The sequence below is a fragment of the Gigantopelta aegis genome, chromosome 15, assembly GCF_016097555.1.
Source record: "Gigantopelta aegis isolate Gae_Host chromosome 15, Gae_host_genome, whole genome shotgun sequence".
Classification (NCBI taxonomy): Eukaryota; Metazoa; Mollusca; class Gastropoda; order Neomphalida; family Peltospiridae; genus Gigantopelta; species Gigantopelta aegis.
The window spans coordinates 11,843,282-11,893,835 of NC_054713.1; the positions used below are offsets into that span (position 1 = coordinate 11,843,282).

General features: G+C 40.5%; 1 protein-coding gene across 1 annotated transcript; it reads right to left on the reverse strand.

The window, feature by feature from the left end:
* Positions 1 to 22,068: 22,068 nt before the first annotated feature.
* On the reverse strand, positions 22,069 to 45,929 carry LOC121390647. Its single transcript, XM_041522510.1, has 6 exons — positions 45,315 to 45,929; positions 33,142 to 33,396; positions 30,607 to 30,727; positions 29,262 to 29,402; positions 25,003 to 25,280; positions 22,069 to 24,452 (listed from the first exon to the last, which is right to left on the reverse strand). Exons 1-6 carry the CDS (start codon positions 45,357 to 45,359, stop codon positions 24,222 to 24,224), a joined length of 1,071 nt encoding a protein of 356 aa, XP_041378444.1. The 5' UTR covers positions 45,360 to 45,929; the 3' UTR covers positions 22,069 to 24,221.
* Between the last annotated feature and the right edge of the window lie 4,625 nt (positions 45,930 to 50,554).

The window sequence follows — 50,554 nt, forward strand, 5'->3', positions numbered from 1 at the left end:
AAACGTCTATTTTGATCGTTTGTTATGCGCTAAGGTTTTATCGTATTGTTGTCTGTTTATTTCCTGGCCAGCAGGGCTGCGTTGCAGAAAAAAACAAAAAACAAAAAAACGTCCGCTAGACTGGTTTATTCGCTTCACGGTAAACCAGTATGGCAACGTCAGGAACCAATCAAATAGTTAGCAAACGTTCGGTAGATGCACTTGAGGCTGGTATTGCATACTCTTCATACTCGTGTGCAATATTTGGAGATCATTTCCGAGGCATGTGATTGGCTGTTATAGGTTACCGCATGCATACCATCCAATAAAATAAGGACTCCCGAAATTGTGCCGTGACGTGTACGTTAGCGTGAAACTGATTAGGCCTACTCTGTGACGCGGTGAAGTTAAGGGCGGGTCGTAGTCCAGTTTTAAAGCGTTCGCTTGATGCGCGGTCGGTCTAGGATCGATCCCCGTCGGTGGACCCATTGGGCTATTTCTCGTTCCAGCCAGTACTCCACAACTGGTGTAACAAAGGCCGTGATATGTACTATCCCGTCTGTGGGATGATTCATATAAAAGATGAAGTGGCAACAGCGGGTTTCCTCTCTCAATATCTGTGTGGTCCTTAACCATATGTCCGACGCCATATAACCGTAAATAAAATGTGTTGAGTGCGTCGTTAAATAAAACATTTCCTTCCTTTCTTTATACCTTCATTGAAGTAAATATATTTTAGTTTGAAAAGACGTTTACATTTATTTAAATCATGTTTTTGGTGGGATTTAAAAAAAAAAATATGTAAGAAATAAAAAGTATAATACGAAATCCGTGTCCGCTAGATACCATTTATCTTACAACTCGTTGTTTAAAAACGTATCCTACTCGCTTTCGCTCGTTTTATAACAACTTGATGTAAAGAAAGAAAGAAAGACATATTTTATTTAACGACGCACTCAACACATTTTATTTACGGTTATATGGCGTCAGACATATGGTTAAGGACCACACAGATATTGAGAGAGGAAACCCACTGTCGCCACTTCATGGGCTACTCTTTTCGATTAGCAGCAAGGGATCGTTTATATGTACCATCCCACAGACAGGGTAGTACAAACCACGGCCTTTGATATACCAGATGTGGTGCACTGGCTGGAGCGAGAAATAACCCAATGGGCCCACTGACGGGGATCGATCCCACACCGACCGCACATCGCGCGAGCGCTGTACCACTGGGTTACGTCCCGCCCAACACAACGCGTTGTAAGACAAAATAGTATCTAACAGCCACTCATATATAATAGTATTCTCTATATAACTTTTGAGAGGGTCACCCCTGCTATTGTTATTCAGAAGACTTTGAAGATATGAAAAACACCTTCAAACCTTTGACCCCGTAAATTGGTCACGGACCTGTATTAAGTGTCCTCTACTATATATGTATATTATTAATCAATATCACTTTTCTACTAATGACTTATATCAGCTGTAGATATAGGTCATTGCAATCGTTTATATATATATATCTTATGTAGGTCATCACTATCATTTAGATATAGGTCACAGACTACATGGTATATTAGTAATTTGTTCCAGCAGCTGACCCGTAACATTATTTAGTCGCCTTAAAAATGCTATTTCACGAAGTAACGCATCACTGACTAAAATGATGGAAGATGGCAGATGGTATACAGAGCTTTAGGTCTCTCTAATTTGGGCACGACGGGGGACTTTTGTCTTTTCTGAGCACAGGAATGGCGTTTTTAGTTCAATACTGTCATTAAAGGAACATTTCTGAGTTTGCTGCATTGTAAGATGTTTCTGACTAATAAAATATTTCTACGATTAAACTTACATATTAAATATATTTTCTTGTTTAGAATATCAGTGTCTGTATATTCAATGTGTTTCTGGTCGTCTTAATATTTATAAGAAGCTCAAACTGGATTTTGTCTTCAAATAATTTCGTACGTACGAAAAACATATATTTTAGGAAATATAATGAAATTTAACGTAGTACAAACATTTGAACGATCAAAAACACGTTTAATATACAGCCACTATTATTTTATGCAGAAAAATATATTTGATATGTAATTACAATCGTTAAAAAGTCTCTGTTAGTCGCAATCAGATTAAAATTAGCTCTACTGGGTCTACCAGTAGATCTAACAGCATTGCGTGGACTCCCATGTCCAGGTGACATTTTATCTATAAATAACAATTTAAATATCAACCAAATACACTTCGCCTTTTATAGCGTTATTCGGGAGCATACAAATTCTAAAAATATCGGGGAGACTATTTATGCAATAGGCGAACTTGGGGAAAAACAAGGGGAAAAGTGCAGTAATAAACTCCAGATTGTACTAGTATAAACAGATTTTATGGCTATACCATCTCGGTTTTTTGTTTCGTCTTGAAACTAATTTTATATAAAATTTTGTATTGCAATTAGTTTCCGGCATACTTTGTAATTCACCCGAATCATTTCGTATACCCTCGGCATAATCCCGAATGTTTTTAAATTCTTTTCAATTCACTGGCATGATTTTGCAAGTAAAGTTTTGATTGGTCGAATAAAAGGTCAACTGGACATGAGCTCTATCTTCAGATCCTAAGAAATCGCTTTTGAGAGAAAAGAAATCGCGGGAAAGTGGTGTGGTGTGGTGTGATGTGTATGGGAAATGATCCCCAAAAGCGTAAGTGTACAAGACACGGGGGCGGTGAACAAAAATTATAGAGATATTCGGGCAAAATTAGCTAACATGAAACCTTTTTACCATGTATTTCCATCATTCTACCCTCAAAATTAGCTTTAATCTGTGTGAAAATGCGTAGTGATTCGTTTGCAGCCCTATATAGCTGTTTGGTAGTAATACTAATATGAATAAATGTTGTTATACCGATTCGGGCATTTTCGTTTAATTCGGGAAAAACCCAGGTTGCCCCCAGCCCCTACAGAAATGTTTGTAAGTAAGACCGTACGTCAATGCCCATAAGACTCATTCGCCTTTACAAATATCTTTTCTATGGGTCTGAAGTATTTATAAATTACATTTGTACGTCAGTAGCTTACTTGTATATCAAACAGTTTGTATTTCAAATTCAATTTTGACTTGTATAAAAATAATTCTACTCAACTTCTATATTGCAATAAAACTGGACATACACTTTTACAGCATGATTTTGTAATCAATAAAACTATTAATACAATTTTCTAAATAAACAAATGATTAAGACTAATATAATCGAAGGGGAACAACTGCTATTTACTTAGAGTTTCTCTGTATGGCAACAGTTATTTCCCTTGGAGCATATCGATTTAAAACCTACTAGATTGGGTTTTGTTTGTGGAGGGCTTTTTTATATTTTGTGTTGATATGTTTATTTATTTATTTAATTTTTTTAAAAAACATTTTAATGTAGTTTAACAATGGTACGTATTTTCATTAGCTAAGCATTACATTCTTAATGAGTCTGAAACGTCTTTTTTGACGGAAGAAAGAAAATATTATTATTATTATTATATTTTTTTTTTTTAAAGGCACCACACCACAATTTCAGTCTTGATTGAAAATCCTGAGGTACAGTGGGTCATAGGATTGTTCACCTTCAGTGGATTTAATCTTTCCACGTCACAGCTTGTGCCCCATAACTTGTACATTAAAAGCCTTGGTATGTACTGTCTTGTCTTTGTGAAAAGTTAAAGTTTGTTTTGTTTAACGATACCACTAGATCACATTGATTTACTAATAATCAGTATTGGATGTCAAACAATTGGTTATTTTGATATATAGTCTTAGAGAGGAAACCCGCTATATTTTTCAATTAGTAGCAAGGGATCTTTTATATGCATCATTTTACAGATAGGATAGCACATACCACGGCCTTTAAAATACCAGTCGTGTTGCATTGGCCGGAACGAGAAATAGCTCAGTAGGTCCACCGACGAGGATCGATCCTAGACCGACCGCGCATCTATATTCCGCCCTTGTCTATGGGAAAGTGCATATAAAACACCCCTTGCTGTATTATCATTAGGGGTAACCTAGGTGGCGGCAGCGGATTTCTTCTCTTCCTCTCTGATTACCAAATGTCAAAATAACCATATGTTATACATCAAATAACCGTAGTTTAAATTGTGCTGAGGTGTCGTTAAACAGACTTTCCTTTCTTCTTTACTATTTATTGAAACACTAATATGTAACACAGAAATGCCTTTTGAAAAATTACTTGGTGATTACAAGTAATTGTATATAGAGAATAATACATGAATGGCCGTTAGATACCATTTATCTAGCAATGAGTTGTTTTAAAATGTATCTAACGAGCGAAAGCGAGATTGATACGTTTTTAAACAATGAATTGTGAGATAAATGGTATCTAACGGACACGAATGTATTATTCTATTTCTTACATATCTTCAAAAACCAAGTTTTAAGCAAATGTTTACATATTTTTTGACTAAATGTTAATTACAGCCGTTGCACTTGTAGCTAACTTACGCGTCACAGACACACGGATGTCAAGTTGACTATACGTCACAGTCTAATCGATTTTCATTGTGTAGTTTTTCACTGGATGTATGGCATTGATCAATCCGATTAAAATTAGCTCTACTGATCTACCATGTAATAGTGGAGCTAATTTTAACTAGATTGGGCATTGGTGACCTGGTCATCACCAGTTGTATGTCTTGAACTTGATAACACACGTACATGTGTTAAGAACCACTTGTGACCAAAAATAGCGCATGGTGTTCTCACCAACGGGTGTGTTAGACATTTAATTAACAGCAACCGAGCATGTGGTATGCGGTCAATTATATAACAGCAACGTGAGATGACGTTGTGCCTTCAGGGTGAGCAACTCGACATTTTGCGAACTGAAGGTATTGATTTTTGTTTGCATACTGTCAGTTACCATGTAATCGTGTAAGCGATAATATCGTAATACGTTCCGGGCGAACAGTATTCTGGCTGCAATGATTAAAATGACAGCTACACAGTTCTGATGCCATTTCTTTTCTGGATATGTAAGGAATAGAATTTCTTGGGTATCTAACAATGATGTAGTATAGTAATTGCCTCACGTATTTCAGATAATAGTTATGTAATGGAAGAAGGAAGGAAAGAAAGGAATGAGAGGGAGGGAAATGTTTTATTTAACGACGCACTCAACACATGTTATTTACGGTTATATGGCGTCGGACATATGGTTAAGGACCACACAGATATTGAGTGGGAAAACCCGCTGTTGCCACTTCATGGGCTACTCTATTCGATTAGCAGCAATGGATCTTTTATATGCACCATCCCATAGCACATACCACGACCTACGACATACCAGTCGTGGTGCACTGGATGGAACGAGAAATAGTCCAATAGGCCCACCGACGGGGTCGATCCCAGACTGACCGCGCATCAAGCGAGCGCTTTACCACTGGGCTACGTCCGGCCCCTGAGATAGAGAGAGGGAGAGAGAGAGAGAGAGAGAGAGAGAGAGAGAGAGAGAGAGAGAGAGAGAGAGAGAGAGAGAGAGAGAGAGAGAGAGAGAAGCTGTGAAGCTGGCGATGGAGAAAAGGGTGGGTGGGAATGCTAATTTTGGAATTAAAAAAAAATATAGTCATAACAGGAAGGAACGGACACAGGATTTTTTTTAATATAGTGAGAGTAATTCTTAAAATGGGCTTCTACATTATTCAAAACTAAACTGACATGTATTATCTGTACAGTAAGCATCAAAATAAATATTAAGCTAAACATTGTGAAAACAACATATTCCCCGCTATTAAAACAATACATGCATTATTTACATTGGCTAAATACTGGATTTTTCGGGACACTACGAATGGGGGTGGGGGGGGGGGGTGTCCCCCCAAACCACTCCTCTTGGATCCATGCTTGCAGTCCTTCGGGAGCAGTATTCTTTATTAATATATATATTGGCGTAGTCGGGGGCTGGGAACATGAGGGTCAATGCCCGCCAATCACCCCTTCTTTTTCCCATAACACAACTGACTGAGAGTGTGAGTTCCTCCTTCCAATGTGGGTACCCCTCCACAACATAAAATACTGACTACGCCAATGTCTACGCACCACACCTACTTCATCGCTACTTATAAAGAAACAATTAAAGAAACAATCAAACAAACAAACAAACAATAATTTACCTCAACATTTGCAGGAAATATTTGAACAGAACAGCACAGTAGTTAGATGTCATCATTAGGTAGTATTAGATCCATGCACAGATATATATATATCTGCATAATCGTTTAAAATAAATATGATTATAAATGTCAAACAGCGGTCTGTTCGCACATTTCTGAAGCTAAATTATATTCAGACGAATGTGCGAACTATCGCTTTGACATCAATAAGCAAATTAAAATGCCAAAGCATTGTTGACGTCACGTCAAAAAAAATAAATGCTGACGTTTTTATGGTAACGGCTTCGTCAATTTTCGTAACTTAACGGAAAATGTCGAAATGACCATTGACATGCGCACATCCAGCACCCTCCCACTGGATCTGCGCCTGACAGGAAATAAAAGTAGTGCAGAACTATGTACAGTAATAATCCATTGTCCATCACCGGCACGATTGATAATGCAAAAATTATTAAAGGGACAAATCCTAGGTTTTAAACACTAAGGCATATTTTTTACTATTAGAACCGTTTTTGAGAACTGAAATCATACATTACTTAGATTTTATTCTTTAGATTATCCATTTCCGTACATTCGAAGCGTTTTTAGCCATCCTGGTGTTTGTAATATCACAAAATGCAGTTCTCATATTTTTAAAAACGCACGTGCGTCTGAGAAGTAACAGTTATAGAGTCGAGATTTAGTCTATTTTTAAAGGGTATTTCATCATTTCAAAGTCACTGACTCACGATCACTCTGTTGTAACTTTATCCAAATGTGTTACAGGTTTGTAGATTAACTAAACTTAGTGCTAATTTTCATGGGCTGAAACTGGGGTATGTTCCTTTAAGTACATAAAAATATCAGTGAACTAAAATTGCAGCCAGTTGTTTGTGAAATTCAAAATGTTATGTCACTTCTTAACCTGTCGGTCATACTTATTGTTTGGGATATATTTTTATCTTTGGGTGGGATAAGGATATTTAATTCAAGGTAAAATCGTTACATTTCACATGAAAAATTAACATTTTTGTCATTATGCAGCTCTAAGTGAATATATCTTAAAGCGGCAATATCGGGGTTTATATACATTATTTAACCGTGTTGAGAGAGAGAGAGAGAGAGAGAGAGAGAGAGAGAGAGAGAGAGAGAGAGAGAGAGAGAGAGAGAGAGAGAGAGAGAGAGAGAGAGAGAGAGAGAGAGAGAGAGAGAGAGTGAGAGAGAGAGAAAGAGAGAGGGAGTGAGAAATGGAGAGAGAGAGAGAGAGAGAGAGAGAGAGAGAGAGAGAGAGAGAGAGAGAGAGAGAGAAAATGTTTTATTTAACGACGCACTCAACACATTTTATTTACGGTTATATGGCGTCAGACATATGGTTAAGGACCACACAGATTTTAAGAGGAAACCCGCTGTCGCCACTACCTGGGCTACTCTTTCCGATTAGCAGCAAAAGATCTTTTATTTGCTCTTCCCATAGGCAGGATAGCACAAACCATGGCCTTTGTTGAACCAGTTATGGATCACTGGTCGGTGCAAGTGGTTTACACCTACCCACTGAGCCTTGCGGAGCACTCACTCAAGGTTTGGAGTCGGTATCTGGATTAAAAATCCCATGCCTCGACTGGGATCCGAACCCAGTACCTACCAGCCTGTAGACCGATGGCCTAACCACGACGCCACCGAGGCCGGTAAGGGGAGCAAATAGTCCCTCCCTTCAGTTTGTTTTTACGGCCAGGTGTCGATATGTTATACCTTATATAAAATCAGAGGCCCGCTACTTGTATATCAAAGGCTGTATTAAGTTATGTCTTGTCTTTAGTAAAGTGCATATAAAAGATACTTTGTCGCTGTTTGATCCTGCCTGTGGGAAGCGCAAATAAAAGATCGCTTGCTGCCTGTCGTAAAAGAGTAGCCTATATGGCGATAGCGGGTTTCCTCTAAAAAAACCAATGTCACAATGACCATATGTTAGACGTCCAATAGCCGATGATAAGATAAAAAAATCAATGTGCTCTAGTGGCGTCGTTAAATAAAACAAACTTCTGTCGCTGTTTCGTACGAGAGTGTTTGTGGTGTCAATGAGTTTCCTATCTCATTCTGGAGTCGATCGATACTAAAAAAAGAGTTTGTTTTGTTTAACGACACCACTAGAGCACATTGATATATTAATCATCGGCTATTGGATGTCAAACATTTGGTAATTCTGACACTTAGTCATCAGAGGAAACTTGCTACATTTTTCCTAATGCAGCAAGGGATCTTTTATATGCACTTTCACACAGACAGGAAAACAAAAAAACACGGACTTTGACCAGTTGTGGTGCACTGCTTGGAACGAGAAAAAAAAATCAGCTGAATGGATCGTCCACTGATGTGGTTCGATTCTGCGGCGCAAACACCTCAAGCGAGCACTCAACCGACTGAGCTAAATCTCGCCCCACCACTGGGATATTTCCCGCCCTCGGCTATTGGACGTTAAACATTTAATAATTCTGACTTATAGTTTTTGAGGAAACCCTCAACATTTTTTTAATTAGCGGCAAGGGATATTTGTAATGTGCACTTTTCCAAAGACGGGACAGGAGAGGACATATATCTTACGTACAAAACTAGATTCATTGACGTTCCAACATAGACAGAATAAAATACAACACAGAAATAGTTATTAAAACAAAATTAATTTAAAATTTTAAAAAGTTGCAGATGATGTGAGTAATATCAGTGGCGGATCCAGAAAATCCATTTTTTTTTTGGGGGGGGGGGGGGGCAATGATATGAGGCGGAATGCCAGTGGAACTTTGAGGGAGGTTTGGAGGGGATCGTGAAAAAAAAAGAAAATTAATATATAATAAAATTATAACTGTCGCAAAATTTAGGGGGGGGGGAGGGGGCGGACCCCTGGGGCGCCCTAGATCCGCTTGTGAATACTGACACGAGATTCATACTGACGCATGGAGTCAGCTTTTTTAGACAACCAAGGAAGAGAAAACCATATGTGTTATTGTTCAAAGAAATCCATGTTCTTCAGAAAGTGTTATTCAACCATACAAAAGCAAGCTATGTCTACAGGGAGAACAATCAACCACTCGATTCTGTTGGAGACAGAACAAATCCAAGCTTCCTGACACAACTGTTATAATCCGAAATCAGCCTAGAGGGTTCAGGGGTGGTTACAGCATCGTTTGCAGTGGGGACGTACATAAATGGAGGTGAATGCACTTTAAAATAAGTAATAAAATTATATTAAAAAAAAAAAAAAAAAAAAAAAAAAAAAATAATAATTAAAAAAACCCAATAAAAAAAGCAATAAAAAAAATAAATAAAAAAATAAATAATGTTAATAATAATTTCGACGTGGCGGGAACACCCTCGGCCCACCCTATATCTGCGCCTGGGTTTGTAAACCCACATGCAACTACTTAATTGAAAGTTGTATATTAACAGTGAATGCACTTTAAAATAGGTGATTAAAAAAAAATCGTCTTGAACGGGGGGGGGGGGGGGGGTGGGGGAGGAGATCCTCTAGACCCACCACCACCAAAACACCCACCCACCTCCCACTCCGGATTCGTGCCTGGAGTGGGATTTGCTGATAAAAGAGTGGGATTTGCATATAAAAGATCCCTTGATGCTAATCGAAAAGAGTAGCCCATGAAGTGGCGACAGCAGGTTTTCTCTCTCAATATTTGTGTTGTCCTTATGTCTGACGCCATATAACCGTAAACAAAATGTGTTGAGTGCGTCGTTAAATAAAACATTTCCTTCTTTCCAACACCCACGGAGTCGTAGGATCAATGAACTGACCGGTTTTTTCCTCTCGTTCCAACCAGTGCACCACAACTGGACAAAGGCTGTGATATGTGCTTTTCTGTCTGTGGGAGGAAAGTACATATAAAAGATCCCTTTCTGCATCAGGAAAAATGTAGCGGATTTCCTCTGATAGCTACGTGTCAGAATTACCAAATGTTTGACATCCAATAGCCGACGATTCATTACTCAATGTGCTCTAGTGGTGACGTTAAACAAATAAACAAACAAATAAAAAACATTTAACTTTCTCTGCTCAACGCCTCATCTTAAAGTAACAGTATTCTCCTGTAGCCGTATCAATCAATTTAACTTTCTCTGCTTCAACGCCTCATCTTAAACTAGCAGTATTCTCCTGCAGCCGTATCAATCTATTTAACTTTCTCTGCTTCAACGCCTCATCTTGAAGTAGCAGTATTCTCCTGCAGCCGTATCAATCTATTTAACTTTCTCTGCTTCAACGCCTCATCTTAAAGTAGCAGTATTCTCCTGCAGCCATATCAATCTATTTAACTTTCTCTGCTTCAACGCCTCATCTTAAAGTAGCAGTATTCTCCTGCAGCCGTATCAATCTATTTAACTTTCTCTGCTCAACGCTTCATCTTAAAGTAACAGTATTCTCCTGCAGCCGTATCAATCTATTTAACTTTCTCTGCTTCGACGCCTCATCTTAAAGTAGCAGTATTCTCCTGCAGCCGTATCAATCTATTTAACTTTCTCTGCTTCGACGCCTCATCTTAAAGTAGCAGTATTCTCCTGCAGCTGTATCAATCTATTTAACTTTCTCTGCTTCGACGCCTCATCTTAAAGTAGCAGTATTCTCCTGCAGCCGTATCAATCTATTTAACTTTCTCTGCTTCGACGCCTCATCTTAAAGTAGCAGTATTCTCCTGCAGCCGTAACAATCTATTTAACTTTCTCTGCTTCAACGCCTCATCTGAAAGTAACAGTATTCTCCTGCAGCCGTATCAATCTATTTAACTTTCTCTGCTTCAACGCCTCATCTTAAAGTAACAGTATTCTCCTGCTGCCGTATCAATCTATTTAACTTTCTCTGCTTCAACGCCTCATCTTAAAGTAACAGTATTCTCCTGCAGCCGTATCAATCTATTTAACTTTCTCTGGTCAACGCCTCATCTTAAAGTAACAGTATTCTCCTGCAGCCGTATCAATCTATTTAACTTTCTCTGCTTCAACGCCTCATCTTAAAGTAACAGTATTCTCCTGCAGCCATATCAATCTATTTAACTTTCTCTGCTTCAACGCCTCATCTTAAAGTAACAGTATTCTCCTGCAGCCGTATCAATCTATTTAACTTTCTCTGCTCAGCGCCTCATCTTAAAGTAACAGTATTCTCCTGCAGCCGTATCAATCTATTTAACTTTCTCTGCTTCAACGCCTCATCTTAAAGTAATAGTATTCTCCTGCAGCCGTATCAATCTATTTAACTTTCTCTCCTCAACGCCTCATCTTAAAGTAGCAGTATTCTCCTGCAGCCGTATCAATCTATTTAACTTTCTCTGCTTCGACGCCTCATCTTAAAGTAGCAGTATTCTCCTGCAGCCGTATCAATCTATTTAACTTTCTCTGCTTCGACGCCTCATCTTAAAGTAGCAGTATTCTCCTGCAGCCGTATCAATCTATTTAACTTTCTCTGCTTCGACGCCTCATCTTAAAGTAGCAGTATTCTCCTGCAGCCGTATCAATCTATTTAACTTTCTCTGCTTCGACGCCTCATCTTAAAGTAGCAGTATTCTCCTGCAGCCGTATCAATCTATTTAACTTTCTCTGCTTCGACGCCTCATCTTAAAGTAGCAGTATTCTCCTGCAGCCGTATCAATCTATTTAACTTTCTCTGCTTCGACGCCTCATCTTAAAGTAGCAGTATTCTCCTGCAGCCGTATCAATCTATTTAACTTTCTCTGCTTCGACGCCTCATCTTAAAGTAGCAGTATTCTCCTGCAGCCGTAACAATCTATTTAACTTTCTCTGCTCAATGCCTCATCTTAAAGTAACAGTATTCTCCTGTAGCCGTATCAATCTATTTAACTTTCTCTGCTTCAACGCCTCATCTGAAAGTAACAGTATTCTCCTGCAGCCGTATCAATCTATTTAACTTTCTCTGCTTCAACGCCTCATCTTAAAGTAACAGTATTCTCCTGCAGCAGTATCAATCTATTTAACTTTCTGTGCTCAACGCCTCATCTTAAAGTAACAGTATTCTCCTGCAGCCGTATCAATGTATTTAACTTTCTCTGCTTCAACGCCTCATCTTAAAGTAACAGTATTCTCCTGCAGCCGTATCAGTCTATTTAACTTTCTCTGCTTCAACGCCTCATCTTAAAGTAACAGTATTCTCCTGCAGCCGTATCAATCTATTTAACTTTCTCTGCTTCAACGCCTCATCTTAAAGTAACAGTATTTTGCCATCCAGCCGTATCAATCTATTTAACTTTCTCTGCTTCAACACCTCATCTTAAAGTAACAGTATTCTCCTGCAGCCGTATTGATCTATTTAACTTTCTCTGCTTCAACGGCTCATCTTAAAGTAACAGTATTCTCCTGCAGCCGTATCAATCTATTTAACTTTCTCTGCTTCAACGCCTCATCTTAAAGTAACAGTATTCTCCTGCATCCGTATCAATCTATTTAACTTTCTCTGCTCAACGCCTCATCTTAAAGTAACAGCATTCTCCTGCAGCCGTATCAATCTATTTAACTTTCTCTGCTTCAACGCCTCATCTTAAAGTAACAGTATTCTCCTGCAGCCGTATCAATCTATTTAACTTTCTCTGCTCAACGCCTCATCTTAAAATAACAGTATTCTCCTGCAGCCGTATCAATCTATTTAACTTTCTCTGCTTCAACGTCTCATCTTAAAGTAACAGTATTCTCCTGCAGCCGTATCAATCTATTTAACTTTCTCTGCTTCAACGCCTCATCTTAAAGTAACAGTATTTTCCCATCCAGCCGTATCAATCTGTTTAACTTTCTCTGCTCAACGCCTCATCTTAAAGTAACAGTATTCTCCTGCAGCCGTATCAATCTATTTAACTTTCTCTGCTTCAGCGCCTCATCTTAAAGTAACAGTATTTCTGCTGTAGCCGTATCAATCTATTTCTGACTATTTAAAACTCATAGACGTGTGCGTGATTGGTGTCAGATTGAAGAAAATCGAAATACATTAGTTTCTAGACTAAATGAATGAATGAAAGAATGAATGTTTAACGACACCCCAGCACGAAAAATATATCGGCTATTGGGTGTCAAACTATGGCAATGCAAACAAATAAGGTGATGATCAACATCAACATAAAAACTCAAGATCTGAATAAAAATAGTGTAAAGAACTGTGCAAAAACACGACTATCACAGATAGATACTGACTTTTACTCCAAATTTCAATTTATGCTGTATTGGCCATTCTCAAAGAGAATGTTACACTCCTGTACCACGGTGAGGTTACATTCTGGACTGAATGCATGTGATACGTGCGTCTACAAAACTCATGCGACCAGCTGCAATGCAATAATAATTCTATATATGGTGTTTATTCCCCAAAACGCATGTCATGTCATGCCATAGGGTTTTACGTGCACATTCAGAACAAGCTGTTGTAGCGCACGCCTGTCGTGGGCACAAGAGCCGGCCATGACAGGAAAGGGGGGGGGGGAGGGGAGAGAAGGGACCGCCTGCACTGGAAGGTGCAAGGGAGCACCAGCAGCCCGATCAAGTCGGTAGCTGGCGGGTGGGGGTGGTGATGGTGCTATGGAATTTGAATGGAGCAGTTAAACGCCAAAGAGAAAAGGGTGCGCAATTTTGATTGAAGGAATTTGGCGCAATTTTGAACGGTCGGTCGAAAGGTAAATGGCCGAGCTAATATAGGTTTTGATATTAGTGAATCGAGAGTAGGTCGTTAATTTTAGACCACTACGATGCTGTGGTGTCTCCCTAGGTTGACCATAGGGCCCTTATATAGGGCCTGATCGCTTCTGGTCGTGGCATCACCAAGTACCGAGTTTTTACCAGCAGCAAGTATTGGGGGTTTGGGTGGGGGAGGCCGATATTCTTTTGCCCAAAACGCAAGCCGCAGACTCATCAGACGGAGCAGGTAGACCGCACGCACGCGCCGCATCCAATCTATATGAACCTAGTTTCTAGTTCACTTTACTGACGAAAACAGCTGCGTAGCGTGTGTGCATTCATGTCCTACCTTCCCTCTTTTCTTATGACACGATCCTCTCCCATTATACTCGTGGTCCTTAACCACACGTTCGACGCTATTATAACCGTAAATTAAATGTGTTGGATGCGTCAGTAAATAAATCATTTCTTCCTTCTTTTTTTCTCGATTTTTCGTTCAAGATATATGGACTGGTTGTAACGGGATCCCTCTCCGACGACCGCACTATCTTTGTTTATTAACGGAAAAATGTAGCGGGTTTACAGTTTGTATGTCAAAATAAGCAAATGTTTGACATCCAATAGCCGATGATTAATAAATCAATGTGCTCTAGTGGTGTCCTTAAACAAAACAAACTTTTATTTTGTTCGCTTCATTCCTGGTCGGGGCGAGACGTAGCCCCGTTGTAAGGCACTCGCTCGATGCGCGGCCGATGTGGGATCGATCCCCGTCGGTGGGCCCATTGGGTTATTTCTCGTTTCAGCCAGTGCACCACGACTGGTATATCAAAGGCCGTGGTATGTGCTATCCTGTCTATGGGATGGTGCATATAAATGATCCCTTGCTGCTAATCGAAAAGAGTAGCCAATGAAGTGACGACAGCGGGTTTGCTCCCTCAATATCTGTCGTCCTTAACCATATGTTCAGCGCCATATAACCGTAAATAAAATGTGTTGAGTGCATCGCTAAATAAAACATTTCCTTCCTTACAATAGCCGATGATTAATAAATCCATGCTCTAGTGGTATCATTAAACAAACAAACTTTATTTTTTTCCGCTTCATTCCGGATCAGTCGAAGGAACTAATGGGTGGAATGTAGGTCGTTTGTAGAGTGTTAACCTGAGGTGCAATAGATCGAAGGATCGATCACCGTCTATGGATTCTGAGGCTTTTACTGACCCAAACAGTGCACCTAAACTGATGCTTCAAAGGCCGTGGTATGTAGTGTCCTGTATATGGGAAAATATAAATGAATATGAATTGTTTTGTTTTTTGTTTAACGACACCTCCAGAGCACATTGAATAATTAACCATCGGTTATTGGATTGAAACATTTGATAATTTTGACATATAGGCTTAGAGAGGAAACCCGCTACATTGTTTTAACTGTAGAATATAAAAGATTACTAGCTGCTTTATTGTTAGTAGTTCATGTGGCTGGAGCGGGTTTCTTCTCTATCGAACAAATGTTAAGACTCCAAAAGATCCAGTTTAAGATATATTGTGATGTGTCGTCGAACCAACATTCCTTTCCCAGGCGCAGATCTTGGATTTGTAAAGGGGAAGAAGGGGATTGGGCGTGTCACAAAATTCTGAAAAGGGCAATTTGAGTGTGCCAAAAAACAACGTGCAAAGACAATTTTTTAAAATTAAGATCCTCAGGCGCCTTTTCAAAGCAATTTAGTGTTATATATTGTGGATGATGATGCATTTAAAAAACAGGAACCCCCTCCCTCATTATAAAGGGCACTTCAAACAGAGCCCCCAGTGTTTCCTTTCACTGAGAACTTTCCAGTGTTATTAAGTCTCCTGTTTATCACACTCCAGATTGCATTCATTCACCTGAACTCACAAACATAAGACTTATTCGCGCGAAAAATCGCGGAGGTTTTGAAATTCACGTTTCACATAATGTTATTATCGCGGGGTGGGTATTTCATTCAATGTTAAGTTACGTAACGCTCTAGTGGGGATGAGTTACGATCGTGACATACGTCACAAAAGGTTATCTGGCGAGGGGTGTGGGTGTCAAGAGTTAGGTAAAGTTTCAAACCCATTTATAATTTTTTTTTAAATCATACGTAAAGTGTTTTTTTTTAACGACATGTCACGGGGATCCTATAATACCCGTAACTGAATGAAACACGATTATCAAAATATCTCTCCTAACTGTATATCTATTATATCTCTCTGTAACGGGCGGTTATACCCTAGTGTGGCTCGTCTAGGTATGATCAGAGATACGATCTTATATAAAGTATATGTAATATAGCACGTTTAGTTCACTAGAAAACACAACAAAAACACAATACACTTTGGAATCTATATTAACCTACGCTGACAAATGTACTGCCGCAGTAGTTAATTAACAACAACAAATAATAACAACCCAGAACTGATCACTTAATTAATTAATCACTAGGTGTCTAGTTTATACAATATTCTAATCACTTCACCGTGACACAACACCCACACGTGTGATAATTGAGAAACGCTTCCAGGGGAACTTAATTAATAAAGGAATTACAACTCTATTCAAAACTGGTTAATTTTTAATTAACCCTTAACTACTCATTCAGTAACCTTGTAACACAGAATTAATACTGGTACCTATCACAACAAAGACAATAACCTACAGTTTACCTAGGTCCTCTAGGATGACTGGCTAAGCCGTAATAATTATTTCGGACAGTGAGCCTACAGTATACTGCGTCAGATGACCGGCAGCACCGTCTAAATAATATTGGTATAATACAGTATTAAAATATTAAAGTCACATCAATCACATCAAGGTTATACACAGAGCAGAAATACAATTATTTACCAGACCGGACGGACAGCGATCCCCTGGAGCCTTCCTTTTGTTTCCCTGATATCTCTAAAACCCTAGCTATTTATTATAAAAACCAAATATCGCCTGGGGGAACATCGCGGTACTGAATCTTATCATGTGAATTTCCACCACTCCCAGAGTCTATATATTTTCTTAGATGACCAGACATTCTGTCGCCAGTTCGCCAGAAATCCCCCGGTCATAAACCGTTCTACCGGAGTTATTACGTAACTACTGGCCACATGGCCTCCGCACCTGGGCTGGGTGTGTATTAGAAAAGCTCGACGACCGTCGCGCAAAAGTATCACGTAACAAGTTGCCCACCTGGGCTTAAGTGCATATTGGAACTGCACACGGCCCTCTAAAACAATTAATATCGCCACAGGCGAAAACAAAATTAAGAGCATGTTCCGTCACACGACACCACTAGAACTTGAAATTCATTAATCATTCGCTATTGAATGCCAAACATTTGTTAATTTTGACATATAATCTTAGAGAGGAAACCCGCTATATTTTTAAATTAGTAGCAAGAGATTTTTATATGCACCATCACACAGACAGGATAACACGTGTCACTGTCTTTGATATGCCAGTCGTATTGCACTGGCTGAAACGAGATAGTCAAATGGGCCCACCGACGAGGATCGATCATAGATCGACGCACATCAGGCGAGCGCTTTACCACTGGGCTATGTCCCGCCCCCAATTTCAGATTATAATAGACGGCGATCGACCATACACCAATCGCGCACCGGGCGAGCGCTTTACCACTGGGCTACGCCCCGCCCCCAATTTCAGATTATAATAGACGGCGATCGATCATACACCAATCGCGCACCAGGCGAGCGCTTTACCACTGGCCTACGTCCTGCCCCCATTTTCAGATTATAATAGACGGCGATCGATCATACACCAATCGCGCACCGGGCGAGCGCTTTACCACTGGCCTACGTCCCGCCCCCAATTTCAGATTATAATAGACGGCGATCGATCATACACCAATCGCGCACCAGGCGAGCGCATTACCACTGGCCTACGTACCGCTCCAAATTTCAGATTATAATAGACGGCGATCGATCATACACCAATCGCGCACCGGGCGAGCGCTTTACCACTGGCCTACGTCCCGCCCCAAATTTCAGATTATAATAGACGGCGATCGATCATACACCAATCGCGCACCAGGCGAGCGCTTTACCACTGGCCTACGTCCCGCCCCAAATTTCGGATTATAATGGACGGCGATCGATCATACACCAATCGCGCACCAGGCGAGCACTTACCACTGGGCCACGTCCCGCCCCCAATTTCAGATTATAATAGACGGCGATCGATCATACACCAATCGCGCACCAGGCGAGCGCTTTACCACTGGCCTACGTCCCGCCCCAAATTTCGGATTATAATAGACGGCGATCGATCATACACCAATCGCGCACCAGGCGAGCGCTTTACCACTGGGCTACGTCCCGCCCCCAGTTTCAGATTATAATAGACGGCGATCGATCATACACCAATCGCGCACCAGGCGAGCGCTTTACCACTGGCCTACGTCCCACCCCAAATTTCAGATTATAATAGACGGCGATCGATCATACACCAATCGCGCACCAGGCGAGCGCTTTACCACTGGCCTACGTCCCGCCCCAAATTTCAGATTATAATAGACGGCGATCGATCATACACCAATCGCGCACCGGGCGAACGCTTTACCACTGGGCTACGTCCCGCCCCAAATTTCAGATTATAATAGACGGCGATCGATCATACACCAATCGCGCACCGGGCAAGCGCTTTACCACTGGCCCACGTCCCGCATCTTAATCATAAGACATGGGCGTTTACAGATTATCTAGGGGTTGGATCTAGCTCAGTCGGTAGAGCGCACGCCGGAGATGCTTGCGTCGTGGGATCGAATGTCCTCAGTGAATCCATTCTCCGATTTATTTTTTGTTCACGTCCCAACCACTGCACCACGACTGGTATATGCTGTCCTGATTTATTAATCATCGGCTATTGGATGTGAAACAAAAACCATGATTAAGAGAAAATTCCGATGCACCCACGCTACAACCAAGGATCCAATCCATCATCTGGAGAGATACCAAGAGACAACCATTTTCAGGCTAAGAACCGGTCACTGCCATCTCTGATCCCATACGTACTGCCTGAAACTGGCAGACACTGATGAAGGTCCATGTAAAACAGGACCACAGTCCCCAGAGCACATCCTGCAATTCTGCCCTCTCTACGATGAAGCCAGGATAAAGCACTGGCCGAACGGAGCAACACTGGCTGTCAAGCTTTGGGGTTCCAAAGAAGACTTGACAGAGACAGCGGACTCCAAATCTAAAGCATCACCTATAGCTTGAACGCGGAAGAAGAAGGATGTCAAACATTTGGTAATATTTTACTCATAGTCTATGAGAAAACCCGCTACATTTCCCATTAGCAACACGAAGTGATCTTTTATATGCATTTTCTCACAGGACAGCACATACCACGTTGTTGATATATAAATCGTGATGTAGTGATGGAGACGGGAGAAACCCAATCAGAGAATGGTTCCACTGAGGTGGTTCGATTCCACTAGCACCTCAAGCGAGCACTGTCATCGGCTATTGGATGTCAAACATCGGCTATTGGATGTCAAACATCGGCTATTGGATGTCAAACATTTGGTAATTTTGACATAGTCTTAGAGAGGAAACCCGCTACATGTTTTTCATTAGTAGCAATAAGGGATCTCTTATGAATGAATGAATGAATGAATGTTTAACGACACCCTAAAGACAAAAAGATCCATCGGCTATTGGGTGTCAGAAAAGGTAAGTATATGGAAATATTATTTACATTAAGAATAATGGGTTCTTTTATATGCACGTTCCCACAGACAGGAGAGCATATACCACGTTTTTTCATATATAAGCGTAGTACACTGGTTGGGACGGGAGAAACCCCCAGTCAGAAGATGGGTCCACTGAGGTGGTTCGATCCTACGACGCAGGCACCTCAGGCGAGCGCTCTACACGTGAAATAGATCCCATCCCCATCGTTCATTCATTTATACGTACCGGCCTCGGTGGCGTCGTGGTTAGGCCATCGGTCAACAGGCTGGTAGGTACTGGGTTCGGATCCCAGTCGAAGCATGGGATTTTTAATCCAGATACCGACTCCAAACCCTGAGTGAGTGCTCCGCAAGGCTCAATGGGTAGGTGTAAACCACTTGCACCGACCAGTGATCCATAACTGGTTCAACAAAGGCCATGGTTTGTGCTATCCTGCCTGTGGGAAGCGCAAATAAAAGATCCCTTGCTGCTAATCGGAAAGAGTAGCCCATGTAGTGGCGACAGCGGGTTTCCTCTCAAAATCTGTGTGGTCCTTAACCATGTGTCTGACGCCATATAACCGTAAATAAAATGTGTTAAGTGCGTCGTTAAATAAAACATTTCTTTTTTTCTTTCATTTATACGTAATCTCGTGCTTATATAACATTAAGGTTCAAGAACGCTGTCCTGGGCACACACCAGCTATCTGGGCTGTTTGGTCAATAAAGTAGGGGTTATATTACTGGTTAGTTGATAGTGAGAGAGAAGTCGGTGTAGTGGCCTTACATCTACCCACCGAGTCGTTAAACTCGCTCTGAATGAGAGCCCGTACCTGGAGGCGAACCCGGAACACCTAGGTCCCCATCAAGATACACAGTTTAATTGTTAACAATAAACAAATAAATAAACAATGTTGGAGTCAATCTTTATTACATTCACCGTGCTGCGACATTGTCGTAATTTACAACGTTTGTGAACAGTTCAGAGTTTCAAAAACATGATATATAAAGCCATGTCCCTTTGTAGTCGAATTTTATGCTATAGAATAAGAATAAATTAATGAGAAAAAAAAAAAATCATATGATTTTTAAATAAAAAGATTATACCTACTTTGATAATTGTAAACATATCAAACATAGTTAATAAATAATAATACAAATTGCATTTCAGGCAATACTGGCCAGTTCAATATTTGATAATACACATAAGGGTCTGTTCCAGAAATGATCATATGAGATGGGGGTGGGGGTGGGGGTGGGCGTGGGTGACGAGTGCTTAATATCCATCCCTAACAGAAGGGAATTTAGTTTACAACCACCTATAAAATATCGAATGCTGACAAACAAAACGGGCATTGTTCAAACTCGTGGTTTTCAGAACAAAAAAAAACAAAAAAAACAAAAAACCCGTCAAAAACACTATCATCCTTCAAAAAACAAACCTATCATCTTTCTAAAAAAACACACCCCAAAAACCAACCTAACAACCCCCCCAAAAAAAGAAGAAAAAAAAAAAGAAAAGAATTATAACTCAACAAACAAGTTATAACGTTTATAAATTCTGAAAATGCGAAACCCCCCAGAAAAACCCCGATTTTATTTATTTCGAATCAAATAGTTTTGCATTACTTCTATTACATGTATGATACACAGCACAAAAACACCCTCTCCCCCAAAAACACCCCAAAACAAAACAAACAAACCAACCCCCAGAACCTCGCAAATACAACAAAACTGTGTGTTGTGTTTAATGACACCACAGCACATTGATTTATTAATCATCGACTATTGGATGTCAAATATTTGGTCATTGTGACAGTCATAGAGACAAAACCCACTACATTTTTTCCATTAGTAGCAAGGGATATTTTATATGCACCATGCCAGGCAGGACAGCACATACCACACATGTGTCGGCCTCGGCAAGCTCCTCCATCCAGGACAGGAAAGGGGTGGGGTAGGTTGGAGGGGGGACCGCCTGCACTGGCAGGTGCAAGGGAGCACCAGCAGTCCGACCGGAGCCGGTAACAGGCGGAGGGCAACTCATTTGTGGTATTACATCATATATGGCTTCACTTATGCCAAACTTCAAACCTCACACCCATATGATAACTTCTAGAATAACCCAATCTGATTAAAATTAGCTCTCCTGGGTCTACCAGTAGATGTAACAGCATTGCGTGGACTCACATGTTCAGGTGACATTTCATCTATAAATAACAATTTAAATATCGACCACTTACACTTCGCCGTTTATAGCGTTATTCGGGAGCATACAAATTCTAAAAATATCGGGCGAGACTATTTATGCAATAGGAGAACTTGTTGGTCTATTTCAACATTGAAAACACAGGGGGAAAAGTGCAGTAATAAACTCTGGATTGTATACTAGTGTTACAAACAGATTTTATGGCTATATCATCACAGGGTTTTTTTTTCGTCTTGAAACGAATTTTATATACAATTTTATATTGCAATTAGTTTCCGGCATATTTCGTAATTCAGCCGAATCATTTCGTATACCCTCGACATAATCCCGAATGTTTTCAAATTATTTTCAAATCACTGGCATGATTTTGCAAGTAAGGTTTTAATTGGTCGAATGAAAGGTCAACTGGACATGGGCTCCAACGGGCTGCTGTTAGATCCACATGTAATAATGGAGCTAATTTTAATTAGATTGGGAATAACCGTAAAATACAAATTGCACAATAATTAACCCTATTGATACATTCAATAGGCAAAAGGCTGTCTGTACATATCCTATACACAGAAAAGATATCGGACTTCTGACGTAAAACATGCTTTACATGTTGATTCTATAACGAATGTATCATAATCTTGCTTTGATATTGGTTGTCAAAATTACACAATTCATCAGAGTCGGATCCAGGATTGTGTACAGGGGTGTCACAGAATCCCTAAAGAGGGTAATTTGAATTTGTCGAAGGCAAATGAGAAAGAGTCCCAGAGGAAGCGAGATCAGTGTGGAGCGGGGGGGGGGGGGGGGGGGGGATTTTTAATATCAAAATTCCCAGAGATGCGTTTTCAGGACTCTCCCCCGGATCAGGCCGCTGACTATGCCAGGAGCCGGATCCGAGAGAGAGAGAGACATGCCTGAACCTTTATTGGGCATAGGCATGTACAGAGTCTGAGAGGGTTTTCAGGGCATTTAATACTGTATATTGTGAATGATAAATTTTAAAGTCCCCTACCAAAAGTTATTAAAAAGAACAGTCCAAACGTATGTGTGTGGGGGGTGGTGGTGATGGTGATCACGGGACCCCTTTGACCCCACTCCTTTGGATCCGCCAATGCAATTGATCATCCGTTCCAGAAAACCAATTGGATATCCAGTTCAGTGAAACAAAGATGTCTGTGCTTTCTTCTCGCAGTTATAATCTTGCTTTAACGCTAGCTGTTGGTAGTCAAAACATTCGGCTGTATAGAATTGATCCTCGTTCCAGAAAACCAACTGGATATCCAGTTCAGTGAAACAAAGATGTCTGTGCTGTCTATATTGCTTCAACACTAGCTGTTGGTAATAAAAACATTCGGCTGTATACAACTGATCCTCGTTCCATGAAACCAACTGAATATCCATTTCAATGAATCAAGCAAGTTCGTGTTTCTTTCTTTCTGTCAGCCATTTGTTCCGTGCAACACAATAAAACAACAAAAAGGGAGGTAATTTTAAATAAATTGTTATCGACGAAACTTTGCCAACCCACCAATCGTCACAAAACAAAAGGTCACTCGTGCCTGAAAAAAAGAGAAAAAAAGAGAAGAAAAACAAAAAGAAGAACAAAAAAGTCAGGTGCCCGGAAACACATTTGTTTTTGGCCTCAATTAAATCCAATCCATATTTTGACATGACGTGATTATATGCATTAACGATTCAAGCACGCCTTTCCTGGACACATCCACGGAGGTCACTGCAAGGTGAACTGTTCATGGTGGAGAGGAAAAATGTTGACTTTAATCTCAAGCTTATTTTGATTATTAAGGCTCAGTCGTATTGTCCTGGAGCCTAATTCACAAAGCTCGCTTAGGCTCTCTTAAACTCTCTTAAACTACATCACATCGTCCCTGTAAGTAGTTTTTGCACTGCACTGCAAGATCGCAAAGTTGCGAGAGTTTTAGTGAATTAGGTACAGGTTACAGCACAATTAAATCTCTGGTGTTTGCTTCAGGACAAGGGTTAATGTTTGGTGAGGAATAACGTATGTGCAGTAAAGTTTACACCTGCCAACTGAACTGCCAAGTTAATCTGCTTTGGAAGCAGTACTGGGGGTGCGAATCCACTGCCGAACAGCCTTAGACATGGTGGCCTAGCTAACCATTCTTCCATCCTACCGGTAAAAGTCTTATAATCTTAGCACTTCATTTTACCGGTAAACGTCAAACATAATCTTAGCACTTCATTTTGCTGGTAAACGTCAAACATAATTTTAGCACTTCATTTTGCTGGTAAACGTCAAACATAATCTTAGCACTTCATTTTGTTGGTAAACGTCAATGCATAATCTTAGCACTTCATTTTGTTGATAAAACGTCAACGCATAATCTTAGCACTTCATTCTGTAAGTAAAGGCCAACGCAAGTCCTTGTATTAGCACTTCATAAAACCACTGCTCCATTGTTAATATCGTCAACAACGATTTGTCTCACTGCATAATTTACTTTTTTTTTTCTTTGTCTAGGATTATCTAGATTTAGGCAGGATCGTCTAAACCGATCTCCCAGTAATCCGCGTGAGAAGTTCCGCTAAACGTCTCAAACGAGCCAACCATTTTTTCAATGGTTTCCAGTAACTCTGGCGTGTGACCGCCAAATTTGTCTTCGCCATATCCGGTTTGCGAGACCAGTCTAGCAACTTCCGGTTCCGTATCTTTCTTCAGATCCGCCAAAAGAATATTGCTTTTTGATAGATGATTGTACGATACCTGTGAAATAATACATAAAATAATATAAATAAATAGTAGTACATAGATATACATATAAATTAATATAAAAAAAATCCATCCATTCATCCATTCATGCGTTCAATTACATCATATGGCATTAGGCTCCAGAAGTGGGGTGGGGTTGAGGGGGGGGGGGGGGGCTGGGAGCACTGGCTTTTCAACTTTGAAGATAATACATTCCCTTCTCCCAGCCCTCCTCTCCTCACATTTGGAAGACGAATTAATAAATTATTGGCTCCTCAAGTAATTGCTGCTGGCATCTGCTTTGCATATGTCCATTCTACCCAATAGCCGACAGGTTTTTCGTACTGGGTGCCGTTAAATATTCATTCATGTCCGTCCTGTCTTATACATGCATTCATGGTTATTTTTACCCATCCTCACTCCATCCATCCACCTAGTCATCCACTCATCCATCCATCCACCTACTCATCCACTCATCCATCCACCCACCCATCCATCTGCACTCATCCCTTCATCATCAGCCGCATACAACCATCCGCCAAGTTTGTCAAGGTCTCGAACTTACCAGAACTACTTTCCGAATAGCAGCACTTTGGTCTGACGTCACCTTCCACGTCACAGGGTGGTAGTTGACTAACACTAATACTGCCGGAGTTGACGAATTTCCCGTGATTCTCACTTCGGTCGTAGAGGCCCGATGATTGCCGAAGATGCTCAGAATGTGGAAGTTGGTGGCGTGTTTTCGTTTCGCGCGGCACCCGAACACGTTCTGCTTGACTCCACGCAGTTTGGCCAGAACGAGTCCTCGGTAGTTCCTCTCTACGTCACATCCGCTGAACGAGGCTGAAAAATTAAAGGATACAGTTTACTCAGTGACCCCCCTAAAGAGACGAATGAAGGAAACGACGCACTCAACACATTTTATTTACTGCTATATGGCGTCAGACATATGGTTAAGAACCAGACAGATTGAGAGAGGAAACCCACTGTCGCCACTTCATGGGCTACTCTTTTTCGATTAGCAGCAAGGCTTATTTTATATGCCACAGACAGGATAGTACTCACCACGGCCTTTGTTACACCAGTTGTGGAGCACTGGCTGGAACGAGAAATAGCCCAATGGATCCACCGATGGGGATCGATTCTAGATCGACCGCGCATCAAGCGAACACTTTACCACTGGGCTACGTCCCGCTCCTTACTAAAGAGACTGTCCTCGAACGGACTTAAATCTCGAAGGTACAGGGTTCGCGTCCCAGTACCAGTTTCTAACCAGAGCTATAGTCTGCTGTGAAATGCTGCGTTTTGGGTGAACATTGCAGAATAGGCGTACGGGCTCTCATTTTTAAGGGGGTTGGGGCAGGCTTGTTTCTGCCCGAATTAAACGAAAATGCCCGAGTCTAGATAACAACATTTATTCATATTAGCATTACTGCCAAAAAGCTGTATTGGGTTGGAAATGAATCACTACGCATTTTAACATGAGTTACAACTAATTTTGCGGCTAGAATGATATGTATATATACACACGGTAAAATAGTCTCAGTTCAGCTGTTTTTGCCCGAATATCTCTATTGTTTTTTCCCGAATTTGAGAATTCCCCCCTGTCCCCGTCTCGTACGCTTATGCAGTGCAGTAGGATTCCCCCAAAGTGTTTTGTGTGTTTCTTTGCAGTTCTTCTACCTTTGAAGGGTGTTGGATGAGAATTCAAATGCTGCGACCCTGCATATCTTGGAATAACTATTTAAATCTCGTTCTATCAATTAAGCCCAGTTCTCACTTGAACGATTTTTTTGTACAACTGCGGTGCGACTAAAAGATTGTACAGCCGTGCGATTCCCGATAGATTGTGATTTTACCACCCGGTTTACAAAATGTGCTTTTCATGTTAACGGGTCATGTGTGAAAATATGTGGGACTTTTTGTAATGAATGTGCTCATATGCTTCATAGTAAATTCGTCTTACTGAAATATTTAAATGCATGACATACTTTCTATGACGGATAAATAACGAGATAGCGTTGATTATCGAAAATAAAAATCTGGAACACGACAGGGAAAAGAAGTGTCTAATTTAATTTTCAATTTCATTACGTTCTTATATCTGCGACTCATTTCATTTCAACTTATTTTCGTCATTATATCCAATTAAGGTTGAAGTACGCTGTCCTGGTCACACATACACACAGACATCAGCTATCTGGGCTGTCTTTCCAGGACAGTTGGTTAGTTGTACTGTTGGTTAGTGATTAGTGACAGAGAAGAGTGGCCTTACACCTACTCAATAAGCCCTTAAGAACTCGCTCTGGGTTGGAGCCGGTACCGGGCTTCGAACCATGTACCTACCAGCCTGTAGTCCGATGGCTTAACCACTGCGCCATCATTTCATTTTAATTACGTTATTATATCTGCGACTTCACACAGAAAGGAAATAAGTACAACAAACGTTGCATTGTTTTACATATAATTTTGAATCTGTTGCTATTTTGTTTTGTTACAATATTTGACCCATAGGCCTAAGATGGCAAATGTCCATATACTGATGTGTGTGTTATACAGAGAATAATATATGAGTGGCCGTTAGATACCATTATCTCACAACGAGTTGTGTTAAAGTGTATCTAACGAGCGAAAGCGAGTTTGATACGTTTTTAAATGAGTTGTGAGATAAATGGTATCTAACGGACACGAATGTATTATTCTATTTCTTACATATCGTCAAAAACCATGTTTTAAGCAAATTTCAACATCTTTTTTGACTAAAGGTATTTACAGCAGTTGCACTTGTAGCTAACGTACGCGTCACAGACACATGATTGTCAGGTTAACTATACGTCACAGTGTAATCGATTTCCACCGTGTTTTTGTCTTTTTTATCACTGGCTGTATGGCAATGGTGACCTGGTCATCACCTAGGAGTTGCCAGTCGTATGTCTTGAAATTGTTAACACACGTAAACAACCATGTGTTATCTAAAATAACGCACGGTGTTCTCGCCAACGGGTGTGTAAGAAATCCAAGGTACAGTCCCCATAATTTAATTGTGTGTATTTTTAAATATTTTGTTTTAATTAAAAATTCCATATTTAGTAGGGTTATATTTTTTTCATTTTGTTTTGGCCATCCAATATACACGGCCACCGTGTCAACAGCTATTTCAAAATTACATCACGTTATCAAAAAGATGCCCGCTCCCATTGAGGTTTTCGTTATAAAATTCTTCTTTTTACGTAATAAGTAACACGATGTGGGTACCGGGTTTTTTTTTACGGAATAATTGAATTTGTTTTTAATCTCGATGTTTGGTAAACAAACCTGCTAAATCTTGGTGCCTCGATTTTCGTTATTAAACCGAAGACAACACGTGTCGTGTACCCCTCATAGGCGTGATGGCTCCAATGTTTTTCTTTGTTGTGTTTTTTTTTAATTTTTTAATTTCGTTTGTTTGTTTTGTTGTGTTGTGTTGTTTTGTTGTGTTGTGTTTTTTTTTTTTTTTTTTGTGTTTGTTTGGGGGTTTTTTCGGAGGGGTGGGGGGACCTGATTTTTACCAGAATTGAAAAAACCTCACCTGAATCTGGATTACAACATATTCATATTGGCATTACTGCCAAACAGCTGTTATAGGGTTGCAAACGAATCGCCACGCATTTTTACATATTTATGGTGAAAAGTGTTCAGGCCAGCTCATTTAGCCAGAATTTCTCTATTGAGGATCTTTTCCAGGACTGTGTGTGTGTGTGTGTGTGTGTATGGGGGTGGGGGTAGTTTCCCCTCCCCATCTCGTACGCTTATGGCACCACTCTCCATTAAAAATCGACTCCTTCTGTTAACATGAAAGGAATTAGCAAGCACATGCTAAAAGCATTCATGGATCTGCTTCCTGATATGTCTGTTAAACCTCACATTTCATTTCGTTTACACTTTTCGTTTTTCGTGTGTGTGTTTTCTTTTACTACCCTTATTGCTGCTATTATAGTGATTGTTGTGTCGTAACGTAGGTATACCATTAACTCTTTTCAAACCTCCGGTGGAGATGCAGTATATAGAGCGTAAACATGTCATGTGGAAACGTCGTGCTGTGGGTGACACTAAAGGAAGATGCGCAATTCAAAATGTCTGACAGGCCGCACCTAGCCCTATGTAACACGGCGTCAGTAAAAACAACAAACCCCATAACCCCACCTCACACTGGCATAGCCAGGATTTTAGTGTTTTTTTGTTGTTTTTTTTTTGGGGGGGGGGCATCAACCCACATTATGTATGTATGTATGTATGTATATACATATGTATGTATTAATGTATGAATATCTATATATTGTATGTATGTCGAGGTTGACTGTTACATACATAGATATTAACGCATTGGCGCAGGGGATAATTAAATCCTTTCTGGCCTCACAAATTGTCCCATGCCGTTGCTGGGACTCGAACCTGTGGCACCGATTCGCCCGCAAATTGCAAGACTAACCACGATACGCTCTGAGCTATCGAAGCTTCCATAAAAAGGAAGTTCTTTAACTCAACCATATGCATGGGGCCTACAATCTACGCGGTTTATCCCGCTTAAGTGCATGAAACAGTGGGTAGACCTGGCACTGGCTAGTATGTATTGTATGTATGTATGTATGTATGTACGTACGTACGTACGTATGTATCTATATATGTATGTATGTATGTATATACATATGTATGTATGTATGTATCTATATATGTATGATTTTTATAAAAATGTAATACATTGAACAAACACAAATTACAATTAGAAGGGAATGGCCCCCATGCCCCCCTTCCCGCTACAAGACTGTGGTCATAGAGTTAACTTACGTAAACACGTGAGACGGTTATAGTGTCGGCCATTACAACGACAGAAGCCATTTTCACACGTGGACCGGAACCGGAAAGCAGCGTACGCCCAGCATTCCCCCACGCACTTGGACCGCGTGTCTTGCAGTGTCGCGACAACCGCTGTAACATAAAGTAAAGACATTATGTAACTGCACAGGGTCGTACCTGGCATAACTAGGGGTGTGGGGTGGGGTGTAGTGAAAACATTATTAGTGCAGAGTAATATACAACAGCTATATAGGGTTGCAAACGAACCACTACACATTTTTGTCATGGATTAACATTTTGGTTTGAAAGATGGAAATACAAAGTGAAAAGGTTTCAGGTTAGCTCATTTTGCCCGAATATCTCTATTGTTTTTGAGGATTTGCCCTCCCCCCCCGTCTTGTACGATTATGAATAGGACACTAATTGTAATTTTTAACTGAAGTAAAATCCCCTACAACTGCTAGAGTACTCCAGCCCCCATGCTCCTCCGTGCCTGTTATATCCAACACTGATACAGACATTAATGAAGGATGATAAGAAGAATATGTTCGGACGCAACTTTGGGTTTAATTGTACATGTATATACAAAATATCAGTTCGCACTGAATTCAAATCACTAAAATAATATACGGTCAGACCAGGGCTTCTAAATTATGGTAGCCCCACTCCCATGGCTAGCCCCACTCCCATGGCTAGCGATATTCAATGTTGGGCTAGTAAGTAACTCTGATTGCCATGCCCGACGGCTAGTGAAATATATTTTTGTCAGATGTTGCAGTTAAGTCTCTTTTGTAAATATGAATATCATGACCCCACCCCAACCCACCAATGTTAGTGTTTTTAAGCTCTATCTCCATCTTTAGGTGACATATCTGATTATTACTAATATTTAGTAATACTGTATTAACAAAAGTAAATTAGGGTTAGTGAATTTTTACTCGTGGCTAGTCCTTAGGACTATGTATGCTCAATGTATTCAGCTGTAGACACGTGAAAGAAAAATCAACCTGCAATAATGGGATTTGAACCAGATACCCTTAGTATAAGAGTACAGCACTCAAACAACTGATCTAATAGGGAAATACCAACCAGCTAATGTTTATACCAAGACTACTACATTTTGTCCAAAAAATATAAAATTAGAAGAATTTTATTTTTATTTTTTTATTTTTTAAATTCACTATATAGAAATATGTTGGTTGTCTGTGACTATTTAAAATTTAATACTAGCATACCAGCAATTTCATCAATTTGATCTGCGTCTTCAAGTGAGAACTCTATAATATAGCTTGGTTGAAAATAGATGGAAAAAGGAAAGAAAACCAAAATGAAATACCTGACTGTGACTTTCTATTAGACGGTGTTTTTGATTGGTCAGCTTCACTGGTTGACGTCACATTCAGGGTTTCAACCAGAACTTCCGTCCGTTGCCACGAGATGACTGGACGCCCATTTTCCTTAAAATAAATAAATAAATAAATAAATAACGCTAATAATATTTTTGAAGCCTTCTTCGGGGGGAAGGGACTATAAGTTTCTGAAACCATATTTATTATTGTTAATTCGGCCACGGCTCTTCTGGCTAGCCCACAAACCACTATTTTTGCAGCTTTCAGACTTTCATCATTTTCAAACCAAATACCACGAAGGAAGACTTACTAAGGCCGGAACATACAATATTTACCATCCATACGCTTGTGAATTTCAGGAGCAGTTTTCTCGTTCCAGCCAGTGCACTACGACTGGTATATCAAAGGCCGTGGTATGTCTTATCATGTCTGTGGGATGGCGCATATAAAAGATTCCTTGCTACTAATGGAAAAATGTAGCTATATGTCAAAATTACCAAAAGTTTGACATCCAATAGCCGATGATTAATAAATCAATGTGCTCTAGTGGTGTCGTTAAAAAAAAAAACATTTTCAGTAGCACTTTCACCTTACTTATATAACTGTTTTAATAAAAACATGTCTGCAAAAACTTGTCATTGAAATTATGTAGATCATGACCTTTAATAATGGACGTATTTAAAGTGTTCGAAATAACGTAGATCATGACCTTTAATAATGGACGTATTTAAAGTGTTCGAAATTAAATGCAGTGAGCAACTTGTTACAAATACATGTACATTAATATTTATTCCAATTTATTTATTTGTTTGTTTATTTATTTATTTATTTTTATATATTTCTAATAATTATTTTATTTTATTTTTTCATTTCTAGATTTCTTTTAATTCATATATTTATTTTAAATTACGTTTGTGGATGGTATTAAATGATATAAATACCACATACAATACAAAAGAAATAAGAACATGATTTTTTTTGGATTTTTTTAAAGTGATCCAACATTTTATAATTATTAATTGTGGCTTAATATTGTTTATATTTAGTGCATTGGTACAATAATATTACCTACGGCAATGCATGCGCCTTTTCATAAAAAAAAAATCAAAAGTTTAGAATAATAAATTTGGTTTCAGAAACTGATAGTCCCCTCCCTCCCCCCCACACCCCAAAAAAAAGGCTTTAAAAATATTCACTTCCAAGCTAACTTGCGATGAGGACAGACGTCTCGCCATGTACTCTCGAGTTAACCCCCCCCCCCCCCCCACCTGGGGGGCCTCTTACTGAGTTACGGGAAGCTACTTGAATATCGCGGCACTTACACCGGGTCACGGGCTTCCGTGACTTTGGTGTACGGCGACGCGATCGTACAGAAGAAGTGGAGGAGATGGAGGAAGAAGAAAAGCGCGCCAGGAACGGCACGGGGGGGGGGGGGGGACCAAAACTGGCGGCTCAACCGCCAGCGGCGGTCCCTACTGCGACGCCGCCCCCAGCTCAGCCTGAGTCGAGGAAACCTGCTACGCCAGAACCGTCGACCACCGAGCGGGACAGACTCAACACCGCGGTGTGTGAGACGCCCCATCGCCGTAAAGGCCCTCCATCGCCGACCACTACGGGGCGCAGACAGAACTGGCCGGTATCCCCGGTACTGCCAGTCGTCAAGTCACCGGCCCGATCAGCCGCCGTTGGAAAGAGGAAGGCCGTCGCTCAGCCGAGCGACCAACCTGACAAGGCCCGGCCTCCACCTTCACAAGCACCGTCCCCCTCCGACTCGGAAGCCGTCTGGAAAGTTCAGATCGGGAAAATCAGGTCCGGCTTCCTGAAGTTCGGATCCGGCATCACTGATGGGCGGACTAGTGAAACCAGAACTGAAACAACTGCCTGATGGAAGCGCTTACGAGCTACACACCATCAAATCTACAGCCGGCAAGACGGGGTTGGTACTAACTCAGCGCCGAGAAGGAGTCTACCGACAAGCGGTCCTGGTTAGAGAGATGGATAGCCACACCATCCACAGGATCGTCAAGGCCCCTTTCGGCAACGACTACCGGAGTGTCATAACCATCCTCGCCGACCAGAGATGGAAGCACTTCATCGCCGCCGTTGCCGGTTCTCCGCTCATCGGTTCGCCGTAGGCCAACCTCCAACGGCCTTAACGAGGCCACTCACGTGGACATATATATCGGACTTTAAACATTTAGACCTTCGTTCAAAATTTTATGTCGAAATTACTCTCTTTTTTTTAATATTATTAAATAGTCCGATCCTCTCTTCTTTCTCTTATTTATTTTTGGACTGTCCTAAAATGCTCCAAATTATATAAATATTCGGCCGAGCAGTCAATTCTTTTTATTTTTGGCTTGTAATTTTTTATTTTTTTATTCTATTAACTTTTTACTAGTTGCTATTTCAAAATTCTGCCCATTTTCAAAATCCTAGATGGAACACTGCACATATACTGAATAAACCAAAGACAAAGGGATTTCAACAGTAAATTTCATTCACGCACTACATGTACTTACTTGCGTATTAATCTCCATTTCGTTGGCGGAGTCTTTCTGAAAGACGATGACTAGAGAAACGGCCAGCAGGGCAACGGAAATGGCGAACACCATCAGGGAAATGATCACATTGCGCAATCGCCGACGGGCCTTCTCGAGGGCCATGTACTCTGCCATATGGTTTTCCGACGCCGGAAGTAGCGATCTGATGTGTGATGGGTAAGATCGCGAGGCGATGGTGTACACGTTATATGTACTATCATTATCGTCGGCAAACTGAAACAAAAGAAGAAAAAGAATAGAAATTGGCGTTGCGTAAATAAAATAATTCAGATGAAAAAATAAATAAACAGTAATAATAAGTAAAAAGTGAATGATGTAAACGAAATCGACTGTGTTTCCGATAGTGGTTTCGAGTTTCTTCATTTGAATAAGTGTGTGTAAGTGTGTGTGTGCGTGTGCGTGTGCGTGTGTGTGAATAAAACATTAATTCGCCTTTTAACTGGGGTGGGGGGAGGGGGATAAAATCCCGCTTTTTTTCTTTACAGAGTTGCCTCTGACGGCAAAAAACAACTATAATTGTCCAAATGTCCCTCTAACTCTCAAACGACAAAGTACTCTGACTCTTTCTAAATAATAAAGGATTCAAAATATGTACATTCAACAGTAAAATGTATATATGTATGTGTGTGTATATACTATATATACTAATAGACTAATTCAGAACATGTACCTTTAACAGAAAACAATTCAGAATCGATAATTCTGATTGTCTAACGGAGCCTATAGCAATTACTACGACAGAATCATTCAGAACATGTCCCTTTAACAGAAAAATGCATATATATATTCAGAATCGATAATTCTGATCGTCTAACGGAGACTATGACAATTACAGAATCATTCAGAACATGTCCCTTGAACAGAAAAATGCATATATATTCAGAATCGATAATTCCGATCGTCTCGGAGACTATGGCAATTACTACGACAGAATCATTCAGCTTGTCTGGAAAGATGAGTAATCGAGGTCTTCCGGATGCCGATGAGCCACCGTGGGCATCGTAAATATGCATTCATGAGATGAAATCGTGATCGGCCGTCCAGAAAGCCTCATCAGATTGGGTCATACAGCTTCGGGCATTTTCTATTAACCCGTTCTTCATATTAACTTGATTTGCATGCTCATATTGAATTCGTTCCAGCCAGTGCACCACGACTGGTATATCAAAGGCCGTGGTATGTGCTATCCTGTCTGTGGGATAGTGTATATAAAAGATCTCTTGCTGCTAATCGAAAAGAGTAGCCAATGAAGTGGCGACAGCGGGTTTCCTCTCTCAATATATGTGTGGTTCTTAACCATATGTGAGACGCCATATAACCGTAAATAAAATGTGTTGAGTGCGTCGTTAAAGAAAATAGTTCCTTCCTTCCTTCATTTAAGAATTGAACGTTATATTTTTGACGTTCATGCGATGATAAACACCAAAACCGTTTTACACACTATGAATGGCGTAGCGCGTTACCGCGAAGCCGTTCATACATAAGTGTGTAAAACGTCAACAATATAACGTTCAATTCTTATAATTCCAAATGAATTAATATTGCCATTATACAAAACTATATTAAAAACCCCAACCGAACTTTATTCCACAATGATTTACAACTGTATCAATACACAAATAAGGAGATTCCCTTAGAAAGTTAGATTCGTTTTTTCCCCGTCAAATCTCCGATTCATTATACTGATTTATACTTAAGAATCACTGATCCTTAGTCAGGGTACCCTAAATAATATTTTGGTATCAGTTTCGTTGATGTCCTCAACCATGCTAATTAAACTTCTAATTAGTGCTAATTTGGGGCATTCTCTTAATTAGTACATCAACAGAGAACATTTTGGTGTAGGTTTGATTGGTGTACTCAACCATGCTAATTAAACTTAAAATTTGGGGTATTTTGAAGGGCGGCCACTCGGGATTGATACAGGAAATGACACTTAAGAATGGCCGTTTGGGGGTCCCACAGCCCACACCTACATATTCCAGGCCTCAAACCTTTTGTACTCGCAATGCTATTTAAACCTCTCTGGGCTCCCGGTTTAAAGTGGCCACGCCAGGAACCATCCAAATAGTTCGCGAAAGTTACCTAAGCGTTTGCAGGCTGAACTTGGGGCTGTATTGGCGCGAACTACAGATCTAGCGCCAGACGACATAGAGCATGTGCTATAATTTGACAGCGTCAGAACAGAGGACAGAACCCCGAACAGAACAGAATATTTTGCTGCATATAAACACGATACTTTGTAGTTTTAAGTGTAGATTTAGCAGACGCGTACGAGACTGGGGATCTTGGCATTCGGAGAATAACGACGGAGATGTTCGGACAAAAGAAGCTGGTGTGAAATGTTAAAAAAAATTGCAAGCCCTCCCCCCAAAAAAAACACACATAAAAAACCCACACACACACAACAAGAGAAAATCCCACCACCAACACAAACCCCCCCCCCCCCAAAAAAAAAAAAAAAAAAAAAAAAAAAAAAAAAAAAAAAAAAAAAAAAAAAAAAAACACATAAAAAACCAACCAACAACAAAAAAAAGGAAAAATAAAAAATAATGATAATAAAAAAACCCAAAACACCTCCCCACCCCCCCCCCCCCAAATAAAAAGAAGAAAAGAGAAAAAAAAAAGAAAAGAAAAAAAAAATGGGAGCCCGTACGTCTATGGAACCCTGAATAGAACAGAACAGAACAGAACAGAAGAGAACAGAACAGAAGATTTTATAGCATATTAGCACGTTACTTTGCTGTTATAAGTGTAGATTTAGCACAGATGTCCCGAGGAGCGTAACGAAGCACGCCATCAATTTCAAAGTAAAATCAAAAATCGATCTTCATGGACACGAAAGTTATTTCAGTTTAAGCCGCAGACGAAAGTGGCGGAAGCAGATAGTCTCGAGTTTCGATTTATCACGAAAATGTGCCCACCGCCGGTACTTGTCTTAATCGAATAGTCCATCTTATCTGAGGACTATCGCAGAAAGTCGATCGACATATTCTGCTAGTAGTATTACTGGCTTAACACGTGTGATGCAAGAGCTTTGCATGACGCACAAGTGAGTGGTTTGAAGTACGAGAAAAATAACCAAAGAGAAATTTGATGGTTGGGTTGAAGGATTTGAAAAGAAAGTTGATGAACGTCACGCTACACAGAGAAAAGTGATACAGAAATATATAATATGATACAAATATATATATATATATATATATATATATATATATATATATATATATATATATATATATATATATATATATATATATATATAGAGAGAGAGAGAGAGAGAGAGAGAGAGAGAGAGAGAGAGAGAGAATCACTGAATCCGCCATATGCAGAGAATACTGCTTTTAAAAAGGCTACATGGGAGATTTTATATGCGTCTGCCCCCCCCCCCCCCCCCACACACACAAGACAGTACATACCAACATACCATGGCATCCGAACAAAAACGTTCAGACGCACATTTTACGGGTGTAATATGTTACAATATGTTCTAACCAGTGTCGACATACAGATGGTACGAAACGCAAGAGATCGTGAATTAAATAAATTCATTTATTCAAATACTTCCATACTTTGTGGATGCGAATGCACGAAGTATCGAAGACTGTTTCCGATTAAGAGAGTCCAAGACTTTGTAAATATATCATAGGCTTTTAAAGAAGAAATGAAGCGGTCTTTAAATCAAGGATGAAAGAAAGAAATGTTTTATTTAACGACGCACTCAACACATTTTATTTACGGTTATATGGCGTCAGAGATCAAGGATGAAACCAGAACTTTGATAGAACGAAGAGCTGCGTGGATTTCTGACATATCATCGATAAATTTCGGAAAATGTCGTTAAATTACGTCATCGACGACTCGGAAGTGTTCGTTAATTTACGCCATCAAGAACATTCAGATCATTGATAACTCGGCAATGTTCGTGGGTTATTTTTTGTTTTTTAATTCCACGTTATTAATACATTTTGAAAGAATTCATCAACTGTTATCGCAAGGTCTCAGAACAAAAAGCAACAACAATAACAAAATCCAGAACGTCATTAATATATTTTGGAAGATATCAAGTATTATCAGAAGGTCTAAAAAAAAAAAACCCCAAAAAACCCCGAAAAACACACACACCCCACTCCCCTCCCTTCTTTCCCAACCACTTCACAGACTTTCTAAGCCCTCTTTTATCCGTCAGCAAACATCGAAAGTTCCGATCCACACTAGAATTTTGACGTCTGCCATGGAGCGTCGTGCTCGTTTGGCAGACGTGAGTGACCGTGAAAACTCGTCGGCAAATATGTAGTATGTGAGACCGTGACGTTGCGCGCCATTAGCTGTTGACGAAAATACCTGTCCGACGTTTGCTTGGCCAGACCAGGTACACACTGTAATTACGGGCTGCCTTCACTGTTGATTTTTAACTTTTCACACCAGTCTGCCAGCTGACTTTCATTTCGAAATGATACGCACTTGTCCTCATTTCTCAACATGGGGGGACAGGATGTAGTCGAGGGGGTAGAGTGCTGTCTGAGGATACAGATCGACCATGTCCCAACCATTATCCCATAACTTGTATATTAAAGGACGTGATAAAAGTAAAAAGTAAAAGTTTGTTTTATTTAACGACGCCACTAGAGCACATTGATTTTTTAAATCTTATCATCGGCTATTGGACGTCAACATAATATAATTATGATCATTCTGACACTGTTTTTAGAGGAAACCCGCTGTCGCCACATAGACTACTCTTTTACGACAGGCAGCAAGGATCTTTTATTTGCGCTTCCCACAGGCAGGATAGCACAAACCATGACCTTTGTTGAACCAGTTATGGATCACTGGTCGGTGCAAGTGGTTTACACCTACCCAATGAGCCTTACGGAGCACTCACTCTGGTTTTAGAGTCGGTATCTGGATTAAAAACCGGCCTCGGTGGCGTTGTGGCAGGCCATCGGTCTACAGGCTGGTAGGTACTGGGTTCGGATCTCAGTCGAGGCATGGGATTTTTAATCCAGATACCGACTCCAAACCTTGAGTGAGTGCTCCGCAAGGCTCAGTGGGTAGGTGTAAACCACTTGCACCGACCAGTGATCCATAACTGGTTCAACAAAAGCCATGGTTTGTGCTATCCTGCCTGTGGGAAGCGCAAATAAAATATCCCTTGCTGCCAATTGGAAGAGTAGCCCATGTAGTGGCGACAGCGGGTTTCCTCTCAAAATCTGTGTGGTCCTTAACCATATGTCTGACGCCATATAACCGTAAATAAAATGTGTCGAGTGCGTCGTTAAATAAAACATTTCTTTCTTTCTTTTTCTGGATTAAAAATCCCATGCCTCGACTGGGATCCGAACCCAGTACCTACCAGCCTGTAGACCGATGACCTAACCACAACACCACCGAGGCCAGTAAAGGACGTGGTATGCACTGTCCTGTCTGTGGGAAAGTACATAATTATTATAACCATTTTCTGTTTTCTCCCCCATCTACACCTCTTCTCTCTATTTCCGACTCTCTATCCTCCATCTCCCGCTATCCCTCTCTCTTTATATCTCTCACCCCATCTCTCTCTCTCTCTCTCTCTCTCTCTCTCTCTCTCTCTCTCTCTCTCTCTCTCTCTCTCTCTCTCTCTCTCTCTCTCTCTCTCTCTCTCTCTCTCTCTCGCCCTCTCTCGCCCTCTCTGTTATAGTGCAACAGAGGAGTTCCATCTCTCTAAACAAAATTAGGTTCCATAATTTCAACGTTTTAAAATTTCCTTTTTGCCCATTCTGAAGTCCATTATGGTCTACAGTTAATAGCCGATCATCACACAATGTGCTGACGCCTTTGATAATTGCGAGAACAACTAATTTCGTTCCTGCGTCGCTCACGCAAGTCTATTTTTGTATAATCCATTTTCCCGTACACGCATAAAATATAGGACATCATTTACATGGTCATGACGAGTTGTGCGCAAACCGAAATGGGTTAGTTTAATTTGTAATCTATAAATGATTCACACCAATATTCAATTCTTAAAGGCATATTATTCACAGACCACTGACCTATTTAATGGTCTAACACAGTATTACCTAAACAAAAATAATTTGATTTGTCCCTAAAGTACTTTATTCAACCATCTCCATAACCACCATACTCCATTTATTAATGATATTTCGTAAAAATAACTGAATTATGGCAATGGTCCATAACTCAAAAACTAAAATTGCCGAGAGGGATGACATGGATTTCACTCCATCTTTGTTCAGTTAAGGTGATGCAATAGCTAGATTTGGTTTCCAACAATTAATGTAATTTTTATTTATTATCCATTTTTAGAAAAATAAGGTCGTTAAATCCGTGACAGTATGCCTTTAAGAAGTCTATGTAAAGAGATGGGAATCAATATTTGATCGTCGTGTTGGGAATCGTTTGAAATTTCATCATCGATCATCGGTTATAATCGGTTGGTATCAACTTTCGATTACACATTCGGTTTGAAAGAAAAAAGAAAGAAATGTTTTATTTAACGAACTCAACACATTTTATTTACGGTTATATGGCGTCAGACATATGGTTGAGGACCACACAGATTTTGAGAGGAAACCCGCTGTCGCCACTATATGGGCTACTCTTTCCGATTAGCCGCAAGGGATCTTTTATTTGTGCTTCCCACAGACAGGATAGTATAAACCATGGCCTTTTTAAAAAAAACCCAGTTATGGATCACTGGTCGGTGCAAGTGGTTTACACCTACCCATTGAGCCTTGCGAAGCACTCACTCAGGGTTTGGAGTCGGTATCAGGATTAAAATTCCCATGTCTCGACTGGGATCCGAACCCAGTACCTACCAGCCTGTAGACCGATGGCCTAACCACGACGCCACCGAATCATATACTAGTATACATATTATGAGGATTTGAATTAGAGGGTCCATGCATGTATTATAGCTCGTGTTCACTAGGTTGGACCGTACAAATGATTAATTTTACCTTTAGTAACTATTTAAAGTCCGTCCCATCCTCCTATAAAGATGGGTTGTTGTTTTTTGTAAATAATTTCAGTTTAGTTTGACGTAACAAAAACAGTAAAAGTGTTTTGGAAATAACAAAAGAAGACTTTTTTGTGTACAATTTTGAAAACATTCGGTTTAGAAGGAAGGGAAGAAGGAAATATTTTATTTAACGACGCACTCCACACATTTTATTTACGGTTATATGGCGTCGGACATATGGTTAAGGACCACACAGATATTGAAGGAGAAAACCCGCTGTCGCCACTTCATGGGCTACTCTTTTCGATTAGCAGCAAGGGATCTTTTATATGCATCATCCCATAGACAGGATAGCACATACCACAGCCTTTGATGTACCAGTCGTGGTGCACTGGCTAGAGCGAGAAATAGCCCACTGACGTGGATCGATCCCAAACTGACCGCGCATCAAGCGAGCGCCCTCCACATTCGGAATAGAACTAAATAAAGTGTAGTAAATTCCATAGTATGAAGAAAAAGGCGTTCCCTGTGGGACGGACTATAATATATTTCATTCTTTAAATGTTCACATGGAAAATAAACACCATCCTCAACATATTTACATCAGTTCTCTAAACATCTAAACTGGAGACACAATTACAGTTACCATTTTCCCATAATCGATCATGCATCGGTGGAGTCAAAGCGATAAATGTTCAGTTATAATCGATGATCGGAACAGCACTAGCTGTGGAGAGTCGCGAAATCGTAGATGTGGAGCCAACTCCCCACCTTGTAGAACGGTTAACTTTTGTTGTACATCGTCTACCATGACTAGTACTATGTATAGCAAAGGCAGAAGGTATGTGCTGTCATGTGTAAAAGGAAATCACATAATGACTGCACAACATCGGCACACCAAAGTATTATGGCTTTGAAATGAATATCTAAAGACACACGTACGTACGCATACATGTACACACGCACACACACACACAGAACAGAACTTTATTCACTCAGAACACCAAACAGTGTTACATTGAGGTGTTTACAAACATATCTATACAATACAATGGCGGCTGCTGATTAAAATATACATGCATTTAATTATATTTATACATGTATATATCATACACAAAAGCTAAAATATATTAGTTGAATAAATCTATGACAAAGGTGTGTATTTTAATACACCATTAATGACATTAAGAAACGTACATAGTTTCTTTATAATAGATAATTGTTTTGTGTTAAAGAGCTTGTGTAATTTGAAAGTGTTTGGTCTGTTAAAGTAATATTTATTTAGGTAGGTTGATCTTTCGTTAGTAAAGTGTGGACATTGAAATAGATAATGAAATTCATCACCAACTGTGATTTTGCAAAGGGTAAATTCTATTTTTTCGTTCAATAGTTTACCACCTGCCAGTTTCAATTGGAAGATAGTAGTTGCTGGTTCTGAATCGACTGTAAATAATGCGTATTTTTTCAGGTAAGTAAAGAAGGTAATTTTTACAAGCATGTGCCGATTTAAATATTCTATAAGTAATACATTTTGGATAAATATTAATATTTTCGTTCCAGGTTTGTCTGAATTGATTTTTTAAACGTTCACACATAAACACACCTCTACTACACACAAACACCTACACACACGTATGCACCTGTGCACACATACCTACCTACCTACACACACACACAACCACACCCACCCACACATACCTACACACACGCACAGATTACACATTCAGTACACATTACACACATTATTCAGTACACATTACACACATTATTCAGTACACATTACACACATTATTCAGTACACATTACACACATTATTCAGTACACATTACACACATTATTCAGACACATTACACACATTATTCAGTACACATTACACACATTATTCAGTACACATTACACACATTATTCAGTACACATTACACACATTATTCAGACACATTACACACATTATTCAGTACACATTACACACATTATTCAGTACACATTACACACATTATTCAGACACATACACAAATTTTAATTTGCTTTGCTTTTTTTTTTTTTTTTTTAAATAGTTTTTTTTGCATGTGCTTTTCCCCCTGTTTATAAAATGTTTTAAATAAAAATAATAAATCATTATTTAAATGCTTATACCATTTTGTTAACTTTAAATTTTCATAATAATATACATGTAGTTTCTCCAATAAATACCACCTCCTCGTCCCACCCAGCAAATTGAAATACTATTTTGATTTGGTCTAAAAACCACAGAAGACATTAAAAAAATATAGTACAAATAAAAAGCAGTATAAAATATATACAATCAGATCATTTGTCAACCCTAATTGCTAGTACACGAAAAAAGACATTTATATATGACATTCTAAACATGCGTTCAACCGACACAGCCTACATTTTTTTAAAACTAATTTGTTTTCTTTCTTTTCCTTTCCCCCCATCTTTTTTTTCGTGAGACCTTTTATTCCAAGTCTATTCACAAACACACAAAGCTGTGGCCATTAAATGCCCCGTTTGGGTGAGAACAGTGTAATTAAAGAAATGGCTGAATCGGCCCTATTGAAAAACGAACTGCAACAAAATGAACTTCAGACAAGGTACTTGAGTGCATGCTCTTTACATCGGGGATAATTACATACGCACACGAGTACCTCCGATTAACAACGAACAGATAAGAAAAGTGAGAGTCCGTAAAAAGAACCGAGCACGAAAGAATTCACATTATCAATGTGGTGTACATTATTTGCTAGACGTCTCGTGTTTTGCACGGTACTCTATGAACTATACCGAACAACAACGTTAACGCAGATATTATAAGTTATATTACATATAAATTTATAAAGTTTGCTTGTTTTAACGACACAGCTAGATCACACTGATTTATTAATCATCGAAAAGAAATGTTTTATTTAACGACGCACTCAACACTTTTTATTTACGGTTATATGGCGTCTGACATATGGTTAAGGACCACACATATATTGAGAGAGGAAACCCGCTGTCGCCACTTCATGGGCTACTCTTTTCGATTAGCAACAAGGGATCTTTTATATGCACCATCCCACAGACAGGGTAGTACATACCACGACTTTTGATATACCAGTCGTGGTGCACTGGCTGTAGCGAAAAATAGCGCAATGGGCCCACGACTATTAATCATCGACTATTGTATGTCAAACATATCGTCATTTTGAGTCTTTACAGAGGAAACCCGCTACATTTTTCCATTAGTAGCAAGGGATCTTTTATATACACCATACCACAGACAGGATAGCACATATCACGACCTTTGATATACCAGTCGTGGTGCACTGGTTGGAACGAGAAATAGCCAGATGGGCCCACCGACGGGGATTGATCCTAGACCGACCGCGCATCAGGCGTGCACTTTACCACTGGGCTACGTCTTGCCCCTATCTAAATTAAAACAGGTCTCTAAAAATTAAACATTTGCGTAAGCCATTTATGGGATACGCAAGAAAAACAAATTCAGGTTAACCTATTTCGTTTTTACGTAACCCATCATGGCCATGCAGGCGCGTGCGCGGGGGGGGGGGGGGGGGCGCTTTTGGTTGTCGAAACACCCCCCTGCTCAAGGCGAATTTTTTTTTCATATCCCGATTTTTAATGTAATTTCTTTCCAAAAAAATGTGGTCAGAAAGCAGCTTGGCTAGCCAGCAGAAAAAACCTCAGAATAGCCCTAGAAGGGGTCAATTTTTCAAAATTTTCCGGTTTCGTGGTTTCGGGCTTTGCCAGAAACCTCGACCCCCTCCCCCTGCAAAATTTCCTGCGCACGCCCCTGCCATGTAAATGATGTTATTAACTTTATGCGCGAACGAAAAATGGGTTACACAAAGGAAAGAGTTCGACCCGTACCCCTCTATATCAAAGGCTCTAAAGACTAACCCTAACCCTTGAAGGGGGGGGGGGGGGGTACGGATCGAACTCATGCCCACTCAAACCGCTGACGCCTGTATATGAGCCTGTAGTACATACGCGTACGAGACGGGGGTGTGGTGGGGTGGGGTGGGGGTTGGCGGATGTGGCAAAACATCAAATTCGAGCAAAATTAAAGCAGATATTCGGGCAAAATGTGCTAACCTGAGGCAGTTTTACAATCACTCTACCCTCAAAATTAGTTGTAATCTATGACATGTAAAAATGCGTAGTGATTTTTTTGCAACCCTATTGTTATCCAGATTCGGGCATTTTCGTTTAATTCGGGCAAAAGCCAGCCTGTCCCCCTACAAAAAAGGGAGCCCGTATGACTATGCTTCAGTGGCAATAAAAATTGTTTAAAGGGACAATCCCGAGTAAGATGTTTCCGACTAATAAAATATTTCTACAATTAAACTTACATATTAAATATATTTTCTTGTTTAGAATGTCAGTGTCTGTATATTCAATGTGTTTCTGGTCGTCTTAATATTTGAGAGAAACCCAAACTGGATTTTGTTTTCAAATAATTTCGTACGTACGAAAATATATATTTTACGAAATAAAATGAAATTTAACCGAGTACAAATATTAGAACAATCAGAAACACATTTAATATACAGCTTCTAATATTTTATGCAGAAAAATATATATGATATGTAATTACAATCGTTAAAAAGTCTTTTAATCGATAACATCTTTAAAATTGCAGCAAACTCAGGAATGTCCCTTTAAATCAATGTCTACTGAGTGCAATTTCGTGGGGAGATTAAGGGCTTGACAATGACTTCTATCTCCCTAGGGGCGGGATGTAGCATAAGACAAACTAGAAAGATAAATAAAGAAACATGGACTTCTTCGCTGAGAGACCAATATACTAACTGATATGACAATAGCTTTCATTTTTTTTACTTAGATACATACATACTTACATATTACTATCTACCTAGCTACCTACCTACCTACATACATGCATACATAAACACACACATACACACACACACACACGCATACGCACAACACACATACAGACACACAACACATACAGACACAACACACACACACACAACACATACAGACACAACACACATACATAGACACACACACATACATACAGACACAAACAGATATACACACGTTTATACAAACCAATGACACTAATCACACACAAACAATAATAATACATTGATATTAATTAAAATAATATTCACCAAAAATAAAACATAAATCTTACCCTAAGTGGCACATAAGTAGTCAAGGACTTGTCACAGATTTTCATGGCTTGCTTTGTTCAACCCGCAAAACAACAAAAGTACATATCACAACTGTAGAAAAAAACCCCAATAGTTTCAAATGACCAACATCACATAAAATTATTCACAGTTCTTAACATATTTTTTCTTCGTCTTCAAAAATCTTCTGCTTTCTTATTTTTTCTCTAAAATATAAAACGAAACTCTCTCTCTCGTCTGCTTCCTGTATTCCCAACCGAACTTACAACTCCACTGGAAGCGGCTGAACAAATTTCTACATGGTGACATTCCAACGAGAAGGAATTTATAAAAAAGAATACGAAGAAAAAAAATAGTCCCAAGCGGCAAACGTAATCACGAACACTAAACAGACGGCCGTCTGCTAAGCACCTGCCTACGACAGACTTTCCGAGATTGTTCGCGGCAGATCGGTAGTGCCGTTACACCGACAGGTGGCAAGCGGGAATGACAGACGACAGCAGACGATAACTTTGACAGATGGCACGCGCGTATGCGTGCATTCGATTGGCAGTGCGCGTACTCAGAACTTGCGACAACACGCTGGCCACATGGCGTACATGGGGGGAAATAAAGCACTGCTTTGCCGAAAGAGAGACGTTACGCGTTTTGATTTATTTTGAATTCACTCGAGTGTGACTTGTCTACCCTCCCAGCTTTTATGTTTGTGGCTTTGACTTGAATCGCGATGTAAGCAGTCGGATCCAATACATCACTTTTTTGTGTGGTGAACTTTCTTCACGGGCTACAGAATAGTGTTTACCCTCAAGTTTAGGTTTTATTGCGGGATCTGTACCTTTTAAATTGCAGACACGTATAGTGTGTACGTAATGTTTGTAATATGTCAATGATGAACCGGGTGGGGTAGATCAGTGGTGTAGGGAGGCGCCAAAAAGTGATTGTGTGAGGGGTGAGGGCGCACACACACACGCATATGTGTGTGTATATATACTACTCAAAACAATTTAAGGGTCAAAAATTTATTACCAAATAAGTTTCAGAGTGTATTAGATTGATGATGTAAACTACACCAATTTTTTTATTTATTGTTCCATATTTACAAAAACCCACAAATAAACGTCACTGTATACAAGAAAGTCACATGACATGCTGTCAAAGTTGAAGGTTGTCAAACATGGATTTTACACAGAACATTCGTTTAATAGTGTGTGAATCCACCCCTGGCGCGAATACACTCGACACTTCGTTGCCTCATGCTGTTGATCAAACGTCTGAAGAACTCTTGGGGAATGGCCTGCCACTCTGCCATAAGAAGTTGACCCAGATCATGAAGGTTGGCCGGAGGGGCATGGTTATCCCGAACTCTCCTGCCTAATTCGTCCCAGGCGTGCTCTAGTGGGGCCAAGTCAGGCGAATATGCTGGCCAATCCATCCTGGCGATACCTTGTTGTCTGAGAAAGTCCGTTACCACCCTGGCGCGGTGGGGTCTGGCATTGTCATCCTGCAGAACTACCCCGCCGCCAATCTGCTGAAGGCCTGGGAGAACCAACGGCCGGATAATCTCATTCAGATAGCGGATTCCATTCAGATTGCCATCCACCACAGAGGGGGGTCCTGTGGTGGATAGAGATGCCGCCCCACACCGTGACGCTGCCACCACCGAACCGGTGACGTTGTCTAACGTTAACGTCAGCGAAGCGCTCCCCAGGACGTCTGTAGACACGAACCCGACCGTCGTTGAACTGGAGACTAAACCTGGACTCATCAGTGAACATCACTCGACCCCACTGAACACGTTGCCACCGCAGATGAAGCATGCACCAGTGACGTCTGGCCGTTCTGTGACGTGGTAGGAGTGGTGGTCGAACAGCCTGGCGACGGCAGCGTAGATTATTGGCTCTCAGACGATTGCGTATGGTTTGATCACACACTCGAGTTCCAGTCGCAGTCCGCAGATTGTCACGTAATCGGCGTGCAGTGGTTGTGCGTTGACGTAGAGCCATATTGGTGATGTAGCGATCCTCTGTATTTGTAGTGCTTCGGGGTCTTCCCCAACGTGGACGATTTCGAACAGAATTCGTTGCTTGGTACCGTTGCCACAGTCGGCCAACGACACTCTGACTGACACCAAGTCTCAGAGCAACATTTCTTTGCGTATTGCCATCCTGAAGCCAAGCAATAGCCCTTCCTCGATCTTCGATAGTCAGTTGAAGTCGTACCATTGTCGAATTTGGAGTGTGCACCGTACACGAACGCAAGCTCCAATTATACGGAAATTCAGCATTGGGAACATGGAATACACGTGCAAAGCGTACAAATGAAACGCTTTGTGAAAAAGCAAGTTATGGGCACTTAGCAGACCTTTCGCTTTCACCCTAATTTACGTGCAAATGTAAGCATGTTTTCGCCATTAGAACTAGTCGACAGTGTCAATGACAGTGGATTTTAATTCATTTATGGGTTGCTTAGACCCACTTTCGTCAAAATGGAACAATACCATGCGTGACATTATGGTCTAACTAATATAACTGACATTCAGAAAATAATGTCGAAAATATCGTCTGACCCTTAAATTGTTTTGAGTAGTATATATATATATATACTCTTCAAAAGAAGAAACGCAAAACCACATTGTCGTAACATTTGGAGAATTGATTTAATTATTGAATGGTGAGTCCGATAATTACCAAATGTTGCAGGATTGTTCACAATTCACTCTAGTCCATTGTGAGTAAGTGATAGGACACACCACCAAGGTCAAGGTCATCTGGAGTCAATACCGGGTGTGGCCTCCGCGTGTGTTGACAACTGCCTGGCACCGCCTGCCCATTGAAGCAACCAGAGTACGGATGACGTCCCGGGGGATGGTGGCCCACTCGGCCTGCAAGGCTGCTGCCAGCTCGGGCAGGGTCTGGGGCTGTGGTTGTCGCTGTCGGCGGCGTCGGTCCAACTCGTCCCATAGATGCTCAATTGGGTTCAAATCCGGTGATGTCGATGGCCAAGGAAGGACATTAATGTTGTTGTTCTGTAGGAAAGCCGTTGTGAGACGTGCTGTGTGAGGCCTGGCGTTGTCATGTTGGAACACTGCGTTGGCATTGGCCATAACTGGAACGATGTGTGGCCGGAAGATCTGGTCAATGTAGCCCTGTGCATTCAGGTTGCCCTGCACGTGGACCAGGTCAGTTCTGCCAGTGTGTGAGATGGCTGCCCACACCATGACACTACCCCCCGCCGAATCTGTCCACTTCCTGCACGCAGTTTGCCGCATAACGTTCACCACGACGCCTATACACGCGACATCTTCCATCATGACGTCGGAGCAGAAATCGGGACTCGTCACTGAACCACACCTGTCTCCATCGCAGTTGAGGCCATTGTCGATGAATCTGGCACCACTGCAGTCGGAGTCGACGGTGTTGTGGTGTTTAAGATGACACCTCGAACTGGACGCCTGGCACGAATTCCTACCTCACGTAGGCGGTTCCGTACGGTCTGGTCGGATATCCTGCGCAAACCTGGTATTGCTGTGGCTGTGGAGGTGGCAGTAGTCAATCGTTCCCGAAGGTGGCGTACCCGGATGTAGCGGTCCTGCCCGGGGGTAGTGACCCGTGGTCGACCGGATCTAGGGAGGTCACGTGTTGATCCATGTTGCTGGTAACGGTCCCACAGTCTGGAGATGGTGCTTGGGGACACATGGAATGCCCTGGCAACGGCCGTTCTGGATTCGCCTGCGTCTAGTCGGCCGATGGCATTGTTTCTCTGCGGTTCACTGAGACGTGGCATGTCCTGGATTGTCAACTGTCGGCCAGATACAGAGGCCAGGCAAGCGAACACCCTGCACTTTTATACTGTCGGTGTTCATGTTGCACGTGCAGACAACGCACGTGCAGTGGTGACATGGTTTGCACGTGGCTGCGTTTTTGCGAATATTCACATTTTGGAACTTTATTGTACAGTAGCTGCGTTTTATCGAATGTAACCGTGGGAATGTGTTTGGGACATGCAATGACCTTATATTCACAAAGCATGAACCGGTAGGAAACATAAAATCGGAGTTATAACCCATTTGTACCCTTTAGCGTTTCTTTTTTTGAAGAGTATATATATATATATATATATATATATATATATATATATATATATATATAAACCATCGCTACTGCTACTAGATCAAAAAACGTGCGCGAGTGTGTGTTGTGGGGGGGGGGGGGACACACATGCCCCCTTGCCGCCCTCCCCCCACTTCCTACACCAGTGGTAGATGTATAGTGGAGACATGCTGTAAGAATTTGTTACGAAATCAGTGGTTGATTCTGTAGTTTGTTTTGTTTAAAGACACCACTAGAGCCAGTTTATTTATTAATCGTCGGCTATTGGATGTAAAAAAGTTGATAATTCTGACATGTCGTCTTCAGTCTAATCTACTGTCCAGGACAGACAGCCCAGATAGCTGAGGTGTGTGCCCAGTACAACGTACATGAACCTTAATTGGGTATAAGCACGAACGTAATTTAAAAGAAAGTATTTTATTTCTTACAAATCCCACAAAACCAGATTAATAAAAAAAAACCCCACAAAACACAAAAACACCCCCCCCCCAAAAAAAAAACCCTCGCAAACCCCCCCTACCCCCCCCCCCCCCAAACAACCGTGAAACAAGAAACACGAATATTAATTTATATTTCTAAAATGTATTTAAAATTATTCTCTTTGAATGTTTTATGTCTAAAATATAAAGTACTAACATCTTGTAAACATTATAGGCTCACTTGAAGAATCTATTTACCGAATCAATTGTATTATGAACAATATAATTTTTTCGCGTTAAATTTATTGTTCAGTATCTAAGAAATCGTTTTTCTCTACTAAAACGTGTCTACGGCACTTTACAAGGTTAACTCGTGCGTCACAGACCAAATAATTTCGGCTATGCTAATTTCATTGGATGACGTGTCTTTGGCGTCCGAGTCATCACTGTAGAAAGTCAATCAAACATCATTGAGTTAATCTCTCTAAAACTTTCACACTGCATTCTTTCCAATGGATACTATGTAACTAAACTATTATACAGGCAATTCAAAACGATTTCCCGTGAGAGACCTTTTATATTATACAACGGGACAACAATATGAACGTATTCTTACGGGAACGGATATAGTGTAGAACTATTAAAGGGACAGACCCTAGTTTCAGTCCATGAAAATGCACACTAATTTTAGCTAATCTACAAACCTGTAACACA

What these genes read in the sequence shown, in the direction of transcription:
- LOC121390647 (XM_041522510.1), bottom strand. Translation starts at nt 45,359, where the DNA reads ATGAAAATCTGTGACAAGTCCTTGACTACTTATGTGCCACTTAGG. An exon ending in CTACTTATGTGCCACTTAGG is followed by an intron (nt 33,397 to 45,314) that starts GTAAGATTTATG and finishes CTTTTGTTTCAG; the next exon opens with TTTGCCGACGATAATGATAG. An exon ending in AAATGGAGATTAATACGCAA is followed by an intron (nt 30,728 to 33,141) that starts GTAAGTACATGT and finishes ATTTATTTTAAG; the next exon opens with GAAAATGGGCGTCCAGTCAT.